The 72,089-nt window shown below is 39.6% G+C and overlaps 4 protein-coding genes and 2 long non-coding RNA genes across 6 annotated transcripts; 3 read left to right on the top strand and 3 right to left on the bottom strand.

Annotated features, from left to right (window-relative positions):
• Positions 1–6,548: 6,548 nt before the first annotated feature.
• On the bottom strand, positions 6,549–8,583 carry LOC117597657 (uncharacterized). The gene is made up of 6 exons (XM_053235733.1): positions 8,541–8,583; positions 7,967–8,347; positions 7,672–7,788; positions 7,461–7,538; positions 7,322–7,365; positions 6,549–7,072 (listed from the first exon to the last, which is right to left on the bottom strand). The coding sequence occupies exons 1-6, from the start codon at positions 8,581–8,583 to the stop codon at positions 6,944–6,946; spliced, it is 792 nt and encodes a 263-aa protein (XP_053091708.1). The 3' UTR covers positions 6,549–6,943.
• An 11,976-nt stretch (positions 8,584–20,559) lies between these two features.
• On the bottom strand, positions 20,560–22,536 carry LOC128317078 (uncharacterized). The gene is made up of 6 exons (XM_053235743.1): positions 22,494–22,536; positions 21,922–22,302; positions 21,627–21,743; positions 21,413–21,493; positions 21,274–21,317; positions 20,560–21,018 (listed from the first exon to the last, which is right to left on the bottom strand). The coding sequence occupies exons 1-6, from the start codon at positions 22,534–22,536 to the stop codon at positions 20,890–20,892; spliced, it is 795 nt and encodes a 264-aa protein (XP_053091718.1). The 3' UTR covers positions 20,560–20,889.
• A 12,235-nt stretch (positions 22,537–34,771) lies between these two features.
• LOC117597664 (uncharacterized) lies at positions 34,772–36,808 on the bottom strand. The gene is made up of 3 exons (XR_008302045.1): positions 36,715–36,808; positions 36,591–36,628; positions 34,772–36,302 (listed from the first exon to the last, which is right to left on the bottom strand). It is a non-coding gene; the product is annotated as an uncharacterized LOC117597664 (long non-coding RNA).
• Positions 36,809–46,689: 9,881 nt separating this feature from the next.
• LOC128318637 (uncharacterized) lies at positions 46,690–48,821 on the top strand. The gene is made up of 3 exons (XM_053235682.1): positions 46,690–46,780; positions 46,888–47,232; positions 48,406–48,821. Exons 1-3 carry the CDS (start codon positions 46,708–46,710, stop codon positions 48,780–48,782), a joined length of 795 nt encoding a protein of 264 aa, XP_053091657.1. The 5' UTR covers positions 46,690–46,707; the 3' UTR covers positions 48,783–48,821.
• Positions 48,822–51,130: 2,309 nt separating this feature from the next.
• On the top strand, positions 51,131–53,961 carry LOC128318615 (uncharacterized). Its single transcript, XM_053235582.1, has 3 exons — positions 51,131–51,194; positions 51,289–51,636; positions 53,591–53,961. The coding sequence occupies exons 1-3, from the start codon at positions 51,152–51,154 to the stop codon at positions 53,959–53,961; spliced, it is 762 nt and encodes a 253-aa protein (XP_053091557.1). The 5' UTR covers positions 51,131–51,151.
• A 178-nt stretch (positions 53,962–54,139) lies between these two features.
• On the top strand, positions 54,140–54,854 carry LOC128318574 (uncharacterized). Its single transcript, XR_008301971.1, has 3 exons — positions 54,140–54,240; positions 54,341–54,384; positions 54,535–54,854. It is a non-coding gene; the product is annotated as an uncharacterized LOC128318574 (long non-coding RNA).
• Positions 54,855–72,089: the final 17,235 nt, after the last annotated feature.

The following is a 72,089-nucleotide window of genomic DNA, read 5'->3' as shown; positions in this document are numbered from 1 at the left end:
AATGACATAGAAAATATGTAGAATATGCTAAAAAAATGTTTAAGAAACAGCATTAAAAGCATTAAATGGTCTGACTTTGGACTGAATTTGCTGGGACGGCCACTCCTGGGAAGATTGGCAGATAGAGTTGAGGCTATCGTCTCATATTCATATGAATATTCATTGATCTCAAACCCAGATGAACATTCAGTGTATAGCAAAAAAAAAAAAAAAAAAAAAAACCTGACCTTGCCAATCCAATACTTTTCGGCCTGGGCAGTATTTGAGTTCGACACTCCTGGTCTAACCACCCGCAGCTGCTGAGGACGGCCCCACACAGACAGCCTGAAGTTACATGAGATTACTGTGGGTACTGCTTAGAAACCATGAAGACGGCTTTGGATTTGACTTGATATGAACAGTTTTGCTACAATGGCTTAGGACTACAATTGCTCTGACAGCTTTAGGACTACAACTCCCATGAACGGTTTTGCACTCAAGTCTCCATCAGTGAACAGTTGATAACTTCAACAAAATAGACCTCATGTGAAAACTGTAATGAATTTTTGTGGTTACACAATTGCACTTTCTGAATCTATATTACACAGGCGTAGTAGGGATTTATTTATAGTTGCACTATCTGGTGTCACCCAGATGAAGATGGGCTCCTGTTTGAGTTTGGTTCCTCTCAAGATTTCTTCCTCATGTCGTCTCAGGGAGTTTTTCCATGCTATCTTTGCCTCTGGCTTTCTCATTAGGGATAAATTCATAAATTTAAAATGTATATCCTGAATTTATATATTTCTGTAAATCTGCATTGTGACAATGTCCATTGCTAAAAGTGCTATACAAATAAAATTGAACTGAATTGATCTAAAGGCTGTGACAATAGCCTGCTTAGTGCTGATCTGCTCTGGATGCTCAAGATGCAGAACATGATGATGGTTTATGCAGATGCTGTGCCTTTTCCTTGGAGGATCTTGAAGAGCTCCTTCTTTAACTTTTTTTTTTTACCAATTAATGCCTGTCTGTGCTTGTGTGTGTGAGTCATCCTTAAGTTAACTAACAAGATTTAATATATCACTTTCGTTTCCTTCTTTATCAAAGAAACAACAAAAAAGTAATATAATATATTATATTAATATAATATTAATATATGTTTTATAATATATATATATATATATATATATATATATATATATATATATATATATATATATATATATATATATATTAATTAATCTTTTTTTATTTAGGTTCACTGACATTTTTTTTTTCCATTTTCTGTTAATGAGCAATTCCAATAGCCCTTTTTCTATAGTCTTTATTTATGTCACAGGAAAACCAGGCTCTGTCACCAACAGTCAGCTCCCTCTCTCCCCAGAGTTCTAATCAGCACCACCTGTCTCCAATCACCACACTCATCAGGACTCCATATAAGCACACACCGCACATGCACTCTTTGTCTGGTCTCAACTAGGAATAGACCTCTTCTCTGTGAGTACCTGTGTTCATTTGAAGCTCCTCTACGTTCTCCAGCGTTCCCCTTCCACATGTGAGGAGTGTCCTCCTTTCCCTCAGTCATTTACCTAGTGTCTCTCTCTGTGTTACCCACCAGCCTGCAGTACTTATCTTTGTGTTTACCGTCTTTGCATACCCATTGTTTGGCAAATCCTTTAATAAATTTGTGTTGGGCTCTCACCTTTGTCTCCAAGTGTGGTATATCCTGACAGAAGGCCAGACCTAGACAACATCATGAACCCAACCACATCAGATCCATCTGCAGTGCTGGTGGATAATCTCTGCCAAGTTCTCGCAGCTTCCGGATCCACACCAGTCACGCCCCCCAGCTCGTTCTCATCACCAGCCATCATCACCTTTCCCATGGTCAATCCGGCACCTTACTCTCGCCTGGCAGAGGACTGCAGCGGCTTTCTACTCCAGTGTTCCCTGGCGATTGAGATGCAACCACACGGGTTCCCCACTTAACAATCTAAAATGGCATTCAACCTGTCTCTACTCACTGGCAGAGCGCTGCAATGGGCAGATACCATGTGGCATCAAGCAGGACCAGCAAAGCAATCCTTCCAGAGCTTCACGGATCACTTCCGGGAGGTGTTTGGACATCCTGAATGCGACTCATCTGTAAGTGAACAATTATATCACCTCAAACAAGGAAATAATTCTGTGTCTGACTATGCGTTGCAGTTGCACACCCTAGCCACTGCCAGTGGGTGGAATGAATGAGCCCTCATAACCACGTACAGACAAGGACTCGACCCCTTCCTTCATCTACACCTATCCGCTTTTGATGACACCATGGGGCTTGAGCGCTTCATACAACTATCCATCCGAGTGGCTCGCCGCTTAGCCAGCTGCTCCCAGGAGAGCAGCACCATGCTGTCTCCCCAGGTCCCTCCTCCGTCCTCATCTCCCACTCTTCCAGAACCAGGAGTGAACCCCATGCACGTTGACTCAACACGCCTCACTCCGGCAGAACAACATTGTCGGCTGACCCAGAGGCTCTGCTTATATTGTGCAGCCAGTGGGCATGTAATTACCAAGTGCCCCATTCGCCCTCCTCGACCGCTGGTGAGTTATATAACTTCTCCGCAGGTTTGTGTCACCTTTCACCATGGTTGTAACTCTGAGTACTGCTAATTACTCTGTTTCGGTTACAGCCCTCATCAACTCTGGGTCAGCCGGCAATTTCATATCTGGAGAACTTTGCCATAAACTCCAGCTCAGGAAAAGCCCAAACCCGGCAAGCTATCAAGCACACTCCATAACAGGAACTCCCCTCAGTCAGAGAGCCATCAGACACCGGGTCGGGCCAATACAATTACAAGTGGGCTGTTTGCACTCCAAATCCATTGAACTCCAGGTTCTGGAAAAGCCACCTCTGATCTCCTGCTGGGATGGCCATGGTTAGTAAGACACAATCCTATAATTTCGTGGTCCACGGGCGAAGTCCTACGGTGGAGCGATCAGTGCTTTCCTGAATGTTTCCTTCTTTGTCCTCAGCCCCTCAGGCGCTACAACAAGGCTATATCGTCCCATCTACTTCCCCTGCTGCTTCCAGCTTCTTTTTTGTGGCTAAAAAAGATGGAGGTCTCCGGTCTTACATAACATACTTGTTGCTCAACAAGATCACCATTAAATACCGTTACCCACTTGCCCTTGACCCAGCAGCATTGGAACAACTCTTTGGTGCCCGGATATTCACCAAGTTGGATCTTCGCAGTGCATACAATCTCATCCGGATACGAGAGGGGGATGAGTGGAAGACTGCGTTCATTACCCCCACTGGCCACTACAAGTACAGACTTATGCCCTATGGTCTTGTCAATGCCCCCTCTGTGTTCCAGGGATTCATAAATGAGGTATTCCGGGAGTACATCAACTGCTTTGTCGTGACGTATATCGACGACATCCTAGTCTACTCCCGGGATATGGCCGAACATCTCAGCACATGTCAAAGGTCGTCCAGACACTCCGGGACCATCAGCTCTACCTCAAGGCAGAGAAGTGCACATTCCTCCAACCCATGATTACCTTCCTTGGTTATCAGATTAGTGCCAGAGGCATCCGGATGGATGAGGGAAAGGTCCAAGCCATGAAGACCTGGCCAATACCCACAACTGTTAGAGCTCCAGACGTTCTTGGGCTTCTCTAAATTCTACCGTCGGTTTATCAAATATTACAGTTCTATCACATCTCCACTTACCTCCCTCGTTGATGCCTTGACCTCTGGAGTTGGTGCTGTATTGTCTCAGCAGCAGGGGAATCCCTCACATCTCCACCCATGTGCCTATTTTTCCAAAAAACTCACCCCAGTGGGCAGGACTACGAAATCAGTAACCCTGAATTGCTGGCCATCAGGTTGGCATCGGAAGAGTGGAGGCACTGGTTGGAAGGGGCTCAGTATCCCTTCCTTGTCCTCACTGACCACCAAAACCTTGAGTATCTGCATGAGGCCAAGAGGCTGAATCCTAGACAAGCCACATGGGCCCTCTTCTTTACCCAATTTAACATTGCTATTTCTTATTGTCCAGGGACCAAGAACGTGAAAGCAGATGCCCTCTCTCGTTTTCATGCCCCAGAGGAACCTTCCCATGAATGAGAACCTATCTTGCCCCCAGAGGTATTGGTGAGTCCCATACACTGGTCCCTGGATAAGGAAATGTTCCGTGGCTGCTGCCTCGGCTCAGCTTCACCAGGGTGTCTCGAAAACTGCAGGTATGTCCCCAGTTCCTTACAAAATAAACTAATCAAATCCGTGCACGACTACCTAGGCACTGGCCACGCTGGGACCGAGATGACCCTCATGCTGCTTCAAGATCGATTCTGGTGGCCCGGGATGGCACAGGACGTCAAGCAGGGATGCCAGGAATGCGCTATGTCCAAGACCCCACGACATCTGCCATCAGGTAAACTCCTTCCTCTTCCAGTTCCGCATCGTCCATGGTCACACTTAAGAGTAGACTTTATAACTGACTTACCTCCTTCCAATGGTTATACCTGTATTCTAGTAGTTGTTGACCGATTCTCCAAAGCCTGTCGACTTCTTCCCTTAAAAGGCCTCCCTTCCGCCTTGGAGACAGCCTTGGAGACTTGTTTAACCATGTTTTCAGGAACTTCAGCCTCCCTGAAGATATTGTTTCTGACCGAGTCCCCCAGTTTATCTCCAGGGTGTGGAGGGCCTTTTTCAATCTTTTAGGTTTGACCGTGAGCCTGTCCTCTGGCTACCATCCCCAGTGAAACGGCCAAACTGAGAGAAAGATCCAAGAAATCAGCCGCTTCCTGCGAACATTCTGCCACAGCCATCAGACCTCCTGGAGTCAGTTCCTCTCTTGGGCCGAGTACGCACAGAACTACCTCCATCAACCTGGCACGGACCTAACCCCTTTTGGGGACTGGGGAACCATCAGAGGTACCAGTGGTTGACCATTGGTTCCAGGAGAGTGAGAGGGTCTGGGAAGCAGCTCATCACCACCTCCAACGGGCAGTGTACCTCCTCTCCCGATGATCCTGGATAACCAGCCAGTATATGCCATCAGAGAAATACTGAGCTCCCGACGCCATAGAGGTCGCCTCGAATACCTCATAGAATGGGAAGCTTACGGGCCCGAAGAACAATCTTGGGTATCCAGGGAGGATATCTTAGACCCGGCCCTCCTGGCAGAATTCCTCCGTTCACACCCCCAGTGCCCAGCTCCACGTCACAGGGGTCGGCTGCGGCGTCGAGGTCAACGGTCCTCAGGAGCGGACCGTGGGGGGGAGTAATGTCACAAGAAAACCAGGCTCTGTCACCAACAGTCAGTGCCCTCTCTCCCCAGAGTTCTAATCAGCACCACCTGTCTCCAATCACCACACTCATTAGGACTCCATATAAGCACACACCTCACATGCACTCTTTGTCTGGCCTCAATGAGGAATAGACCTCTTCTCTGTGAGTACCTGTGTTCATCTGAAGCTCCTCTACGTCTCCCTACGTTTTCTCCAGCGTTCCCCTTCCAAGACATGTGAGGTGTGCTCCTTTCCCTCAGTCATTTACCTAGTGTCTCTATCTGTGTTACCCACCAGCCTGCAGTACTTATTTTTGTGTTTACCCTTTCTTTGCATACCCATTGTTTGGAAAATCCAATTTAATAAATTTGTGCTGGGTTCTCACCTTTGTCTCTGAGTCTGGTAGTTCCTGACAATTTTTTTGTTAATTAATTTGTTTATTGTAAAAGTTAGACTGTACGTTTATTTTTTTGTAGCTCAAATATTCCACAGAATGAGCAGGTTTTTAATCGTTTTAAACTTTTAAACCTGTGGAACGCCTTCATGCGTACTAGCCTTATTTTTTCAGGCAAGTAAACCTGATTATTGACATTGGTAACACATTTATATAATAACCCAACAGTCTAAAAAAAGTGCAAGATATAGCATTTACTCACTTATAGTGAGAAAGCAGCAGCAGCAACAAAAAAGCCTCCATGGTCAGTAAATGACTGACAGTTGTAAGTTTTGGGCTTCGTACCAGTTGAAAAGCCTTTAATCATCACTGCCAAAAAAAGTAAAATAATTATAAAAATCAGCCTTAAAAGAGGTTGGAACCCATTTTGGAGCAAGTTATGTATTAACATGTATGTATTCACACCACATCAGTTGTCTTTATTGTTTTTGTAATGTTGAGGCAGAAACAAGATTTAATAATCCCCACTGTTTTCTCTGGTTTCATATCAGTGAACCTGCCTGATCATCTAATCCATGGATCCATGAATCCATTTATAACGCATGATTTTTGGTGTCCTTTCACTAGAATCTGAAACACAAGCACAGAGATGGGTGAATAAAACAAGCCCCGCGCACAGTTAATGCGGATGTCACAGTCCTTAACTTATGTTTAAGGCCAACCCACATCCTTCTTGGAAATACCCTAGAAATGCAGCATTATTTTTGTTTAAGCTCAGAAATTTATGAATAATGTTGAACATTATGTTTTGGTTACATTTTTAATGAAATTACTCTTTACATTTATTGTGTCTTCAGGAAAAAAAAAAAAAACACTCATAGGCAACATTAAAAGTGCAACATTAAAAGTTCAGCTTTAGTCAAAGTTAATAATATGGAACTTAAAAGAAACAATGAACTTGCTTTAAACAAGTGTACAGACATAAAATAATATACTGAATTTAGGTAATTTTTTTTCAGAATCTTGTTATGAGATTATTGTAAACGAATATTAGATCATTTCTAAACTTCAGTTGACATATAATTTTGCTTCCTGAAATAAATGTATCTGTCAGCAAAGTAATGCAATTTAAAAAAAAAATGTTGGTTTAAAAATCTTTTAGTAGTTTCATCATAATCTCATGACAAAAATAGTATACATTTTCTTATAGTCAGAATAATTTACTAGTTAAAACATTTTCACAGTTTTTTCAGTGGAATAGTACCATGTGCTATGAATCATTTATCTTACAGTTTTCTTCACATCGGAGTACACACACTCATCTAATGAGCCAGTTTTCCTTTTTTCAGCTTTGGCTTTTCTCTTGGAGAATTGCAAAGCTGCATAATTCAGTGTCTCAGCTTCAGATTCCTGAAAAAAAATACAAAAACATGAAAAGAAATCAAGCTCAAAGTAATAACAACACAATATGAGTAACTGCACTATACATACGAACTACACAGAACGAGAGCAGCACTGCACATCCATGAGTCGGATATTTAGTAGTGAGACTCATGCATAACTAAAGGAGACACAGTGGAATCTACAGAAAAAAAAATTACCCATAAAGTATATAATAATATAAAATCGATACTATATATATATTTTTTGTTGATGTACACGTACCTGCCTTGTTCCTGAAGAATTTTCAATAGAAGTGTTTACTAGTAATACAGAAATAGACTTATTAGTTATTTTTAATAGAAATAAATGTAACTGGAATTATTATTTTTATGACAAAAGCACTTACTTTCATCACATTTTCTTCTCATTATGAAGTAAATGAGACAGAAAATCAGAAGTGCACAAAAGCCCAAAGCCGTTCCCAAACCGAGCACTGTCGAATGTAGAGATCTAGTCATTTCTGATAATGTTATTTCACCATGTTATAAGTACAAATGATTTTATAGGCTAAATATTCTTTATGAATTTAGAATAATTATTTAATTATGAATTATGAGACAACATACCTGTTTTGTCTTGTGTGTTCATGTTAGTGCTGTTTCCATGCAGTGTTGGTTCACACACCACTGAATTATCACACAGAGCTGGTTTAGATGTTTCTGATAAAATAGTAACATTCTCACCTGTAAACGTTTATCATGATTCACTAAAAGTCTGTAACTCAGTGTTGTTGAAGAAAACACAGTTAGCATTTCACTACTTCACTATTATTTGTCTTCCAGGTTGAACATGCTAATGGTAATAAGGAAAAATATCACTACATTAAAGCAGTAGCTTAATCAATTTAACTTAAAATCCTACCTTTAATTTTTAAATAAGTTCCATCTCCAAACACAAAGTTGGGGGATGTCAGTGCACAGTAGTACGTGGCTTCATCAGACTGAGTGATGTTTAAAATGGTCATATTGAAGCAGTTTGAAGATCTTTGTATTTGAAAACGAGACTCTTGGAATCCATTATAAAATGTTTCTCCGCCATCTTTAAAGAACTTAACTATAATCTGAGGTTTTTTTCTGTTCGGTTGCTTAAACAAATATATCATTCTAAATGTTGTTTCATAAATACAACACCGCAGAGTAGCCGAGTCTCCGATATCCACACTGAGCTCTTTATCAGGCTGATAAACTGGTGACTCTGTGAGGGATTGTGCAGTAACCCAGCATCTACCAGGTTGGACTGTATCTAGAAAGAAAATTGCATTAATTAGGTAATGAATGTACTTCATATATTATCCTACACAAAGTGCTATTAAAGATTGACCTTGAAATTTGAAGGAATAATATTAGAGTTAATTTTAAATAGAACTGCATACAAAATAAGCATTTTAAAGAAATAGTTTTATATAGATTTTTATTTATCTATATAAATTACTTACATATGGTGGTGAAGATCAAAATTAAGATCCAGAATCCAGTCATTTTTCATTTCTCAGGCATTCTGCAGTGTTTGTATCTCATTTAGCAACAGAATATGAATGCGCTTGAAGCATGGTTTGAATTTATATTTATACTATAGGCGGTCTGTACTGAGCGCGCCCCAGAATATGACATGATTGGATGTAAGAAAAAAAAAAAGACATGATAAGGAAACACATGGTATTGTGATCTGCCTACATCTACCCCACATATTTCCATATTTGTGTTTTGGTGTTGCACAGAGATATCATGACAAAGATGTTATGACAAAATGGAAAATGTGGTTTACTGTTACACTCACGTGTGCCTACACTAACATCTCATTGTTGTTTATTTTAATTGCTCTCTGAATTCAACTTATGTATACAAAAGCTTGCTTATGTGGTAACAAAAACAAATAGTTGAATAATTTCAATTCTACGAATTTTCAAGTGTGAATCTCTCGGCCGTGCTGTTGTCTGTAGCCTGGAAGTAATTTAGGCCCGAATCCTATCGTCTCATATTCACGTTTTGATCTCAATCCCAGATGAACATTCAGTGTACAGCCAAAAAAAAAAAAAAAACAACCAAACAAAAAAAAAACCTGACCTTGCCATTCCAATACTTTTTGACCTGGGCAGTATTTGAGTTCGACACTCCTGGTCTAACCACCTGCAGCTGCTGAGGATGGCCCCACACAGACAGCCTGAAGTTACATGAGATTACTGTGGGTACTGCTTAGAAACCATGAAGACGGCTTTGAACTTGAATTGATATGAACTGAATTGATTTTGCTCCAATGGCTTAGGACTACAATTGCTCTGATAGCTTTAGGACTACAACTCCCATGAACAGTTTTGAACTCAAGTCTCCATCAGTGAACAGTTGATAACTTCAACAAAATAGACTTCATGTCAAAAATGTAATGAATTTTTGTGGTTACACAATTGCACTTTGTGATTCTATATTACACAGGTGTAGTAGGGATTTATTTATAGTTGCACTATCTGGTGTCACCAGACCCCGCGTGTCTCGCTCTCACCATGCAGAGGGGATTCTCCCGTCCTTTTCGAGCGTCCCTCAGCCCACGCGAGCGACATGGTTTCTTTCAGCGCGATCGAGGACGAGCTGCTAGATGACAGCATGTCTTTAGCGGCGTCAGACGCGGAGAATATTTCGGGTTCTTCTCTGGACTCCGCCCCTCTGCCGTCTACGGATCCCAGCGTCACCAAGATGGGGATGGACGCCGAGCTTTTCCGCGTTCTCTCTATAGCAGTGGAGGAGCTGGGATTGGAGTGGTCTACGCCAGAGGAGCCCACTCGGAGCCGCCTCGATGAATGGTTCCTGCCAGGGTGCCGTCAGGCCCCCGTCAGCGAGCTGCGCCTTTTTTTCCAGAGGTCCACGATGAGCTCACCAAATCGTGGCACGCTCCCTACTCAGCTCGCCTTCGCACGTCAGTTTCGTCCGCGTTCTCCACGGTTGACGGCGCAGATGAAAGGGGCTACGAGAGACTACCTCCATTGGACGAGTCAGAGCGCTTTACTGCCGCACAGAAGTCGTCCCAGGCATTGCGACACTTTCTGCCTAGTTGTTCATTTCCTGAGGGGTTCCAGGAGGCTTAATCCACCCCGGCCCCCCCACCGTCCCTGCGTGGGACCTGCCCACAGTCCTGAGGGCCCTCAAGGGGTCCCCGTTTGAGCCACTACAGTCTGTGAACTTAAAGATCCTATCGTTAAAAACCGCCTTGCTACTGGCGTTAGCATCGGTCAAGCGAGTAGGTGACTTGCAGGCGTGGGCATGGTCTAGCGGGGTGTCCATGGCAGACATTTGTGCGGCGGCCGGCTGGGTTTCGCCGTCCACATTCACCAGGTTTTATAGCCTGGATGTTCCAGCCTTGCAGGCTCGGATCCTATCTGCCTGAGAGACACACGCCGGTTAGGACAGGCGGATTCCTTGTGCGTTTTTGGCCCTTTTGGGAGTGCTGAAATGGCACAGTATTATTTCAAACGATTATCCTAAGCTGGGTTGACCTCGGTGAGCTCAGCCCTTACGCCTCTCGGGGGGTGCACCCTGTTTATGCTGGTCCCTCTGAGCCTTATTCGCTCAAGGCCGGTTCATTTTATTCACTTTATTGCACTGCATGAACCAATAGTCGTGCAGTTTCACTGCGTGATTGTAAAGGCTTCAGTCATCGGAGAAAAAGGAGTTTTCCCCATAGCGTCTAGCGACGCAGTACTTGTTCCCGTATCTCAGGGAACCGAGGTTACGTAAGTAACCGAGTACGATTTCTTCCTCATGTCGTCTCAGGGAGTTTTTCCTTGCCATCGTCGCCTCTGGCTTGCTCATTAGGGATAAATTAATACATTTAAAATTTATATCCTGAGTTTATATATTTCTGTAAAGTTACTTTGTAACAATGTCCATTGCTAAATGTGCTATACAAATAAAATTGAACTGAATTGAACTGAATTGGTGTAAAGGCTGTGGCAATAGCCTGCTTATTCTATCTGCTCTGGATGCTCAAGATGCAGAACGTGATGATGGTTTATGCAGATGCTGTGCCTTTTCCTTGGTGCATCTTGAAGAGCTCCTTCTTTAACTTTTTTTTTTTGAACAGTTGATGCCTGTCTGTGCTTGTGTGTGTGTGTGTGTGTGTGTGTGTGTGTGTGTGTGTGTGTGTGAGTCATCCTTAAGTAGCACTAACCAGATGTAATATATCACTTTCATTTCCTGCTTTATGAAAGAAACAACAACAAAAAAGTACTTGGGTCTTAATATATCTTTTTTCATTTGGGTTCAACAACATTTTTTCTTTTTCCATTTTCTGTTAATGAGCAACTCCAACAGCCCTTTTTCTATTGTCTTTATTTATTTATTTATTTATTTATTTATTTATTTATTGTAAAAGTTAGAGATTGAGCCACAGAATGAGCAGGTTTTTAATCCTTTTAAACCTGTGGAACACCTTCATGCATACTAGCCTTATTTTTTTAGGTAAATAAACCTGATTATCGACATTGGTAACACATTTATATAATAACCCAACAGTCTAAAATAAAGTGCAAGATATAGCACCTACTCACTTATAGTGAGAAAGCAGCAGCAACAACAACAAAAAAAGCCTCCATGGTCAGTAAATGACTGACAGTTGTAAGTTTTGGGCTTTGTATCATTTGAAAAGCCTTTAATCATCACTGCCAATAAAGTAAAATAATTATAAAAATCAGCCTTAAAAGAGGTTGGAAGCCATTTGGAAACAAGTTATGTATTAACATGTATGTATTCACACCACATCAGTTGTCTTTATTGTTTTTGTAATGTTGAGGCAGAAACAAGATTTAATAATCCCCACTGTTTTCTCTGGTTTCATATCAGTGAACCTGCCTGATCATCTAATCCATGGATCCATGAATCCATTTATAACGCATGATTTTTGGTGTCCTTTCACTAGAATCAGAAACACAAGTACAGAGATGGGTGAATAAAACAAGCCCCGCGCACAGTTAATGCGGATGTCACAGTCCTTAACTTATGTTTAAGGCCAACCCACATCCTTCTTGGAAATACCTTAGAAATGCAACATTAGTTTTGTTTAAGCTCAGAAATTTATGAATAATGTTGAACATTATGTTTTGGTTACATTTTTAATGAAATTACTCTTTACATTTATTGTGTCTTCAGAAAAAAAAAAAAAAAAACACTCATAGGCAACATTAAAGTGCAACATTAAAAGTTAATAATATGGAACTTAAAAGAAACAATGAACTTGCTTTAAACAAGTGTACAGACATAAAATAATATACTGAATTTAGGTAATTTTTTTTCAGAATCTTGTTATGAGATTATTGTAAACGAATATTAGATCATTTCTAAACTTCAGTTGACATATAATTTTGCTTCCTGAAATAAATGTATCTGTCAGCAAAGTAATGCAATTTATACTAGGTAAAAATACTAGGTAATACTAGGTAAAACATTTTCGCAGTTTTTTCTGTGGGATAGTACCATGTGCTATGAATCATTTATCTTACAGTTTTCTTCACATCGGAGTACACACACTCATCTAATGAGCCAGTTTTCCTTTTTTCAGCTTTGGCTTTCCTCTTGGAGAATTGCAAAGCTGCATAATTCAGTGTCTCAGCTTCAGATTCCTGAAAAAAAATGCAAAAACCTAAAAAGAAATCAAGCTCAAAGTAATAACCATACAATATGGGTAACTGCACTATACACACGAACTACACAGAACAAGAGCAGCACTGCACATCCATGAGTCGGATATTTAGTAGTGAGACTCATGCATAACTAAAGGAGACATAGTGGTATCTACAGAAAAAAGGAAAAACCCATACAGTATGTAATAATATAAAAGTAATACTATACATATTTTTTGTTGTTGTACACGTACCTGCCTTGTTCCTGAAGAATTTTCTATAGAAGTGTTTACTATTAATAAAGAAATACACTTATTAGTGATTTTTAATAGAAATAAATGTAACTGGAATTATTATTTGATGACAAAAGCACTTGCTTTTATCACATTTTCTTGTCCTCAGTATGAAATAAGTGAGACAGAAAATCAGAAGTGCACAAAAGCCCAAAGCCGTTCCCAAACCGAGCACTGTCGAATGTCGAGATCTAGTCATTTCTGATTCTGTTATTTCACCATGTTATCAGTACAAATGATTTTATAGGCAAAATATGCTTTATGAATTTAGGATAATTATTCAGTGATGAATTATGAGACTCCTTACCTGTTTTCTCCTCTGTGTTCATGTTACCTTTAATTTTTAAATAAATTCCATCTCCAAACACAGGGTTGGGGTATGTCAGTGCACAGTAGTACATGGCTTCGTCAGACTGAATGATGTTTAAAATGGTCATATTGAAGCAGTTTGAAGATCTTTGTATTTGAAAACGAGACTTTTGGAATCCATTATAAAATATTTCTCCATCAGTTTTAAAGAACTTAACTATAATCTGAGGTTTTTTTCTGTTCGGTTGCTTAAACAAAGATATCGTGCTAAATGTTGTTTTATAAATACAACATCGCAGAGTAGCCGAGTCTCCGATATCCACACTGAGCTCTTTATCAGGCTGATAAACTGGTGACTCTGTGAGGGATTGTGCAGTAACCCAGCATCTACCAGGTTGGACTGTATCTATAAAAAAAATGCATTAATTACGTAATGAATGTACTTCATATATTATCATACACAAAGTGCTCTTAAAGATTGACCTTGAAACTTGAAGGAGTAATATTCGAGTTAATTTTAAATACAATTGCATACAAAATAAGTTGTTTAAAGTAATAGATTTATATTGATCTCTATAAATTACTTACACATGGTGCTCAAGATCAAAATTACGATCGAGAATCCAGTCATTTTTCATTTCTCAGGAATTTTACTATGTTTGTATCTCATTTAGCAACAGAATATGAATGCGCTTGAATGTGCTTGAATTTATATCTATACTATAGGCGGTCTGCACTGAGCACGCCCTGGAATATGACATGATTGGATGTAAGAAAAAAAATAGACATGATAAGGAAGCACATGGTATTGTAATCTGCCTACATCTACCCCACATATTTCCATATTTGTGATTTGGTGTTGCACAGAGATATCGTGATGTTAAGACCGAATGGAAAATGTATTTTACTGTTACACTCACGTGTGCCTACACTAACGTCTCATTGTATATTTTAATTGCTCTCTGAATTCAACTTATGTATACAAAAGCTTGCTTATGTAGTAACAAAAACAAATGGTTGAAAAAATATTGATTCTATGAATTTTCAAGTGTGAATCAATGGCCTGCTGTATGTAGCCTGGATGTAATTTAGGCCTGAATCCTATTGTCTCATATTCACATTTTCATCTCAAACCCAGATGAACATTCAGTGTATAGCAAAATTAATACATTAATAAATAAATAAATAAACAGCTGACCTTGCCATTCCAAAACCTTTTGGCCTGGGCAGTATTTGAGTTCGACACTCCTGGTCTAACCACCCGCAGCTGCTGAGGACGGCCCCACGCAGACAGCCTGAAGTTACATGAGATTACTGTGGGTACTGCTTATAAACCATGAAGACGGCTTTGAACTTGAATTGATATGAATAGTTTTGCTACAATGGCTTAGGACTACAATTGCTCTGATAGCTTTAGGACTACAATTCCCATGAACAGTTTTGCACTCAAGTTTCCATCATTGAACATTTGGTAACTTCAACAAAATAGACTTGATATGAAACCTATAATGAATTTTCCTGGTTACACAATTACACTTTTTGACCATATAGTATACAGTTATAGAAGGGAATTATTTATAATCGGACTATCTGGTGTCACCCAGATGGGCTCCTGTTTGAGTCTGGTTCTTCTCAAGATTTCTTCCTCATGTTGTCTCAGGGAGTTTTTCCTTGCCATCGTCGCCTCTGGCTTTCTCATTAGGGATAAATTCATGAATTTAAAATGTATATCCTGAGTTTATATATTTCTGTAAAGCTGCTTTGTAACAATGCCCATTGCTAAAATGCTATACAACTAAAATTGAATAAAATAGAATTGAAATGGTCTAAAGGCTGTCACAATAGCCTGCTTATTGCTGATCTGCTCTGGATGCTAAAGATGCAGAACATGATGATGGTTTATGCAGTTGCTGTGCCTTTACCTTGGTGGATCTTGAAGAACTCATTGTTTAACTTTTTTTTTTTTTTTTTTAACAATTAATGCCTGTCTGTGCTTGTGTGTGTGTGTGTGTGTGTGTGTCATCCTTAAGTTGTATTAACCAGATGTACTATATCACTTCCATTTCCAGCTTTATGAAAGAAACAACAAAAAAAAGGAATATAATATATAATATTAATATAATATTAATATATCTTTTATAATATATACTGTATATATATATATATATATATATATATATATATATATATATATATATATATCTGTTTTCCATTTTTTGTTTATGAGCAACTCCAACAGCCCTTTTTCTATAGTCTTTATTTATGTCACAGGAAAACCAGGCTCTGTCACCAACAGTCAGCGCCCTCTCTCCCCAGAGTTCTAATCAGCACCACCTGTCTCCAATCACCACACTCATCAGGACTCCATATAAGCACACACCTCACATGCACTCTTTGTCTGGTCTCAACTAGGAATAGACCTCTTCTCTGTGAGTACCTGTGTTCATTTGAAGCTCCTCTACGTTCTCCAGCGTTCCCCTTCCACATGTGAGGAGTGTCCTCCTTTCCCTCAGTCATTTACCTAGTGTCTCTCTCTGTGTTACCCACCAGCCTGCAGTACTTATCTTTGTGTTTACCGTCTTTGCATACCCATTGTTTGGCAAATCCTTTAATAAATTTGTGTTGGGCTCTCACCTTTGTCTCCAAGTGTGGTATATCCTGACAGAAGGCCAGACCTAGACAACATCATGAACCCAACCACATCAGATCCATCTGCAGTGCTGGTGGATAATCTCTGCCAAGTTCTCGCAGCTTCCGGATCCACACCAGTCATGCCCCCCAGCTTGTTCTCATCACCAGCCGTCATCACCTTTCCCATGGTCAATCCGGCACCTTACTCTCGCCTGGCAGAGGACTGCAGCGGCTTTCTCCTCCAGTGTTCCCTGGCGATTGAGATGCAACCACACGGGTTCCCCACTTAACAATCTAAAATGGCATTCAACCTGTCTCTACTCACTGGCAGAGCGCTGCAATGGGCAGATACCCTGTGGCATCAAGCGGGACCAGCAAAGCAATCCTTCCAGAGCTTCACGGATCACTTCCGGGAGGTGTTTGGACATCCTGAATGCGACTCATCTGTAAGTGAACAATTATATCACCTCAAACAAGGAAATAATTCTGTCTGACTATGCGTTGCAGTTCCACACCCTAGCCACTGCCAGCGGGTGGAATGAATGAGCCCTCATAACCACCTACAGACAAGGACTCGATCCCTTCCTTCGTCTACACCTATCCGCTTTTGATGACACCATGGGGCTTGAGCGCTTCATACAACTATCCATCCGAGTGGCTCGCCGCTTAGCCAGCTGCTCCCAGGAGAGCAGCACCATGCTGTCTCCCCAGGTCCCTCCTCCGTCCTCATCTCCCGCTCTTCCAGAACCAGGAGTGAACCCCATGCACGTTGACTCAACACGCCTCACTCCGGCAGAACAACATTGTCGGCTGACCCAGAGGCTCTGCTTATATTGTGCAGCCAGTGGGCATGTAATTACCAAGTGCGCCATTCGCCCTCCTCGACCGCTGGTGAGTTATATAACTTCTCCGCAAGTTTGTGTCACCTCTCACCACGGTTGTAACTCTGAGTACTGCTAATTACTCTGTTTCGGTTACAGCCCTCATCAACTCTGGGTCAGCCGGCAATTTCATATCTGGAGAACTTTGCCATAAACTCCAGCTCAGGAAAAGCCCAAACCCGGCAAGCTATCAAGCACACTCCATAACAGGAACTGCCCTCAGTCAGAGAGCCATCAGACACCGGGTCGGGCCAATACAATTACAAGTGGGCTGTTTTCACTCCAAATCCATTGAACTCCTGGTTCTGGAAAAAGCCACCTCTGATCTCCTGCTGGGATGGCCATGGTTAGTAAGACACAATCCTATAATTTCGTGGTCCACGGGCGAAGTCCTACGGTGGAGCGATCAATGCTTTCCTGAATGTTTCCTTCTTTGTCCTCAGCCCCTCCATACATCCAGGAGGTGCTACAACAAGGCTATAACGTCCCATCTACTTCCCCTGCTGCTTCCAGCTTCTTTTTTGTGGCTAAAAAAGATGGAGGTCTCCGGCCTTACATAACATACTTGTTGCTCAACAAGATCACCATTAAATACCGTTACCCACTTCCCCTTGACCCAGCAGCATTGGAACAACTCTTGGGTTCCCGGATATTCACCAAGTTGGATCTTCGCAGTGCATACAATCCCATCCGGATACGAGAGGGGGATGAGTGGAAGACTGCGTTCATTACCCCCACTGGCCACTACAAGTACAGACTTATGCCCTATGGTCTTGTCAATGCCCCCTCTGTGTTCCAGGGATTCATAAATGAGGTATTCCGGGAGTACATCAACTGCTTTGTCGTGACGTATATCGACGACATCCTAGTCTACTCCCGGGATATGGCCGAACATCTCAGCACATGTCAAAGGTCGTCCAGACACTCCGGGACCATCAGCTCTACCTCAAGGCAGAGAAGTGCACATTCCACCAACCCATGATTACCTTCCTTGGTTATCAGAGTAGTGCCAGAGGCATCCGGATGGATGAGGGAAAGGTCCAAGCCATGAAGACCTGGCCAATACCCACAACTGTTAGAGCTCCAGACGTTCTTGGGCTTCTCTAAATTCTACCGTCGGTTTATCAAATATTACAGTTCTATCACATCTCCACTTACCTCCCTCGTTGATGCCTTGACCTCTGGAGTTGGTGCTGTATTGTCTCAGCAGCAGGGGAATCCCTCACATCTCCACCCATGTGCCTATTTTTTCCAAAAAACTCACCCCAGTGGGCAGGACTACGAAATCAGGAACCCTGAATTGCTGGCCATCAGGTTGGCATCGGAAGAGTGGAGGCACTGGTTGGAAGGGGCTCAGCATCCCTTCCTTGTCCTCACTGACCACCAAAACCTTGAGTATCTGCATGAGGCCAAGAGGCTGAATCCTAGACAAGCCACATGGGCCCTCTTCTTTACCCAATTTAACTTTGCTATTTCTTATCGTCCAGGGACCAAGAACGTGAAAGCAGTAGCCCTCTCTCGTTTTCATGCCCCAGAGGAACCTTCCCATGAATGAGAACCTATCTTGCCCCCAGAGATATTGGTGAGTCCCATACACTGGTCCCTGGATGAGGAAATGTTCCGTGGCTGCTGCCTCGGCTCAGCTCCTCCAGGGTGTCTCGAAAACCGCAGATATGTCCCCAGTTCCTTACAAAATAAACTAATCAAATCCGTGCATGACTACCTAGGCACTGGCCATGCTGGGACTGAGATGACCCTCATGCTGCTTCAAGATCGATTCTGGTGGCCCGGGATGGCACAGGACGTCAAGCAGTTTGTCCAGGGATGCCAGGAATGCGCTATGTCCAAGACACGACGACATCTGCCATCAGGTAAACTCCTTCCTCTTCCAGTTCCGCATCGTCCATGGTCACACTTAAGAGTAGACTTTATAACTGACTTACCTCCTTCCAATGGTTATACCTGTATTCTAGTAGTTGTTGACCGATTCTCCAAAGTCTGTCGACTTCTTCCCTTAAAAGGCCTCCCTTCCGCCTTGGAGACAGCCTTGGAGACAGCCTTGGAGACTTGTTTAACCATGTTTTCAGGAACTTCAGCCTCCCTGAAGATATTGTTTCTGATCGAGGCCCCCAGTTTATCTCCAGGGTGTGGAGGGCCTTTTTCAATCTTTTAGGTTTGACCGTGAGCCTGTCCTCTGGCTACCATCCCCAGTGAAACGGCCAAACTGAGAGAAAGATCCAAGAAATCAGCCGCTTCCTGCGAACATTCTGCCACAGCCATCAGACCTCCTGGAGTCAGTTCCTCGCTTGGGCCGAGTACGCACAGAACTATCTCCATCAACCTGCCACGGACCTAACCCCTTTTGGGGACTGGGGAACCATCAGAGGTACCAGTGGTTGACCATTTGTTCAAGGAGAGCGAGAGGGTCTGGGAAGCAGCTCATCACCACCTGCAACACCACCTGTAATCAGCACCACCTGTCTCCAATCACCACACTCATCAGGACTCCATATAAGCACACACCTCACATGCACTCTTTGTCTGGCCTCAACGAGGAATAGACCTCTTCTCTGTGAGTACCTATGTTCATCTGAAGCTCCTCTACGTCTCCCTATGTTTTCTCCAGCGTTCCCCTTCCAAGACATGTGAGGTGTGCTCCTTTCCCTCAGTCATTTACCTAGTGTCTCTGTGTTACCCACAGGCCTGCAGTACTTATCTTTGTGTTTACCCTTTCTTTGCATACCCATTGTTTGGCAAATCCAATTTAATAAATTTGTGTTGGGTTCTCACCTTTGTCTATGAGTTTGGTATATCCTGACAATATTTTTGTTAATTAATTTGTTTATTGTAAAAGTTAGACTGTATGTTTATTTTTTTTGTAGCTCAAATATTCCACAGAATGAGCAGGTTTTTAATCGTTTTAAACTTTTAAACCTGTGGAACGCCTTCATGCATACTAGCCTTATTTTTCGAGGTAAATAAACCTGATTATTGACATTGGTAACACATTTATATAATAACCCAACAGTCTAAAAAAAGTGCAAGATATAGCATTTACTCACTTATAGTGAGAAAGCAGCAGCAACAAAAAAGCCTCCATGGTCAGTAAATGACTGACAGTTGTAAGTTTTGGGCTTCGTACCAATTGAAAAGCCTTTAATCATCACTGCCAAAAAAAGTAAAATAATTATAAAAATCAGCCTTAAAAGAGGTTGGAACCCATTTTGGAGCAAGTTATGTATTAACATGTATGTAGTCACACCACATCGGTTGTCTTTATTGTTTTTGTAATGTTGAGGCAGAAACAAGATTTAATAATCCCCACTGTTTTCTCTGGTTTCATATAAGTGAACCTGCCTGATCATCTAATCCATGGATCCATGAATCCATTTATAACGCATGATTTTTGGTGTCCTTTCACTAGAGTCAGAAACACAAGCACAGAGATGGGTGAATAAAATAAGCCCCGCCCACAGTTAATGCGGATGTCACAGTCCTTGACTTACGTTTAAGGCCAACCCACATCCTTCTTGGAAATACCCTAGAAATGCAGCATTATTTTTGTTTAAACTCAGAAATTTATGAATAATGTTGAACATTATGTTTTGCTTACATTTTTAATGAAATTACATTTTACATTTACTGTGTCTTCAGGAAAAAAAAACACTCATAGGCAACATTAAAGTGCAACATTAAAAGTTCAGCTTTAGTCAAAGTTAATAATATGGAACTTAAAAGAAACAATGAACTTGCTTTAAACAAGTGTACAGTAATAAAATAATATACTGCATTTAGGTAATTTTTTTTCAGAATCTGAGATTATTGTAAACGAATATTAGATCATTTCTAAACTTCAGTTGACTTATAATTTTGCTTCCTGAAATAAATGTATCTGTCAGCAAAGTAATGCAATTTTAAAAAAAATGTTGGTTTAAAAATCTTTTAGTAGTTTCATCATAATCTCATGACAAAAATAGTATACATTTTCTTATAGTCAGAATATTTTACTAGTTAAAACATTTTCACAGTTTTTTCAGTGGAATAGTACCATATGCTATGAATCATTTATCTTACAGTTTTCTTCACATCGGAGTACACACACTCATCTAATGAGCCAGTTTTCCTTTTTTCAGCTTTGGCTTTTCTCTTGGAGAATTGCAAAGCTGCATAATTCAGTGTCTCAGCGTCAGATTCCTGAAAAAAAATACAAAAACATTAAAAGAAATCAAGCTCAAGTAATCAAGTAATAACGACACAATATGAGTAACTGCACTATACACACGAACTACACAGAACAAGAGCAGCACTGCACATCCATGAGTCGGATATTTAGTAGTGAGACTCATGCATAACTAAAGGAGACATATTGGTATCTACAGAAAAAAAAAATTACCCATAAAGTATATAATAATATAAAATCGATACTATATATATTTTTTGTTGTTGTACACGTACCTGCCTTGTTCCTGAAGAATTTTCTATAGAAGTGTTTACTAGTAATACAGAAATAGACTTATTAGTTATTTTTAATAGAAATAAATGTTACTGGAATTATTATTTTTATGACAAAAGCACTTACTTTCATCACATTTTCTTCTCCTCAGTATGAAATAAGTGAGACAGAAAATCAGAAGTGCACAAAAGCCCAAAGCCGTTCCCAAACCGAGCACTGTCGAATGTAGAGATCTAGTCATTTCTGATACTGTTATTTCACCATGTTATAAGTACAAATGATTTTATAGGCAAAATATGCTTTATGAATTTAGGATAATTATTTAATGATGAATTATGAGACAACATACCTGTTTTGTCTTGTGTGTTCATGTTAGTGCTGTTTCCATGCAGGGTTGGTTTACACACCACTGAATTATCACACGGAGCTGGTTTAGATGTTTCTGATAAAATAGTAACATTATCACCTATAAACGTTTATCATGATTCACTAAAAGTCTGTAACTCAGTGTTGTTGAAGAAAACACAGTTAGCATTTCACTACTTCACTATTATTTGTCTTCCAGGTTGACCATGCTATTGGTAATAAGGAAAAATATCACTACATTAAACCAGGAGCTTAATCAATTTAACTCAAAATCCTACCTTTAATTTTTAAATAAGTTCCATCTCCAAACACAGGGTTGGGGTATGTCAGTGCACAGTAGTACATGGCTTCATCAGACTGAGTGATGTTTAAAATGGTCATATTGAAGCAGTTTGAAGATCTTTCTATTTGAAAACGAGACTTTTGGAATCCATTATAAAATGCTTCTCCATCAGTTTTAAAGAACTTAACTATAATCTGAGGTTTTTTTCTGTTTGGCTGCTTCAATAAATATATCATGATAAATGTTGTTTCATAAATACAACACCGCAGAGTAGCCGAGTCTCCGATATCCACACTGAGCTCTTTATCAGGCTGATAAACTGGTGACTCTCTGAGGGATTGTGCAGTAACCCAGCGTCTACCAAGTTGGACTGTATCTAGATAAAAAAGCATTAATTAGGTAATGAATGTACTTCATATATTATCATACACAAAGTGCTATTAAAGATTGACCTTGAAACTTGAAGGAATAAAATTGGAGTTAATTTTAAATACTACTGAATACAAAATAAGTGGTTTAAAGTAATAGATTTATATAGATTTATATTGATCTCTATAAATTACTTACACATGGTGCTGAAGATCAAAATTAAGATCCAGAATCCAGTCATTTTTCATTTCTCAGGCATTCTGCAGTGTTTATATCTCATTTAGCAACAGAATATGAATGCGCTTGAAGCATGGTTTGAATTTATAGTTGTACTATAGGCGGTCTGTATTGAGCACGCCCCACAATATGACATGATTGGATGTAAGAAAAAAAAAAAGACATGATAAGGAAACACATGGTATTGTGATCTGCCTACATCTACCCCACATATTTCTATATTTATGTTTTGGTGTTGGACAGAGATATCATGACAAAGATGTTATGATCAAATGGAAAATGTGGTTTACTGTTACACTCACGTGTGCCTACACTAACATCTCATTGTTGTTTATTTTAATTGCTCTCTGAATTCAACTTATGTATACAAAACCTTGCTAATGTACTAACAGAAACAATTGGTTGAATAATATTGATTCTACTAATTTTCAAGTGTGAATCTCTGGGCCGTGCTGTTGTCTGTAGCCTGGAAGTAGTTTAGGCCTGAAGCTTTGGCTGTATTTTCCTAACATTTATGGAAAGAGTTTTAAATGTAGACACTTCGTAAATGTCAGCAGGTTTTCATTCAAGAAAATTAGTTTCTGTTACAGATTACATTATATGGGCTTTAGCCTGTACGGTCATTCCCTCACCAGCTTCTCCTTTTTCTCTTTGTCTACAAGTTAATGAGACAAAAGTGCAGTTTGTCATGTTACTGAGGAACCAGAAAGCGTAAACTCCTCTGTCCTGAAGACTCGAGTCTCATGTACAATCCAGAAAGATACACAGTTAAAAAGCGCTTTGTGTTTTTCATTAAAATAAATAAATAAATAAATAAATAAATCATTCTTTATTTATTTAAGATATTGTTATTATTCCAATGGTCCAATGGGGGAATTAAAACGCTGCATAATTCAGCGTTTCAGCTTCAGATTCCTGGATTAATGAAAAAATTTAAAAAAAATTTAAAAAAGGCCAGATCAAAGTAATAACCATACAGAATGCAGTATACACACTAAATACACACAAAAAGATCAGCATCAAAATAAAATCTTTTTAAACTGACTGTATAAATTATATCTAGTACATTATAATGAGCAGCGTATGAATGTAGCAACATGTAAAGTATACAGGTAAACCAGTAATAAGGCTTAGTGTGACTAAAGGAGACCTAGTGGTATGTAGAGAAAAACAGAATTACCCATACAGTATATAATACATACTATACTTTGGGGAAACTATATTTTGGTGTTGTACAGAGATATCATGACAAATGTGACACAGTGGAAATGTGGTTTACTTCTACACTCACAATTCTTTCTTAAGTCACCTTCTTTCACCTTCAGATTCTTGACTAAATACTAATAGAAATCTGGATCAAAGGAGAAGATAATGTATCTGTATCTATAAGCACTTTATCCAGAAGAGATTTTACAATCAAAGCATGCTGAAAAGGAAACAGGAACACTATCACATGGCTTATCATTACACATCATTACACATCATTACACATACTAGAACTCGGTGCTAGTCTCTAGTTACTGCTCATCGCTGGTGGAGTTTATGACTGTTAGATGTAGACCTTTTTATTTACCACGGGAATTCACTACTGTTTTCATAATCAGTGTCTACATTCCCCCCAGTGCTAACGCTAATGCTAAGGAGGCGCTCTGTGAACTGTATGGGGCTATTAGCGAGCTGCAGAATTCTCACCCTGACGGACTGTTTATTGTTGCCGGAGATTTCAACCATGCAAATCTCAAGTCAGTGCTCCCTAAATTCCATCAGCATGTGGACTTTGCAACGGGAGGGAAAAACGTGCTGGACTTTGTTTACACAAACATCCCCGGCGCGTACCGGACGGAGCCCCGCCCCCACCTCGGCTACTCAGACCACATCTCTGTTATGCTAATGCCAGCATACAGACCGCTAGTCAGACGCTCCAAACCGGTTCTGAAGCAGGTGAAAACCTGGCCAGCAGGAGCCATCTCTGCTCTTCAGGACTGCTTTGAACACACTGACTGGCACATGTTCAGGGAAGCGGCAACTGACGGCGACTTCACTGACTTGGAGGAATACGCGACATCAGTGACCAGCTATATTAGCAAGTGCATTGATGATGTCACTGTCTCCAAGATCATCACCATATGCTCCAACCAGAAGCCGTGGATGACTGCAGAGGTGCGTGCGCTACTGAGGACTCGAGACTCCGCCTTCAGAGCAGGCGATAAGGTGGCCCTAAGAACAGCAAGGGCCAAACTGTCCCGGGCCATCAGAGAGGCGAAGCGCGCACATGCCCAGAGAATCCACGACCACTTCAAGACCAGCAGAGACACCCGGCGCATGTGGCAAGGCATCCAGAACATCACCAACTACAGGTCATCACCATCTGCCTGTGACAGTGATGCCTCCCTCCCAGATGTGCTGAACGACTTCTACGCTCGGTTCGAGGCACAGAACGGCGTGACGGCGAGGAAGACCACCCCTTCTCCCAATGACCAGGTGCTGTGTCTAACCACGGCTGACGTGAGGAAGACTCTACACAGAGTCAACCCACGGAAGGCTGCTGGACCAGACAACATTCCTGGCAGGGTGCTCAGGGGATGTGCAGACCATTTGGCAGATGTTTTCAAGGACATCTTCAACACCTCTCTGTGCAGCACCGTTGTCCTGACCTGCTTCAAGGCCACCACCATCTTCCCCGTGCCAAAGAAGTCTCCGTGGAGATCGTCAAGAGCACCAAGTTTCTTGGTGTTCACCTGGCGGAGAACCTCACCTGGTCGCTCAACACCAGCTCCATAACAAAGAAAGCCCAGCAGCGCCTGTACTTTCTGCGAAGGCTGAGGAAAGAACATCTTCCACCCTCCATCCTCACCACGTTCTACAGAGGGACTATTGAGAGCATCCTGAGCAGCTGCATCACTGCCTGGTTTGGGAATTGCACCGTTTCGGATCGCAAGACCCTGCAGCGGATAGTGAGGACAGCTGAGAAGATCATCGGGGTCTCTCTTCCCTCCATCACAGACATTTACACCTCTCGCTGCATCCGCAAAGCCACCAGCATTGTCACACACCCCTCACACACACTCTTCACCCTCCTGCCGTCTGGAAAACGGTACCGAAGCATTCGGGCCCTCACAACCAGACTGTGCAACAGTTTCTTCCCTCATGCCATCAGACTCCTAAATACCTAGAACTGGACTGAAGGAACACACACACACACACACATACATATACACACACACACACACACACATATATACACACACAACTGAACTGGTCCAAAGGAACTCACGCATACATACATACATATATACACACACAACAGAACATCCTCTATGCACATGCACTGCACATGTTTTGCACATGTTTTATTATTGCTGCTACTTCTATGTTTACACTGTTTTACACTACCTCAGCTGTAATATTTGCACTACTGTCACTTTATCACTTTCAACAGGACTGTGTACTGGTCTGCATCATAGTTATGTACTGTCTGTTCTGTCTTGTGCTGTCTGCACATGTTTGCACTTGTGCACTTTATGTTTAATTTATGTAATTTATGTAGTCCCCGTAGTTCTGTGTTGTTCTGTGTTGTCTTATGTGGCACCTTGGTCCTGGAGAAACGTTGTTTCATTTCACTGTGTACTTGTATATGGCTGAAATGACAATAAACTCCACTTGACTTGACTTGACTTGATACAGCAGTTTTGCTAATAGCTGTGTCTGCATGTATACAGTGGGGTCTAAAAGTCTGAGACGACTAGTGAAAATTCTTCATTTTGCAGGATTTTCTAATTTAATACAAACTTTCTCATTACAAATGTTATTTTCAGCATTAACTTGAGCGAAAAGTAAAATTTTAGAAATGCTTACATAAGTTTCAGAATGACTTTCTTTTTTTGCATCCCCCTTTTGCTTTAATGACAGCGTGCTCTCTCACCTGATGATCCATGTTAGTTCAAATCCATCAGTGTGCTGTCAAGATAAACATTTCCTTTCTTTCTTTTACATTTTTCAAAACTCTAAAACTTTCTTTATATTTTGAGTTTTAAATGGGAAAAAAAATCCCCTGATTTTGACTGACTCTCATTTGTAGAATATGGCGTATAATAGCATATAATAACACACAGTACAAGACAAGTTAGCATCAGTCATGTGATATCTGAGTATCAGTCTTGTGACATCAATCTAAATGTTATAAACGTACTGTGATAATCACTGTGTTGTACTTTAACAAAAGGGGCAAAAGCACTAGAGGCAAGAATAAAAAAGAAGTAAATTTATTGTCAGAAAATGATTCCCTTATCAAAAATAGATATTTTTTAATTGTAATTTATTAAAAGGTTAGATGTCTCTCATATTGTTTGTGAGAGGTTAAGCAAATTAAGCACAAATATAGATATTTTTTCATAGCTCTTTTTACCCTTCTTCAGTGAGGGTGTTGCCCTTTCTGACAAGCTGTTTAGCTATCTCTTCAGTTAGTGAGTTTTTTTTTTTTTTTAATCGTATTTTTGGATCTTCTGCAATAGACAGAATCAGATAACAGAAGTGCATCACTTTTATTTTGTTTACTATTTGGGTGAAATCATACAGACATTTAAGATTTTCAAAAATTAAATTGATTCATAATAATAATAATAATAATAATGCACACTTGACAGGATGAATGGTGGAATATCAACATCATATCAACATCATTAAACATATCTACAGCATTAAAACCTGCAGCATGGCAGCGGTTTAGTTCATAATAATGTGTTCTGGATTTTTATTACAGTTTCACATACATCACATCAGTGAACACCACAGAGTCCCTTCCTCCAGGTTTGACTTTCCTCTTGAACAGTTGCAAAGCTTCATAAGTCAAGCTGTCAACATGAGATTCCTGAAAAAAAGAATTAAATGATTGAATTATATTGAATTGAATGATTTATTTAATGACACTCAGCACAGCAGTGACACTAACACAGCGCTAGTACGAGTACGAGTACTCAGTGTCACTGCTGGATTGAGAAAATCTCCACCAATATAAAGAATATGGACGGTATAAATAAGGAAATGTGATTAGTGGAGCGGAATCTCACCACTAAAAATGGAGTTGTCTACAAAAAAAAAATAAAATCCTTCTATAATCTACAATCTATAACACAAATAGTTCTCTTATGTGCACACGTACCTGCCTCAATCCTGGACAATCTTCTATAGAAGTGTTTACTATTTATATAGAAATACACTCAATTAATTATTTTGATAATACAGAAAAGTAACTGGAATTATTATTTTATGATAAAAGCACTTACTTTCATCACATTTTCTTCTCCTCAGTATGAAATAAGTGAGGCAGAAAATCAGAAGTGCACAAAAGCCCAAAGCCGTTCCCAAACCGAGCACTGTCGAATGTAGAGATCTAGTCATTTCTGATTCTGTTATTTCACCATGTTATCAGTACAAATGCTTTTATGGGCAAAATATGCTTTATGGATTTAGTATAATTATTTAAAGATGAATTATGAGACTCCTTACCTGTTTTCTCCTGTGTGTTCATGTTAGTGCTGTTTCCGTGCAGTGTTGGTTCACACACCACTGAATTATCACACAGAGCTGGTTTAGATGTTTCTAATGGAATAGTAACATTCTCACCTAAAAACATTTATTATGATTCACTAAAAGTCTGTAACTCAGTGTTGTTGAAGAAAATACAGTTAGCATTTGACTACTTCACTATTATTTGTCTTCCAGGTTGAGCATGCTAATGGTAATAAGGAAAAATATCACTACATTAAACCAGGAGCTTAATCAATATAACTCAAAGTCCTACCTTTAATTTTTAAATAAGTTCCATCTCCAAACACAGTGTTGGGGAATGTCAGTGCACAGTAGTACATGGCTTCATCAGACTGAGTGATGTTCAAAATGGTCATATTGAAGCAGTTTGAAGATCTTTCTATTTGAAAACGAGACTCTTGGAATCCATTACAAAATGTTTCTCCAGAAGTTTTAAAGAACCTAACTATAATCTGAGGTTTTTTTCTGTTCCGTTGCTTAAACAATTATATCATGCTAAATGTTGTTTCAGAAATACAACATTGCAGAGTAGCCAAGTCTCCAATATCCACACTGAGCTCTTTATCAGGCTGATAAACTGTTGACTCTGTGAGAGATTGTGCAGTAACCCAGCGTCTACCAAGTTGGACTGTATCTAGGAAAAAAAATGCATTAATTAGGTAATGAATGTACATCATATATTATCATACACAAAGTGCTTAAAGATTGACCTTGAAACTTGAAGGAATAATATTGGAGTTAATTTAAAATACAGTTGCATACAAAATAAGTGGCTTATAGTAATAGATTTATATTATATATTTTATTATATTAGATATATATTATATATTTATAAATTACTTACACATGGTGCTGAAGATCAAAATTAAAATCCAGATTCCAGTCATTTTTCATTTCTCAGGCATTCTGCAGTGTTTGTATCTCATTTATCAACAGAATATGAATGCGCTTGAAACATGGTTTGAATTTATATTTATACTATAGGCGGTCTGTACTGAGCACGCCCCAGAATATGACATGATTGGTTGTAATAAAAAAAGGCATGATAAGGAAGCACGTGGTATTCTGATCTGCCTACATCTACCCCACATATTTCCATAGTTGTGTTTTGGTGTTGCACAGAGATATCATGACAAAGATGTTAAGACGAAATGGAAAATGTGGTTCCCTTTCGATACTACACTCGTACTGCGTCGCTAGACGCTATGGGGAAAAACTCCTTTTTCTCCAATGACTGAAGCCTTTACAATCATACAGTGAAACTGCACCGCCATTGGTTCGTGCAGTGCAATAAAGCGAACCAATGGGTCGGCAGCGGAACTGCACGTGCCTATGGCAGAGAGGCCCGCCAGAATGGGCGGAGACATCTGGCTATATAAGCGGGCATAGTGCCATAGGATCTCAGATCAATTCTCCTTCAGTGCTGAAGATTTCTCTCCGCTGTTTACGAGACTTTAGCCTGCGCTCGCCGTCGACATGCCTCGCAGCGGACAGAGCTACTTGCCTGCACCGTCCCGTTGTCTGCCGTGCGTCAGCCGCCGTCAGCATCCGGCGCAGATACCGGCTCGTCCCCTGCCGCCATCCGGCGAGTTTGAAGCGCGTTTCGAAACCAAAACTGAAACCTAAGCGCTAAAAGAGCAAAGCGTTAAGAGCATTTCCGCTAAAAGAGCAAGCGCTAAAAGAGCATATTTTCTTCTAAAAGAGCAAGCGGCATTGAGATAATGCCGCGCCGTCGCTGCGGTTCGTGCAGAGTCTCTCTGCACGCCGATGAAGGCCATTCAGAGTGTGTTTCCTGCCTGGGTAAGCCCCATGCGGAAGCCGCTCTGACAGAGATGGAATGTTCACATTGTGTGAACATGAGTCTCTCTTCTCTGAGCTCTCGGATCGCTTTTTTTTTCCGAAAGTGATTCCGCCTCTCGCGCCCCCCCGTTTTCTTCCTCCCAGGGACCTGCGAGGAAAAAACAGCGGGGCAGAGAGGCTCAGCCCCCGGCCGCGAGCAAGCCCACGCCATGCAGAGAGGATTCTCCTGTCCTTTTCGCGCGCGCGGACCAGCGTCCCTCGGCCGACGCGAGCGACATGGTTTCTTTCGGCGCGATCGAGGACGAGCTGCTAGATGACAGCATGTCTTTAGCGGCATCAGACGCGGAGAATATTTCAGGCTCTCCTCTCGACCCCGTTCCTCCGCCTTCTACGGATCCCAGTGTCACCAAGATGGGGATGGACGCCGAGCTTTTCTGCGTTCTCTCTATAGCAGTGGAAGAGCTGGGATTGGAGTGGTCTGCGCCAGAGGAGCCCACACGGAGCCGCCTTGATGAATGGTTCCTGCCAGGGCGCCGTCAGGCCCCCGTCAGCGAGCCGCGCCTTTTTTCCCAGAGGTCCACGATGAGCTCACCAAATCGTGGCGCGCTCCCTACTCAGCTCGCCTTCGCACATCAGTTTCGTCCGCGTTCTCCACGGTCGACGGCGCAGAGGAAAGGGGCTACGAGAGACTACCTCCACTGGACGAGTCAGTGGCCGCACATCTCTGCCCGCCCACTGCTATTGGATGGAGAGCGAAGGTCGCGCACCCCTCAAAGCCGTGTAGAACCACGTCTGCCCTTGCTGGATGAGCGTATTCCTCCGCTGGGCAGGTGGCTTCGGCTCTGCACTCTATGGCCGTGCTTCAGGTTTTTCAGGCCAAACTCCTCCAAGTTATGGATGAGTCGGGGCCCGATCCTGTGGCTTTTAAGGAACTGCGCAGTGCGACAGACCTGGCCCTTCGAGCTATGAAGGCAACGGCCCAGGCCATTGGAAGATCTATGGCCAACTTAGTGGTGCTGGAGCGCCACTTATGGCTGAACCTCTGTTGGCTGAACGGAGATTAAAGAGGCGGATAAGGTTCCCTTTTTGGATTCTCCGGTTTCTCCCATGGGGCTGTTTGGACCCGCTGTCGAAGGCTTTGCAGAGCGCTTTACTGCCGCACAGAAGTCGTCCCAGACATTGCGACACTTCCTGCCAAAGTGCTCGAGCTCTGTGAGTACCACCATGTGACCCAGGCCCGTTCCAGCGCAGCAGCCTGCTAAGCCTGCATCTGTGCCGGTTCAGCCTGCCCAAAAGCCTGAACCTCCATAGCGCTCCCGCTCGGCCAGACGCCACTCGTTTCTGAGACGTCAGGGACCCCGGCCCAAGCTGACGTTGGATCCTGCGCCTCGGGCGCCATCCTGATTTGTCAGACAGGAAGAGGAGGGGGCAAGGTCTCGCTGCCGCCGGACCACCCCCCAAACTAGCTCTGTTATGTCCCCGAGCACCCCGTTCGGTTCCGGGTACCGGTGGCAATGTGTTTGTAAATGCTGTTGTGGATACCGGGCCCATTCTAGTAGCGCCTCCACAAACAGCCGTTGTTCTAACAAAAATAAAACACAAACATTTTCAAAAAGAGAGCAAAATTCCTCTTCCACTTATAACGAGTGTCAGGCCCCCTCAGAGCGATCTGCGACTTGATCCAATCCAGCCCCTCGCCACACAGGCCTCTGCCCGTGTGGCGAGGGGCTGGATTGGATCAAGTCGGGTCACATGGTGGCCATCCCCGGTGTGTCAGATTGGGTTTTGGGGATTATAAAGCAGTGCATAGATGCATAGTGCATACGAAGTGCATAGATGCGGCTCTTCCTCCTCTGAGACAGAAAGGAATCCGCATTACCTCGACGACTGGCTCATTTTAGGCCGAGATAGTGTCTCACAGATCTCTACTCCTCAGCCACTTGGAGTGCCTAGGACTCAGGATCAATTTCGCCAAGAGCTCACTGTCTCCCAGCCAACGGATTTCGTTCCTGGGGGCAGTTTTTGACTCAGCCCACATGAGGGCTGTAGTCGCACCAGAAGGTGCGCTAGTCATACAGCAGCTCGCGGCCTCCTTCAAAATTGGAGCTCTTCGCCCCCTGAAGATGTTCCAAAGGATGCTAGGCCTCATGGCCTCCGCATCGCCAGTACTACAGCTGGGCCTGCTCCGCATGAGACCTCTTCAGTACTGGTTGAAACCACAGGTGCCACCCAGCGCGTGGCGTCACGGTTACCTTCGCATCAGGGTGACCCAGGCCTGCGTAGCGGCCCTGGCCCTGGCCCTGGCCCCTCTTGTCCACAGAAGGAAGGTTGTCTCGACAGATGCTTCCAACGTGGGTTGGGGAGCTCTGTGCGAGGGCAAACCGGCCTTCGGCTCCTGGTCGGTTACAGAGGGTCGGTCACACATCAACTGCCTCGAGATGGTGGCAGTATGTCGAGCTCTTCAGACCTTCTTGCCGGACCTGAAGGGGCACCACATGTTAGTCCGCTCGGACAGCATGACGGTGGTCGCCTATATAAATCGCCAAGGCGGGCTCTCCTCGAAACGCCTTTTCGAGATGGCAAAACGTCTCTTGGAGTGGGCACAGCTCAACCTGCAGTCGTTGAGGGCAGCACACGTCCCTGGCGTGCTGAACCGGGGAGCAGACATGCTATCTCGGAGCAACATCCCCTCAGGGGAGTGGATGCTCCACCCGCAGAAGATTCAGAAAATCTGGGAGGTCTTTGGCAGGGCAGAGGTCGATCTCTTCGCCTCAGAAGACAACTCTCACTGCCCAATGTATTTTTCAAAGAACGAGGATGCGTTGGCCCACGATTGGCCCAACCTCCTTCTGTATGCTTTCCCCCCGATCGCTTTGATCCCTCAGGTAGTCAGGCGAATCAGGGACCACAAACACAGAGTCCTCCTAGTGGCTCTGCTCTGGAGGAACCAGCCTTGGTTCTCGTAGCTCTCTCAGCTGCTTACGGCAGCCCCATGGCCCATTCCCCTGAGACGGGACCTCCTCTCTCAGGCGAACAGGACAATTTGGCACCCTCAACCCGAGTTATGGGCGTTGCATCTTTGGGCCCTCGACGGGAATCAGTAGATCTCCCTGAAAGTGTCCTGAACACTATTTCACAGGCTAGAGCCCCGTCTACAAGACGCATCTATGCCCTTAAGTGGTCAGTCTTCTCTGCCTGGTGCGCAGCCCGTGGCGAAGACGCTATTGCTTGCGACATATCGGTGATATTGGCCGCTCCCCATCCACGCTCAAGGTTTACGTGGCAGCTATAGCAGCTTTCCATGCTCCTATAGCAGGACAGTCTGTGGGCCAGAACAATCTAGATGTTCATTTTCTGAGGGGTTCCAGGAGGCTTAATCCACCCCGGCCACCCACCGTCCCTGCGTGGGACCTGCCCACAGTCCTGAGGGCCCTCAAGGGGTCTCCGTTTGAGCCACTACAGTCTGTGAACTTAAGGTTCCTATCGTTAAAAACCGCCTTGCTACTGGCGCTAGCATCGGTCAAGCAAGTAGGTGACTTGCAGGCGCTCTCTGTGAGCCCTGCCTGCCTCGAATTTGGGCCCAACGACTCCAAGGTTGTCCTAAAGCCGAGGCGGGGTTACGTCCCTAAGGTGCTCTACACCCCATTTAGAGCACAAGTTATCTCTTTCTCGGCGCTTCCTCCATCGGAGGAAGACCCAGAGTTGAACCTTCTCTGCCCTGTCAGGGCGTTGAGAATTTACATCGAGCGTTCCGCTCCATTTAGGCAGTCAGAACAGCTCTTTGTGTGCTTTGGCGGCTGCACCAAGGGGTCTCCGGTCACAAAGCAGAGAATTTCTCGATGGCTAGTTGACGCTATTGCGCTAGTATACTCCTCCCTGGGCCTCCCGAGCCCCATAAGAGTGAGAGCCCATTCCACTCAGTATCGAAAGGGAACGTACTTGGTTACTTACGTAACCTCGGTTCCTTGAGATACGGGAACGAGTATTGCGTTGCATGCCGTGCCAGGACGTTGCACAACTCAAGGTCGTCGCTTCAGTCGAATTGATCTGAGATCCTATGGCACTATGCCCGCTTATATAGACAGATGGCTCCGCCCATTCTGGCGGGCCTCTCTGCCATAGGCGCGTGCAGTTCCGCTGCCGAGCCATTGGTTCGCTTTATTGCACTGCACGAACCAATGGCCGTGCAGTTTCACTGCGTGATTGTAAAGGCTTCAGTCATCGGAGAAAAAGGAGTTTTTCCCCATAGCGTCTAGCGACGCAGTACTCGTTCCCGTATCTCAGGAAACCGAGGTTACGTAAGTAACCGAGTACATTTACTTTTACACTCACGTGTGCCTACATTAACATCTCATTGTTGTTTATTTTAATTGCTCTCTGAATTCAACTTATGCATACAAAACCTTGCTAATGTAGTAACAAAAACAAATGGTTGAATAATATTGATTCTACTAATTTTCAAGTGTGAATCTCTTGGCTGTGCTGTTGTCTGTAGCCTGGAAATAGTTTAGGCCTGAAGCCTTGGCTATATTTTTGTAACATTTATGGGAAGCATTTCAGATGTAGACACTTTGTAAAAGTCAGCAGGTTTTCCTTCAAGAAAATTAGTTCCTGTTACAGATTACATTATATGGACTTTAGCCTGTACAGTGATTCCCTCACCAGCTTCTCCTTTTTCTCTTTGTCTACACGCTCATGATACAAAAATGCAGTTTGTCATGTTACTGAGGAACCAGAAAGCGTAAACTCCTGTCCTGAAGACTCGAGTCTCATGTACGATCCATAAAGATAAACAGTTAAAAAGCTTGATGTGTTCTTCATTAAAATAAATAAATAAATAAATAAATAAACAATTCTTTATTTATTGAAGATATTGTTATTATTCATCTGGGAGAAATGAAAAGCTGCATAATTCAACATTATTAACATTAACAATTAACATGTATGTAGAGAAAAACAGAATTACCCATACAGTATATAATACATACTATACTTTGGGGAAACTATGTTTTGGTGTTGTACAGAGATATCATGACAAATATGACACAGTGGAAATGTGGTTTACTTCTGCACTCACAATTCTTTCTTAATTCACCTTCTTACACAATCTTGAGTAAATACTAATAGAAATCTCGATCAAAAGAAACGATAATGTATCTGTATTTATAAGCACTTTATCCAGAAGAGATTTTACAATCAAAGCATGCTGAAAAGGAAACAGGAACACTCTATCACATGGCTTATCATTATGTATACAGCAGTTTTGCTAATAGCTGTGTCTGCATGTATACAGTGGGATCTAAAAGTCTGAGATAACTAGTGAAAATGCTTAATTTTGCAGGATTTTCTAATTTAATACAAACCTTCTCATTACAAATGATATTTTCAGCATTAACTTGAGCAAAAAATAAAATCTTAGAAATATTTACGTAAGTTTCAGAATGTCTTTCTTTTTTTGCATCCCTCTTTTGCTTTAATGACGGCGTCAGTAAACATTTTCTTTCTTTCTTTTGCATTTTTCAAAACTCTAAAACTTTCTTTATACTTCGAATTTTAAATAGGAAAAAAAATCCCCAGATTTTGACTGACTCTCATTTGTAGAATATGGCGTATATTAACACATAATAACACACAGTACAAGACAATTAGCATCAGTCATGTGACATCTGAGTATCAGTCATGTGACATCAATCTAAACGTTATAAACGTACTGTGATAATCACTGTGTTGTACTTTAACAAAAGGGGCAAAGGCACTAGAGACCAGAATAAACAAAAAAGTAAATTTATTGTCAGAAAATAATTCCCTTATCGAAAATAGATATTTCTAAATTTTACTTTTAATTTAAATTTTAATGTCTCTCATATTTTTTGTGAGATGTTAAGCAAATTAAGCACAAATATCAATATTTTTTCATAGCCCTTTTTACCCTTCTTCAGTGAGGGTGTTGCCCTTTCTGACAAGCTGTTTAGCTATCTCTTCAGTTTGTTAGTTTTTTTTTTAATCATATTTTTTGGGTCTTCTACAATAGACAGAATCAGATAACAGAAGTGCATCACTTTTATTTTACTCACTATTTGGGTGAAATCATACAGACATTTAAGATTTTCATAAATTAAATTGATTGTTAATAATAATAATAATAATAATAATAATAATAATAATAATAATAATAATAATAATAATGCACACTTGACAGGATGAATGGTGGAATATCAACATCATATCAACATCATTAAACATATCTACAGCATTAAAACCTGCAGCATGGCAGCGGTTTAGTTCATAATAACGTGTTCTGGATTTTTATTACAGTTTCACATACATCACATCAGTGAACACCACAGAGTCCCTTCCTCCAGGTTTGACTTTCCTCTTTAACAGTTGCAAAGCTTCATAAGTCAAGCTGTCAGCATGAGATTCCTGAAAAAAAGAATTAAATGATTGAATTATATTGAATTGAATGATTTATTTAATGACACTCAGTACAGCAGTGACACTAACACAGCGCTAGTACGAGTATGAGACCTCAGTGTCACTGCTGGATTGAGAAAATCTCCACCAATATAAAGAATATGGACGGTATAAATAAGGAAATGTGATTAGTGGTGAGGAATCTCACCACTAAAAATGGAGTTGTCTACAAAAAAAAAGAAGTCTTCTATAATCTACAATCTATAACACAAATAGGTCTCTTATGTGCACACGTACCTGCCTCAATCCTGGACAATCTTCTATAGAAGTGTTTACTGTTTATACAGAAACACAGTCAATTAATCATTTCGATAAAACAGAAATGTAACTGGAATTATTATTTTATGACAAAAGCACTTACTTTTATCACATTTTCTTGTCCTCAGTATGAAATAAGTAAGACAGAAAATCAGAAGTGCACACAAACCCAAAGCCGTTCCCAAACCGAGCACTGTCGAATGTAGAGATCTAGTCATTTCCGATACTGTTATCTCACCATGTTATCAGTACAAATGATTTTATAGGCAAAATATGCTTTATGAATTTAGGATAATTTTTCAATGATGAATTATGAGACTCCTTACCTGTTTTCTCTTGTGTGATCATGTTATTGCTGTTTCCATGCAGTGTTGGTTCACACACCACTGAATTATCACACAGAGCTGGTTTAGATGTTTCTGATGGAATAGTAACATGCTCACATATAAACATTTATCATGATTCACTAAAAGTCTGTAACTCAGTGTTGTTGAAGAAAACACAGTTAGCATTTCACTACTTCACTATTATTTGTCTTCCAGGTCGAAAATGCTAATGGTAATAAGGAAAAATATAATTACATTAAACCAGTAGCTTAATCAATTTAACTCAAAATCCTACCTTTAATTTTTAAATAAGTTCCATCTCCAAACACAGGGTTGGGGTATGTCAGTGCACAGTAGTACATGGCTTCATCAGACTGAGTGATGTTTAAAATGGTCATATTGAAGCAGTTTGAAGATCTTTCTATTTGAAAACGAGACTTTTGGAATCCATTATAAAATGCTTCTCCATCAGTTTTAAAGAACTTAACTATAATCTGAGGTTTTTTTCTGTTTGGTTGCTTCAACAAATATATCATGATAAATGTTGTTTCAGAAATACAACACCGGAGAGTAGCCGAGTCTCCGATATCCACACTGAGCTCTTCATCAGGCTGATAAACTGGTGATTCTGTGAGGGATTGTGCAGTAACCCAGCGTCTACCAGGTTGGACTGTATCTAGAAAAGCAAATGGATTAATTAGGTAACAAACTTAAGCCAGCAACTTATAAGAATATATATATATATATATATATATATATATATATATATATATATATATATATATATATATATATATATATGTGTGTGTGTGTGTGTGTGTATACATATATATATATATATATATATATATATATATATATATAATTTTTTAAACAAGATGGAAATAATTTGCTCATATTACTTACACATGGTGCTGAAGATCAAAATTAAAATCCAGAAAACAGACATTTTTCATTTCTCAGAAATTCTACAGTGTTTGTATCTCATTTATCAACAGAGTATGAATGCACTTGAAGCATGGTTTGAATTTATATGTATACTATAGGCGGTCTGTACTGAGCACGCCCCAGAGTATGACGTGTGATTGGTTGTAATAAATGAAAAAAATATATATACATGATGAGCCACACAGTGTTATCCCCAACCCCATCTCACCCAATTCATTCAAAATAATTTACATGTACTCTCATGTATAATGGAAAGCTTTCTGAAATTTATTTTAAGGCCGAACTCATAACCTGGTTTAAAGAAAATCTTGCTTGAGCACTTGAGCAGCATTGTTTAAAATGTCAGAGAATTTTTTTCATAGGAAGTCATTTACAAAAGAAGCAAATTACAGAGTACAAGTACAGAGCAGTTAAAGAAATAAATAAAAACATGAGAGTTTGAGTAAGAGCTCTTACTCCGGAGAGCTACACACACTACTCATAATATAACTGATGCATTTAAAAGAATTTTATTACGATGTAATTAAAATAAATCCACTGAGTCTACACTGTTATACTTGTTATACTTTTACAGCCTTTCATACTTCTGGTCTCTAAGTGACCTATCACAGACTACAGAGAACTCTTTTAATCAGTGAATATGTAAATGTGTTTATGAAAATATAAATATAGGATCTACTGAAATTATGAAGAGGATCAGTGTTATCTGAGGACTTATATAAATGATATAAATGAGTCTTCCCTCTGATTGTTACAACACTCTGGCACTGAAGACTCCTTTCAAAAAAGTTAAATAAAATATCCAGATTATACCTTTAATTTTTAAATAAATACATGTTGATTAAAAAAAATACCCGAAACAGATCAGTTATTAAAGGGACTGAGGACCGACGTTCTATGATGATGTCAATAAGCGAGGTCTGAATATGTAGAAAGATAAAAAAAATAGTATCAAATCCACAGGATTGTAGAACTGTCAGTAAATATAAGCACATGAAATGACAATAAATACATTATATTTTCTTCAATTGTATAATATATCTAAATTCTGTTTAAGCCTAGATTCCACTCTCAGAGCTGAACACTGCCACCTAGTGGTTAAAACTGGTGTATATTTAAATCATCTTTCATTTGTGTAAGCAGGTGCTTGGTTGCTTGCTGTAGAAAGTTGTGAGTTTAAATGTAATTTAACTTAATCTACTTTCAGAACTCTGGTCTGGTGAACTGGATTATGGGATTATGTTGTCTGAGAAGGATACATGCCATGCTGACTTCAAATCTCACCTTTTCTCAGGAGCATGCAAATGTCACTCAAAAAATGCTGTTTAAATAAGACACAATGCTGGATTATTCATTTATTTATTTATTTATTTATTTATTTATTTGTTTTGTTTGTTTGTTCATCTTTTTTAAATGTATTTAAATTGAATATCTACTATTCATTCAATTATTCAGCAGAAAGGTTACTGAGGTGCATTAACACTGTATTTGTAGTGGACTGATGTTCTGTGGTTAATGTTGCTATGGTAACCAACTACATTTTTACCTCACAAGACTTTCAACACCAGGGACAGCAACAGACTTTCCCTTCCACTCTTCAGATTTAATAGGAAATCTAGTCTTTGAAAAAAGATCATTAAATGAAGTGAAGTAATTATGTTAAAGAAAAACTAAAAGAAAATTCAGCTAAATTAATTCTTACTTTTTAGTGATATACATGGTGTTATTTTTATGTGATGCAACCAAGAAAATTAACTCACATTGTTACTTCACTTGAGTTTCAACACCATGGACAGCGACAAAATCCTGACCAGGAGCTAAAATAGAGGTCTGTAGTCTAAAGGCTGAGTCCCAGACCACATACCAAATAGTGTACTAAGTAGTGCCTTAAAAAAAAAAAAAAAAGTACACCTTCTATGGTAGCAGGCATTTTGACATTGTATTTAGTGTGCAGGTATGTGGTTTAGAACTGATCCTAAGAAAGTACATACGTGTGTGTGTGTGTGTGTGTGTGTGAGTGGACACCTGACCATCACACCCATATGTAGTTCTTCCCTAAACAGTTGCCACGAAGTTGCAAGCACCCAACTGCCTAGAATGTCTTTGCATGCTGTAGCATTACAATTTCCTTTCCTAAGAGGCCCAAATCTGTTCCAGCATGATAATGTTCCTGCCCTCTTCTGACCGAATGAACACAAATCCCCAAAGTCACACTCCAAAATCTAAATCTGGAATGGGGCTGTTCAATATCCACACCACATATGGCTGTGATGGTCAGGTGTCCACATACTCTTGGCCAATGTAAGAACTGAAGAGATAGAGTAAAAGGATAGAATTAGTGATGAAGAAGAAGAATGCATCAAAACTCTTACAAAAACGTCACCTCATATAAGAAGACGGCAGAAAAAACAGTGAGAGGTGTATTCTACCCACATAGACCTCATGGTGATGGAGATAAATTAGGGGATTATTTAGCGTTACTCTGGCTTTGGTCTGTGGTTACAGGGCGGTGCTGTGGCTTTAAGTTTCGTCAAGACAAGTCCATTTTTACTGCCATAAGAAACTGTATTTTCAGTATTTCAGTAAGATGAATTGTCAGGCCTTCAGGACTACAGTACATGACAATACATGAGTTCTGTACATATAGATAACATTGTGAAAACATTGTGACAAGTTTAAGACAACAAGAAATACAGCTAAATACAGTACACAGTGATGAAGCAGAGTTACAGTTACCACACTGAAGTTGATTATTTTCGTTTAACAGCACATGCCATAGTGTTTTATTCCTCTTATACCACAGCAAATTTCCAAGAAGAACACACTTAATGGTAGTCCAGTTCTCCTATTAATAGTTTTGTCAAAACATAAATAAAGAAGAGATGGAGGTCACAAGGTCAAGTGTTCTTGAGAAAAGTCACCTGCAGATGTTTAATGAGATCAGGAGAAATGAAGAACGATCTTTGTGCCCTGCAGCGACTCGGCAGCTGATGAGTGAAAAAGTGAAAAGCTTTTGATCTGGTGGATTATGAGAAGCTCCTCCCACAAGCCTCTAATCAGGAAGTTCAGTGCAGGTTGTGTTGAGCTGCTGCTGGATCTCGGCCCGACACGTGAAGCGTGTGAAGACTTTTAGACTTTTTTCAGTTGAACACACATGAATAGACATGTTGGGCATCAGCAGTGTAGCTAATATTAACACCGCCTCTCAGTATTACAGCTGATTATGGCTGCTGGCTGGTGGGTGGAAATTGGCAGGTGACCAAATTGGGGAGAAAAAAAAAAAAAAAAAAATCACGAATATAGTTAAAAAGTTTGCATTTCTCTTTCAGCATGTGATATAAATATTCTTTAATAACTGAAATACTGACTTTTGCCTTTATAACCTCTTTCTTATGTTCTGAACAGTTTTTGGATTCTGTCAGTTGTAGGATTTGTTGCTGTTTATTTTCCCTTGTTTTGGATTATTGTCTTCATGTTGGATGAATCCAAATTTTATTTTTAATTTTGGAATTGATTTTTAATCATATTTTAGAATGTATTTTATTTTGAAATGTAATAATATACTGTCTTGTTGCATGTCGTTAAAACAGAGGGGTAGCGAACTTTTGCACTTGGTTATATACATAAGTGGGCCATGAGACTTTTCACAGCTCTTGGTTTCATAAGATGTTTGTTAACCGTCACTACTCATTAGCAGATGCAGAATGAACGCACAGGTCTGGTCTGGAAAGTTAAAGCTGAGAGCGGTGTGGAACATTCAGTGTGGTTTTTGCTCGCTGTACCTTCCTGTTTACCTGAGCAGAGAGCTTTTGCTGCAGAGCAAAACAATTAAATTAGCAGGACTAAAGTAAACAAATGTTATTGCCTACAACCACACACACACACACACACACACACACACCTCTTTAGTATATAGACAAAATATTTAACAGTAAAACCAGTATCATAAAATTAATGTGGACTAAATAAACTTCATGTCTCTAAATATATGCTGAATAAACATCTCGTCGAAAAATTCACCATATCAATGATTATACATTTTTAAAAAATCTGTTTATGTGAAGCATACACCATAAAAGTCCCTGTATAAGTTATCACTACAGAGACAGTAACATATTAGAACAAGCGCATTAATATAAACTTGTGATTTGCAGCTGCACTACTGTCTGAACTGCTGTTATAGAAAATTAATCAACACTTTCTGACCAATCACAATTAAGAATTAAGAACAGTGCTGTGCCATAAATGTACAGATTCATTGTGCGATTATTTTCACTGTCTTGTCAATTAAATGTGCTCCATATAGCTACAAGGCCTAAACACACACACACACACACACACATTTGCACACACACACACACACACACACACACACACACACATATACACAGCTACATAATGTATAACTAGACAAGAGTGATGTACAAAATCCCATTTTCTTGAGTATGTTCAGGATGAACTAAAGCTGAGAAACTGACTGTGTAAAAAAGTGAACATGCTGTTGTGTGTTTAGACCAGATTACAGTGCAGGGTGAAATCTGGTGCTTTAGAAGAGAGAAGTTACAATATTACACATCTATATGAAGTCTGGAGATTCAAATTTTTTCATAGTGTCTGAAAAAGAAAAAAACAATGGTGAGGCCTGAGACAAATAAAAATAGCCACACATCCTGTGGAAAGTTTGAGAGGTGAGAAACTGATGGTGGTTTCTGAGAAAAGCGACTCGGCGGTCAGAGCGGCCTGCAGAGATGAAACACTCAGAGCTGCAGCATGTGAAGGGGCAAAGAGACAAAGCTACAAAACCACTCACACACACACACACACACACACACACACATACACCTCACACACACACATTTTAATACACACTCTATTGAAATAAAGACCGTTTTGCTAAGAAATATAAATGTAAAATATTCTGCATCCAGAGGAGTGTGTACATTTACCCTGAATGCATTTAGATTGATTAGCATAAATTTATTCAGCTAAAATATTAGGAAATATTATATTTGTGTATGAAACTCTATCGAATTCACTTGAATTACTATTTTCCCTCTTCTGATCATGATTCATTAAAGCTCATTTCCAGAAAAAAAAAAAAAAAATTTGAAACCTGCAGCATGTGTTGTAACTGATGTAACTGTGTCTTTCTGATTTATCAGTTTTGAGTCTTTGGTATCACAGTGTTGCTTAGAGAGAGAGAGAGAGAGAGAGAGAGAGAGAGAGAGACAGATTGTGATTGGTTAGTGTTACACCCTGGTGAAGGAGGAGCCACATTAAGGCCTGAACAAAACTCCACCCATATCAACATAAGAATCTTGCACATGTTCATGATCATAATTCAGAAAACAAGTATTAGACATAACTAAAGCTTACATTTATTCATATTTAATAATGATAATAATAAATTTTGTAAACTGGTTATACTTATATTAATATAAATTAATAAGGGTTACAGTGAAGTTATTTCTCAAGTTACTTCAAAATCTAAATTTAACTCTGTATATAGATAATAATAACCATTTTAGCATATGAACACTGGCATTAAAACAAATAATCTTTTTGTTGTTGTTGTTGTAGAACAATACATTTTTTTCTATAATTTCTAAACACACACTGGCTTATGAAATATGACTTGACTCAGCTGGTTTGGTCTGAATGCTGTTAGTCTTGACACTGATTGAAGCCTACTGTTCTGTGCAAGTCATTTTTCTTTTAAGGAAAACTGAACTACTCCTAACACATGACTTTATGCTGTTTATTCGGTTTCCCTAATAAACATTATCGGTAGTTTTTTAAACCACATACTGTATTTATTAAGAAACAATGTCCAGGGAGAATTATACTATTGGTGAAGGAGGGAAGTTGACCATAGTCAGCAATCACTCAAGGAAGAGGGAACTTGTAGGGGCTTGTAGTATAAGGGTTCTTTAAGGGTTCTTAGGAATATTAATGGCCCTTAACTTGCTAAAATGAGTGCTACTAAGAACCCTTTCTGATGAAACATTCAGTTGTACATTTCTGCAAGATATACTATATAGTCAAAAGTACTGTATGTGGACACCTGTCCATCACACCCATATGTGGTTTTTCCCCAAACTGTTGTCACAAAGTTGGAAGCACACAATTGTCTAGAATGTCTTTGTATGCTGTAGCATGTAGATACATATGTAATTTCCCTCCACTGGAAATAAAAGGCCCAAACCTGTTCCAGCATGACAATGCCCCTGTGCACAAAGCGAGATCTATAAAGGCCAAGGTTAGAGTGGAAGAACTTGAGTCCTAAACACCTTTAGGATGAACTGGAGTGCTGAGTGAACTCCAGGTCTTCTCACCTACCACCAATATCCAACCTCACTAATGCTCTTGTGGCTTAAGGGTTCTATATTTTACCTTCTTTCTAAGAGTGTAGGACAGCAGAAGGAGCTTGTGCATAGCAGGATGGCTGGTGTAGGATCTGGATGACTGCAGAAGCTTTTGCGCCTCATGTTGACCTCAAGGTCATACACCATATGAAAATATATGACTACTATAAAGTAATTTTTATATTCAGGGATGTGTTTAATTACCCAGGAAGTCCAATGAATTGTACCTTCAACTGAAAGAGTCAGAAGAGAAACAGAACTCTACACACTCTATATACTTATACATAAATATTATTATTATTATTATTATTATTAATAATAATAATAATAATAATAATAATAAATACTCATATATAAATAATAAATACAGTGTACACAAGCACGCTGTATTCATTTGATTTCCCTGTAGACATACTTGTGTCCTGAGGCTTGTTGTCTTGCTGCATGACCCACTTACGGTTAAGCTTCAGTTCATGGACACATACCCTGACATTTTCCTGTAGAATTTGCTGGTACAATCCAGAATTCATGGGTCATAAATAGTGGCAATTCGTCCTGGACCTGAGGCAGCAAAGCAGCCTCAAGCCATGATACTGCCACCCCCATGCTTCATGGTTGGATGGAGTTCTTATGTTGGAATGCAGTGTTTGGTTTTCCAAACATAAGTATTTTCATTTAAACCAAAATTGCTATTTTGGATTCATCTGTCCACAAAACATTCTTCCAATAGGCTTCTGGCTTATCCATGTGGTCAAGAGAAACCTCAGATGGACAGCATTGTTTTTTTTGGAGAGTAGTGGCCTCCTTCTTGCTATCCAACCATTGCAGTGGTTGCCTGATGGTGGACTCATGAACATTGACATTACTCAGTGCAAGAGTGGCCTGCAGGTCCTTAGATGTTACCCTGGGGTTCTTTGTGACTTCCCGTATTATTATTCACCACACCCTTAGAGTGATTTTTGCTGGACAGCCACTCCTTGGTAGAGTAACAGTGGTGCTGAATTTCCTCCATTTGTATATCATTTGCCTTGCAGTGGATTAGTGGAAGCCAAACTCTTTAGAAATGGTTTTGTAACCCTTTTCCATCTGGGTGAGTATTGATAACTCTTGTTCTGAGGTCCTCAGGTTGTGAAGACCAGATTTTGATAGTGAAGATCCAAGTTTATGTTCTTGAACTCACACCTGATTCCTGTCCCCTTGATTGCAACACCTGACTTCAATTACCCCTTTAAATTAACTTATACTCCTAGAGTTACACATACTTTTTCAGGCAAATATATTTAATGGTGAATAATTTTGCTCAATAAATAAATGTAAAAACTGTAAAAACCCATTAGTTTAATTGGTTTCTCTTTATCTAGTTTTATGACTTAGATGAAGATCTGATCAAATTTCAGGTCAAATGTATGCAGAAATACAGAAAATTGTAAAGGGTTCACAAACTTTCTAGCAGCACTGTACATTCATTAATTCGGCCGATACTTTTATCCAAAACAGCTTACAGGAGGCAGAATGCAGAGAGCTCTTATAGGAGCTGGTAGCACTGAAAGTTCAAGTTTTCACCAGTGAAGCAGAAACAAGTGTAAGACATCTACTGGAAAAAAAACAGAGAGACTAAAAATTTACAAATACACCCACACACACCTACACACAACTTCACACACAGCCACAAGTTAACATTATGTTTAAAATAAGTGCTGGTACTCATCAGTGCTCACTGACATGTTATGGAGAATGGATCCAAATTACAAAGGAGTTTGATTTACTCAAAAATTTTACCAATATTACTGGAACAACTTTTAGAATGAAATAATGAAAACATTCTCATGTAAAAACAGTTTTGAATGAGAACAACACCTTCCTATTACAATTAAAATATTCATGGTATAGACCATGATGGAAATTCAGTAGTTCCGTAATTTGCTCTTTTTTTTTATTTGCTAAACTAATCCACTAAATAATAATGTGGAAACTGAATGTTCTTGTTGCTAAAATACTGTCACCAGGTATCAAACTGATTACTCTAATAATCTTTACTAAAATATCTTATTTCATTTTTAGATTTTCTAATGTAATTAATATTAAATATGCTTAAAAATTCAACCTTATTATCCTTCTCCAAAAGTATAAAATACTTGACCTTACCCATAATGTTAATCACTAGTGTCATTTGTTACAATTATTATTACAAGATCATTCAAAACATGTTGTGTGTTTTGATGTCATTTTTAAAGAGTTTCTTCAATTCAATTTCTTCAATTTTCTACAATTCCTGTAATGAAGAAAGGTTCAGAAAAGTGAAAGGAGGGACCACAGTCAGTTATCTCGCGCTGCTAACTTGTTAGTCTAGATTGTATGTGGAAAATTACATGTGATGTCAGAAGCTCATGTCACAAATCTTTTGAACAAAGTGAGACATGCTCAGTTTGATCATCTGACACTTCAGCAAGAGGACACATGCTCTACACAGACCTCAGAGTGAAGATGCTGATGATGATGTGGATTACAGTAATGCTTTTTAATAAAGATGGTAAGTGTCCATGGTTTTGGTTGTTTCTAATGAAAGGCACTTAGTGCACTAATGACAATCTCTGTGTATTATAGGTAGAATAAAGTTTGTTCTTTAACTCCTAACAGCAGATTCTGCACAGACAGATGATGTCAGTCAGCCGAACCCAATGATCACTGCTGATGTTGGTGATAATGTGACTCTGCACTGCTTTCGGCAGAGAGAGGATAACTCTGGAGTCATCGTTTGGTACAAGCAAAAAGTAGGACACAAGCCTTGTGTAATGGTCACAGTTCATCACCAACCCAATTATGAAGATGAGTTCAAGTCACCAAAATTCAGCATCAAGAAAGAAAAAATGAGCTGCCATTTAAAAATTGTTAATGTAGAACCATCAGATGAAGCCATGTATTACTGTGGACTTACAAAATTTTTAACTACGTTTGGAAATGGAACATTTTTATCAGTGAAAGGTAAGAATTTAAGTGTACACAGTTAGTTTAATTAATTTTTAATTAATTCAAAATTTCCTTTGCTTAAACATGAAATTTATCATTAACTAATGAAAGCCCTGAACCTAGTTGTCAAGGGCTATCTTCTTATTTTGATGTATTGTGACATAATAATGTATTTCAATTCAAGAACTCATTATTTTGAGTTGCTATCTTGTTATTTTAACTTGTTTAATCAAGATATCATTATTTTGACACATCCATAATGGTCACAGCAGTTATTTTGATGTTTGAATGTTTGATGTTATGTTTGACTTTAATGCATAGGTACTATCTGGGAACCAGCGTAGGAATTAAATTATTATATAAAAGTATTTTACAGGAAAACAATTTAATTTCTAATTCTGGAATTGTCAGGGTTGTACTATAAAACAGTATTTGCAGGAGAAAAATTGTATATTGATGCGTTGTCACAACAATTCCATTTATATGAAAAAAAAAATATTTGGGTGTATGAAAAGTTGTGTATTAGTTGTATTTAAAAAAAAATATATATATATATATATATATATATATATACAGTACTGTGCAAAAGTCTTAGGCACCTTATTTTTTTAAGTACAAACTTTGTTATAGATTTTTATTTATGACCTACATTATTGATTCAGTACAAAAACATTTTAGTTTTCCAAACATTAGTTTTTCAGACAAAAAACATAATGAAGCCTGCTGGGTTTTGCTGCAAAAATAAGAAGTGAGTCGACAGTCAAAGTCTCCAGAAGAACTGTGGCTGCTTCTGCAAGATGCTCAGTAACACTTACAGGTCATTTCCTTAAAAAACTGCACAAATTGTACGTGAGACTACGAATGTTTTTAAAGCGAAGGCTCGTCAAACCAAATATTGACTTTGTTTCATTTATCACTGTTTACTGCTTTTTATAGTATTTTTTTTAATGTAAAAACATTTAGTTTCATTATTTTTGAAAGCATCTTTGCTCTACAGCATTTCTTTGCATGTGCCTAAGACTTTTGCACAGTACTGCATATATATATACATATATATATATATATATATATATATATGTATCCGCTCTCTAGAGTGCGCATGTTTTGTGGACTGTATTTATTATAAAGGTCTAAATATGAAAATAATGAAATTATAATCTTACACCTTATATATTTCGCACTGAACAGGTGATGGAGATATAAAAGTGTCAGTGTTGCAGAGCAGCGTGTTGAACTCGGTTCTTGCAGGAGCATCAGTGACTCTGCAGTGCTCGGTTCTCTCTGAGAGCAGAGCAGCAGATCTCCAAGTGCTCTGGTTCAGAGCTGCTCCACCACAATCCCATCCGCAAATCATTTACACTCATCACAACAGCAGTCATCAGTGTGAGAGCAGCTCTTCTACACACACCTGTGTGTACAACTTCTCCAAGAACATCCTCAGCCTCAATGATACTGGCACTTACTACTGCGCTGTGGCCGTGTGTGGGAAGATCATTTTTGGGAACGGGACACGAGTACAGTTGGGTAAGAAGTATAATGTTTTAGTGATACACCAGAGTGCATAGTAGTTATTTGTCTATCTGCTCTATATCTATTTACATGTATTGGACCATCCAATAAGTTCTGGCACAATGTTGTCTAATTACAAATACTTTATTATCATTATTCTCTCTCATTTTCAATGACTTAAAGAAATGAGTTGGTTTAGCATATTTACTGTGTGACAGAGAGATCTGTGGATCCTGTAGTGATCTGCCTCGCTGTAGCTTTGGGACTGTGTGTGGTTGTGATCTTTGCTTTGATCTTTGTCTTAACCTGTAAAGGAAGAAACAAGGGTAAGTCGGCATTATGGCTATTATTAAAGTTATTATATTATTATAAAGTTATTTAAAATGATATTATTTCCTTTATATACAATGAGTCACCAGTTTATTAGTTACTATATTGTTTTATCCAACGAATTGGCAATATACGTATACACTAAGTTCCAGTTTATTAAATATACTGATCTACAGCAATCCACCTAAAATTACATTTATAATTTATTAAAAACAACATTTCATAATGTTTATTCATTTATTATAGTTATATTTAATGCTGTAGAACATTCACAAAACAAGTTGTTGAGTTATTCAAGTTGTTGAAAAAAGAGTTGTTGCATTTTCTTCTCTACAGTGAGATTAAAACAAGGTTCTGTGACAGACAAGACGCTCAATCAGGTAAATATTCAGGATGTATGAATACGTGATGTTATAAACAGACAAGCAACAAATTTAAGATTTTTGCCTTAAAAGTCTAATAATTCTAAAGTCTAATAATTTCACGTCCATTCCTACAGGACTGTGACAATGTGGAGCTGAATTACGCTGCCTTACATTTCAATGAGAGGAGAGCCAAAAGAGGAAGAGTAAAGAAACAACAACCTCAAGATATTATATATTCTGATGTGCGAGGTCCTTCTGTAACTTAGATTTTATCTCTAATCTGATTCAGTGTCATTAGTTCTGCTATCAGGTTTCATTTTTACTGTAGATATGTTTTTGTTAATGACTGTTCAGACTGAATTTAAACTGAAAGCTGAATGATGTAGATGTCTCAAAATCACTGAAACACTGGAGCACTGATTCTGCCAAGGAGTGACATGAGAAAGTAGTTTTCCAGACATTTGTTAAGGGTGTGGAAAAATAAAAAAGCATAAAATGCCCTGCCTCTCATGCTGTCTTATGAATATTAGTATCACAATGTTAGAAATATATCCATTCATTAACCATCCTGAGTAAAACTAGCTAAAGGTAGAATAACTCTCACATGTAATGAATGAGTCTAACTAAATATTAATACAGATATGAACAGGATATATATTTGGCCCTAAATTCACAAAAGAAATCTAGTAGTTTTTCCCCTTGCCTGATTTCTTCTGTTTTCGCATATTTGTCACACTTAATTGTTTCAAATCTCCAAAACAAAATTTAAAATAAAACAAAGTCTACCTGAATAAACACAAAATATTGTTTTTAAATTATCATTTCATTATCATAATAAGAGCCATTATCTCCAAATGGAGAAAGCTTGGAGCAGTGGTGAATCTTCGCAGAAGTGGTCAGTAGAAGTGGCTCTTCTACACACATCTGTGTGCACGACTTCTCCACGAACATCCTCAGCCTCAATGATACCTGCTTTGTTTTGTAAGATTTCATATGAATATGAAGAGCATTTATTATAAATGGACACTGTAAATGAGCACACAGTTCACACACGAGTGTGTTCTCTTTAAGAGTTTTTTTTCTTCTGACTTTGTTGCTTTTTACACATTCCTGGTTTGATGTAATGACGTCATAAAATTTAGTGTGAAATTTTTTTCAGAATTTTTTTTGACACCTGCTCTGGTTCAGTCTGAAACCTATCACTAATGCAGATCACCACAAAAATGTTAGATTTTAATTTATAGGTCTATAAATTCATTAAACAAACAAAAAAAGTAGTCATGTGTTACAATTTTAATTTAATTTTTAGTTTTAGTTTAATTTAAAATCTAAATTACTGATGTGAAGAACAGAAACTAGTGAAGTCACATGAGTAAATCAAGTAAATATGACCTTTTAATCTCTGATCCTTCTTCAAACATTTATTAATATTTTGTTCATCCTGATTTAGTTACATTTCATTGGACACACATATGTAATAGTACAGGTACATTTTCTTCCAACAGTATTTATTTATTTGTTTGTTTGTTTGTTTGTTTGTTTATACTTTGTTTAACCACATATGTCTGGTGAACCAATCTGTTACACAAATAGAAACATATCTGGAAAGGAAATATAACTTGTGACTTGAAGCAGCCAATCAGATGAAGTCTCCATTACAAAGCACTTGGTGGTTTCAGCATTTGCCCACTTTTCAGCAGCTCAACCTGAGTGTTATTTCACCTCTGAAGATGACACCACTGTGGATTCTTGTCCTAGCTCTGAACACAATATGTAAGTTGTAAAGTGTTTTTAAAAAGGCTATAAGGATTCAATAGATTTTAGCTTAAGTAATTATTGCATTACTCAAATTTTATTTATTTTCTAGCTCCAGCCCAATCTTTGGATTTTTCCAGACCATCATTTATCTCAGCGAAGTCTGGAGAACGTGTTACTCTTAACTGCCCATTTGGAGGCATGAATAGGGCTGAAAGTGTGTTTTGGTACAAACAAATATTTGGAGAAATGCCTCAAAAAGTGGGAGAAAGAATAACATATAAGGAAGTCAAAATTTCCTCCACGTTCAAGACGTCAGGATTTAATATGGATGTGACTGATAACGGCATTTCTCTGACAATCTCACATGTAAAAAAAGAACATGGAGGACTTTACTACTGTGAACAATCTTACCTTGATGATGTTACATTATCCGGTGGAACACTCTTGGCTGTAACAGGTAATTAACTAAACATTTTTTTTTTTTTTTTTTTACAGCATACACTGCCAGTTAAAAGTTTTTGTAATGTTGCTATATTGCTGTATTGTAGCATTTTAGTTTAATTTTAAATACTAAGTTAATAAGTTTCAGCAAGATTTAGCTTTCCATATTTACTTGTTATTCTCTAACATTCTGTTAGGTGTGTGGTAATAATAGTGATGAAACTGTAATAAAACACAAGCGCAGGTGTTCAAAAACTGGCAGTGTACTGTAAATCCCTTTCATGCATAAATCATTAATAAAAGATATTCAGCTTCTTTAGATTTTTTTTTTTACTTAAAACTGCATGTCGTGAATTTTTTACTTTTTCTACTTTGTCGATCTGTAGGAATATCGTGAGTAAAAAAATATGCTAAAATATTATACCTGAAATAACACAAATCTTCTAACAGTATACAAACAGTAATGGATAACATTCAGCTCTAAAACATTTAGTGTTGATGGCCAGAATTCTAATATCATTTTGAACAAAATATAGCAATATCCCTTGACACAGAGGTTTTCCACAGAGGATTTCAGAGTTTATATATTTGTTGGGGGTTTGAATCCCTCCTCTGCTCTGTGTGCATGGGGTTTGCATGTTCTCTTTGTGCTTCAGGGGTTTCCTCCAGGTACACCGGTTTCCTCTCCCAGTCTAAAGAATGCGTTGTAAGCTGATTGGCATTTCCAAATTGTCCATGGTGTGTGAGTGTGTGTGATCTTGCTCTGTGATGGGTTGGCACCCTGTCCAGGGTGTCCCCCGCCTTGTGCCCCAAGTTCCCTGTGATAGTCTCCAGGCTTCCCCTCAACCCTGTGTAAGATAAGTCGTACAGAAAATGGATGGATGGATGGATAATATGGGATTTTGTGTAGAAAGTTTGAAAAGATTTACCAGAAACAGCACTGAGAACAGCCAATAATCTAAAGAGCAACATAAATCAGAATACTGATTAAGATAAATTACATTATGGTTTCAAGTGATTTGGATATAATTTACATTTTCCTAAAAACAGCCTTAAATTGATGGTCCATAAATGTGGACGAAATGCATGAAAGGGGGATAATCAGCCAATTTATGATGGTAATGAAAATTTTAAATGCCTTTTGCTACAGGATGTACATAGAGCTCCACTAAGAACAACACTAAAAAAAATGGTCAAAACGTGTGTGTACTTTTTAAATGTGTCTTTTCCTTTGCAATAACTTTACTAAAACAGTCACTTTATGAATTATACCTACGTTTCTTTAACAAAAAGTGTTCGTTTGGACCAAAGTACATTAAGCAAGTGTCTCTCACATGAAAATATAAAGAAATACGCACTATAAATATTTTGTATTACTGGAATTGGAAAATGATACAAGCACATTGTGGATATTTGTGTAGTGGTAAGGCCTTTAAGAAACCATAAATATATTTAATCAAAACAACAATGTTTTAATTTGCTTTATATTCTTGCCTAGACTACCTTTCTGTAAAGATCATGATGTGTAAGGAGCCAGTTTAAAATTTGTAGTGGTAAAAACAATCAGTCTGCAAAGTGTGATTTCCCTCACATAATGAATGTTGTTCTTTGAGCAAGTTGTTGAATGGCTATGTGTCATAGAAAAACACACATTTGCCTAATCCATTTTTTTTTTCCCAGAATTTTATTATCTGGTTTTAACAGTCCCAAATATGATTATTAGATATATCAGCAAGAAATATGTAAACTATTGGTTGTATAAACAGTAGAACAAAAGGGCTGATAACACATTGAGACTGTTTTTGTCAGTCATTAAAGAAATCCTGTAGCCACTTGTCTTATTGCTTTTTTCTGGCAAATTTCCTAAGTCATGAACAGAAATGATGATTAATGCTTAATTTATCACATGCTGGTAAAATGTACATGAAGACTGCCAAGATCTTACACTGTATATATTTCACACTGAACAGGAGATGGAGTTGTAAAAGTGTCAGTGTTACAGAGCAGTGTGTTGGACTCGGTTCCTGCAGGAGCGTCAGTGACTCTGCAGTGCTCGGTTCTCTCTGAGAGCAGAGCAGCAGATCTCCAAGTGCTCTGGTTCAGAGCTGCTCCATCACAATCCCATCCTCAAATAATTTACACTCATCACAACAGCAGCCATCAGTGTGAGAGCGGCTCTTCTACACACACCTGCGTGTACAGCTTCTCCAAGAACATCAGCCTCAATGATACTGGCACTTACTACTGCGCTGTGGCCGTGTGTGGGAAGATCATTTTTGGGAACGGGACACGAGTACAATTAAAAACACCTTTACTCAGTAAGAATGTAATATTTTGTTAATAAGCAAAATGTAGTTTACTTAATGTCTAACAAAAGATTAATGGTTGTAAATGGTTAAGCATTGCTATGATCAGAGGGGGATATAGTTATTTTACATCTACAAAGCACTTTATTTATATTAAAATAATATACATCTTCATTGTTATTATTATTTATGTGCTACAGTACAATCTGTGGATCCTGTAGTGATCTTTCTCGCTGTAGCTTTGGGAATGTGTGTGGTTGTGATCTTTGCTCATGTCGTAAGCTATAAAGGGAGAAACTGTGATTACTGCAGTGGTGAGTCTTCATTACATTTGTGTATCTAAATATTTTATCAAATACGTACACATATAATATGTATTACATCCTGATGGAATCATATTTTTTTCCTCTACAGTGAGATCTCATCAATGTTCTGTTGTAGAGAAAACACTGAATCAGGTAAATAACTTTAAATGTACACATTTCTTATTATCATTAATGCATTAATGCACAATGCTATCAGGGATCACAATGACAATTATAACACTAATAGTGATTTAATTCTGATAGCTGTCATTTACAATGAAAGCTTTATGTTGATTCCCACAGGGCCGTTCTGCTGTCGAGGTCAATTTCTCTGCTTTACATTTCAAAGACAGGAAACTCAAACCACAAGATAGTGTGTATTCTGAAGTGATATACTCCTCTTTTGCTTAGAATATATTTCAGTAATGCTTTATATTGAGCATGATATTACTGCACCCGTCGCTCACTGTTTCATGAATGCATTGATCAATAGTAAATCTAGAGCAAGCCTTACATGTATTATTATTATTAACCTTTCTGTAGCTGTAAGTAGAAGAATTCAGTGGTTTGAAGTAAAAGTAAGAGGAAAGATCAGATGAAAGCTCATAACATCTGAAATCACTTTAAACTATTAGGATTGTTACAGTCCCATGCCGAATGTAGGTGCACTCTACAGAATTTCTGTAATTTCTACAATAAAATGTTGTGTTTAAACAAGTGTGATCATTTGAATGTATTTTTTTATTTTACTGTTATTTCACCATGTTATCAGTACAAATGATTTTATAGGCAAAATATGCTTTATGAATGTAGGATAATTATTCAATGATGAATTATGAGACTCCTTATCTGTTTTCTCCTCTGTGTTCATGTTACCTTTAATTTTTAAATAAGTTCCTTCTCCAAACACAATGTTGGGGGATGTCAGTGCACAGTAGTACATGGCTTCATCAGACTGAGTGGTGTTTAAAATGATCATATTGAAGCAGTTTGAAGATCTTTCTATTTGAAAACGAGACTTTTGGAATCCATTATAAAATATTTCTCCAACAGTTTTAAAGAACCTGACTATAATCTGAGGTTTTTTTCTGTTTGGTTGCTTAAACAAAGATATCCTGCTAAATGTTGTTTTATAAATACAACATCGCAGAGTAGCCGAGTCTCCGATATCCACACTAAGCTCTTTATCAGGCTGATAAACTGGTGACTCTGTGAGGGATTGTGCAGTAACCCAGCATCTACCAGGTTGGACTGTATCTAGAAAAAAAATGCATTAATTAGGTAATGAATGTACTTCATATATTATCCTACACAAAGTGCTATTAAAGATTGACCTTGAAACTTGAAGGAATAATATTGGAGTTAATTTTAAATACTATTGCATACAAAATAAGTGGTTTAAAGTAATAGATTTATGTAGGTTTATATTGATCTCTATAAATTACTTACACATGGTGCTGAAGATCAAAATTAAGATCCAGAATCCAGTCATTTTTCATTTCTCAGGAATTTTACTATGTTTGTATCTCATTTAGTAACAGAATATGACTGCACTTGAAGCATGGTTTGAATTTATATTTATACTATAGGCTCTCTGTATTGAGCACGCCCCGGGATATGACATGATTGGATGTAAGAAAAAAATAGACATGATAAGGAAGCACATGGTATTGTGATCTGCCTACATCTACCCCACATATTTCCATATTTGTGTTTTGGTGTTGCACAGAGATATCATGACAAAGATGTTAAGACCGAATGGAAAATGTGGTTTACTGTTACACTCACGTGTGCCTACACTAACATCTCATTGTTGTTTATTTTAATTGCTCTCTGAATTCAACTTATGCATACAAAAGCCTGCTTATGTAGTAACAAAAACAAATGGTTGAAAAAATATTGATTCCATGAATTTTCAAGTGTGAATCAATGGCCTGCTGTATGTAGCCTGGGTGTAATTTAGGCCTGAATCCTATCATCTCATATTCACATTTTCATCTCAAACCCAGATGAACATTCAGTGAATAGCAAAATTAATAAACAAATAAATAAAAAAATAAAAAAAACAGCTGACCTTGCCATTCCAATACCTTTTATAATGCATTTTCCTGGATACACAATTGCACTTTTTGACCATATAGTATACAGTTATAGAAGGGAATTATTTATAATCGGACTATCTGGTGTTACCAAGATGGGCTCCTGTTTGAGTCTGGTTCCTCTCAAGATTTCTTCCTCATGTTGTCTCAGGGAGTTTTTCCTTGCCACTGTCGCCTCTGGCTTGCTCATTAGGGATACATTCATGAATTTAAAATGTATATCCTGAGTTTATATATTTCTGTAAAGCTGCTTTGTAACAATGTCCATTGCTAAAATGCTATACAACTAAAATTGAATAAAATAGAATTGAAAAGGTCTAAAGGCTGTCACAATAGCCTGCTTATTGCTGATCTGCTCTGCATGCTCAAGATGCAGAACATGATGATGGTTTATGCAGTTGCTGTGCCTTTTCCTTGGTGGATCTTGAAGAGCTCCTTCTTTAACTTTTTTTTTTTTTAACAATTACTGCCTGTCTGTGCTTGTGTGTGTGTGTGTCATCCTTAAGTTGTACTAACCAGATGTAATATATCACTTCCATTTCCAGCTTTATGAAAGAAACAACAAAAAAAGGAATATAATATATAACATTAATATAATATTAATATATCTCTCATAATATATATATAAATATATATAAATGTTCCGTGGCTGCTGCCTCGGTATGTCCCCAGTTTCTTACAAAATAAACTAATCAAATCAGTGCACGACTACCTAGGCACTGGCCACCCTGGGACCGAGATGACCCTCATGCTGCTTCAAGATCGATTCTGGTGGCCCAGGATGGCACAGGACATCAAGCAGTTTGTCCAGGGATGCCAGGAATGCGCTATGTCCAAGACCCCACGACATCTGCCGTCAGGTAAACTCCTTCCCCTTCTGGTTCCGCATCGTCCATGGTCACACTTAGGAGTAGACTTTATAACTGACTTACCTCCTTCCAATGGTTATACCAGTATTCTGGAAGTTGTTGACCGATTCTCCAAAGCCTGTCGACTTCTTTCCTTAAAAGGCCTCCCTTCCGCCTTGGAGACAGCGGAGCTCTTGTTTAACCATGTTTTCAGGAACTTCAGCCTCCCTGAAGATATTGTTTCTGACCGAGGCCCCCAGTTTATCTCCAGGGTGTGGAGGGCCTTTTTCAATCTCTTAGGTTTGACCGTGAGCCTGTCCTCTGGCTACCATAACCAGTGCAACGGCCAAACCGAGAGAAAGATCCAAGAAATCAGCCACTTCCTGCAAACATTGTGCCACAGCCATCAGACCTCCTGGAGTCAGTTCCTCGCTTGGGCCGAGTATGCACAGAACAACCTCCGTCAACCTGCCATGGGCCTAACCCCATTTCCCATGGAGTGGGGAACCATCAGAGGTACCAGTGGATGACCATTGGTTCCAGGAGAGCGAGAGGGTCTGGGAAGCAGCTCATCACCACCTGCAACGGGCAGTGTACCTCCTGTCCTGATGATCCTGGATGACCAGCCAGTATATGCCATCAGAGAAATACTGAGCTCCCGACGCCGTAGAGGTCGCCTTGAATACCTCATAGACTGGGAAGGTTACGGGCCCGAAGAACAATCTTGGGTATCCAGGGAGGATATCCTAGACCCGGCCCTCCTGGCAGAATTCCTCCGTTCACACCCCCAGTGCCCAGCTCCGTGTCACAGGGGTCGACTGCAGCGTCGAGGTCAACGGTCCTCAGGAGCGGACCGTGGGGGGGAGTAATGTAACAGGAACACCAGGCTCTGTTACCAACAGTCAGTGCCCTCTCTCCCCAGAGTTCTAATCAGCACCACCTGTCTCCAATCACCACACTCATCAGGACTCCATATAAGCACACACCACACATGCACTCTTTGTCTGGCCTCAACCAGGAATAGACCTCTTCTCTGTGAGTACCTGTGTTCATTTGAAGCTCCTCTATGTCTCCCTACGTTTTCTCCAGCGTTCCCCTTCCAAGACACGTGAGGTGTGTGCTCCTTTCCCTCAGTCATTTACCTAGTGTCTCTATCTGTTACCCACCAGCCTGCAGTACTTATCTTTGTGTTTACCCTGTCTTTGCATACACATTGTTTGACAAATCATTTAATAAATTTGTGTTGGGTTCTCACCTTTGTCTCAGAGTCTGGTATATCCTGACAATTTTTTATTAATTAATTTGTTTATTGTAAAAGTTAGACTGTATGTTTATTTTTTTGTAGCTCAAATATTCTACAGAATGAGCAGGTTTTTAATCGTTTTAAACTTTTAAACCTGTGGAACGCCTTCATGCATACTAGCCTTATTTTCTGAGGTAAATAAACCTGATTATCGACATTGGTAACACATTTATATAATAACCCAACAGTCTAAAAAAAAGTGCAAGATATAGCATTTACTCACTTATAGTGAGAAAGCAGCAGCAGCAACAAAAAAAGCCTCCATGGTCAGTAAATGACTGACAGTTGTAAGTTTTGGGCTTCGTACCAATTGAAAAGCCTTTAATCATCACTGCCAAAAAAAGTAAAATAATTATAAAAATCAGCCTTCAAAGAGGTTGGAACCCATTTTGGAGCAAGTTATGTATTAACATGTATGTATTCACACCACATCAGTTGTCTTTATTGTTTTTGTAACGTTGAGGCAGAAACAAGATTTAATAATCCCCACTGTTTTCTCTGGTTTCATATCAGTGAACCTGCCTGATCATCTAATCCATGGATCCATGGATCCATTTATAAAGCATGATATTTGGTGTCCTTTCACTAGAGTCAGAAATACAAGCACAGAGATGGGTGAATAAAACAAGCCCCGTCCACAGTTAATGTGGATGTCACAGTCCTTGACTTATGGTTAAGGCCAACCCACATCCTTCTTGGAAATACCCGAGAAATGCAACATTAGTTTTGTTTAAACACAGAAATTTATGAATAATGTTGAACATTGTTTTGGTTACATTTTTAATGAAATTACATTTTACATTTACTGTGTCTTCAGGAAAAAAAAACACTCATAGGCAACACTAAAGTGCAACATTAAAAGTTCAGCTTTAGTCAAAGTTAATAATAGGGAACTTAAAAGAAACAATGGACTTGCTTTAAACAAGTGTACAGACATAAAATAATATACTGAATTTAGATAAATTTTTTTCAGAATCTTTTTGTTATGAGATTATTGTAAATGAATATTAGATCATTTCTAAACTTCAGTTGACATATAATTTTGCTTCCTGAAATAAATGTATCTGTCAGCAAAGTAATGCAATTTAAAAAAAAATGTTGGTTTAAAAATCTTTTAGTAGTTTCATCATAATCTCATGACAAAAATAGTATACATTTTCTTATAGTCAGAATATTTTACTAGGTAAAACATTTTCGCAGTTTTTTCAGTGGAATAGTACCATGTGCTATGAATCATTTATCTTACAGTTTTCTTCACATCGGAGTACACACACTCATCTAATGAGCCAGTTTTCCTTTTTTCAGCTTTGGCTTTCCTCTTGGAGAATTGCAAAGCTGCATAATTCAGTGTCTCAGCTTCAGATTCCTGAAAAAAAAATGCAAAAACATAAATAATAACCATACAATATGGGTAACTGCACTATACACACGAACTACACAGAATGAGAGCAGCACTGCACATACATGAGTTGAATATTTAGTAGTGAGTCTCATGCATAACTAAAGGAGACATAGTGGTATCTACAGAGAAAAAAAATTACCCATACAGCATGTAATAATATAAAATTAATACTATATATATTTTTTGTTGTTGTACACATACCTGCCTTGTTCCTGAAGAATTTTCCATAGAAGTGTTTTCTATTAATATAGAAATACACTTAATGATTTTTAATAGAAATAAATCTAACTGGAACTATTATCTGATGATAAAAGCACTTACTTTCGTCACATTTTCTTCTCCTCAGTATGAAATAAGTGAGACAGAAAATCAGAAGTGCACAAAAGCCCAAAGCCGTTCCCAAACCGAGCACTGTCGAATGTAAAGATCTAGTCATTTCTGATACTGTTATTTCACCATGTTATCAGTACAAATGATTTTATAGGCAAAATATGCTTTATGAATTTAGGATAATTATTCAGTGATGAATTATGAGACAACATACCTGTTTTCTCTTGTGTGTTCATGTTAGTGCTGTTTCCATGCAGTGTTGGTTCACACACCACTGAATTATCACACAGAGCTGGTGTAGATGTTTCTGATGCAATAGTAACATTCTCACCTGTAAACGTTCATCATAAATGTCTGTAACTCAGTGATGTTGAAGAAAACACAGTTAGCATTTCACTACTTCACTATTATTTGTCTTCCAGGTTGAACATGCTAATGGTAATAAGGAAAAATATCACTACATTAAACCAGGAGCTTAATCAATTTAACTCAAAATCCTACCTTTAATTTTTAAATAAGTTCCTTCTCCAAACACAATGTTGGGGTATATCAGTGCACAGTAGTACATGGCTTCATCAGGCTGAATGATGTTTAAAATGGTCATATTGAAGCAGTTTGAAGATCTTTCTATTTGAAAACGAGACTCTTGGAATTCATTATAAAAGGTTTCTCCAGAAGTTTTAAAGAACTTAACTATAAGCTGAGGTTTTTTTCTGTTCGGTTGCTTAAACAAATATATCCTGCTAAATGTTGTTTCATAAACACAACACCGCAGAGTAGCCGAGTCTCCGATATCCACACTGAGCTCTTTATCAGGCTGATAAACTGGTGACTCTTTGAGGGATTGTGCAGTAACCCAGCGTCTACCAGGTTGGACTGTATCTAGAAAAAAAATACATTAATTAGGGAATGAATGTACTTCATATATTATCCTACACAAAGTGCTATTAAAGATTGACCTTGAAACTTGAAGGAATAATATTAGAGTTAATTTTAAATACTATTGCATACAAAATAAGTGGTTTTAAGTAATATATTTATGTAGATTTATATTGATCTCTATAAATTACTTACACATGGTGCTGAAGATCAAAATTAATATCCAGAATCCAGTCATTTTTCATTTCTCAGGCATTCTGCAGTGTTTGTATCTCATTTAGTAACAGAATACGAATGCAGTTGAAGCGTGGTTTGAATTTATATTTATACTGTAGGCGGTCTGTACTGAGCACGCCCCAGAATATGACATGATTGGATGTAAGAAAAAAATCGACATGATAAGGAAGCACATGGTATTGTGATCTGCCTACATCTACCCCACATATTTCCATATTTGTGTTTTGGTGTTGCACAGAGATATCATGACAAAGATGTTAAGACCAAATGGAAAATGTGGTTTACTTTTACACTCACGTGTGCCTACACTAACATCTCATTGTTGTTTATTTTAATTGCTCTCTGAATTCAACTTATGCATACAAAGCTTGCTTATATAGTAACAAAAACAAATGGTTGAAAAAATATTGATTCAATGAATTTTCAAGTGTGAATCTCTGGGCCGTGCTGTTGTATGTAGCCTGGAAGTAATTTAGGCCTGAAGCCTTGGCTATATTTTCCTAACATTTATGGAAAGAGTTTTAAATGTAGACACTTCGTAAAAGTCAGCAGGTTTTCCTTCAAGAAAATTAGTTCCTGTTACAGATTACATTATATGGGCTTTAGCTTATAGAGTCATTCCCTGACCAGCTTCTCCTTTTTCTCTTTGTCTACAAGTTAATGAGACAAAAATGCAGCTTGTCTCGTTACTGAGGAACCAGAAAGCGTAAACTCCTCTGTCCTGAAGACTCGAGTCTCATGTACCATCCATAAAGACAAACAGTTAAAAAGCTTGATGTGTTCTTCATTTAAATAAATAAATATTTTTTTTTATTTATTGAAGATATTGTTATTATTCCAATGGGGAATTGAAAAACTGCATAATTCAACATTTCAGCTTCAAATTCCTGGATTAATGAAAAAATAAAATCAAATAATAAGTCCAGATCAGAATGCACTCTACACACTAACTTCACACAAAAAAAATAAGCATCAAAATAAATTCTGATGAAACTGACTGCATAAATTATATCTAGTACATTATAATGAGCAGCGTATGAATGTAGCAACATGTAAAGTACACAGATAAACCAGTAATAAGGCTTAGTGTGACTAAAGGAGACCTAGAGGTATGTAGAGAAAAACAGAATCACCCATACAGTATATAATACATACTGTACTTTGGGGAAACTATGTTTTGGTGTTGTACAGAGATATCATGACAAACGTGACACAGTGGAAATGTGGTTTACTTCTACACTCACAATTCTTTCTTAATTCACCTTCTTACAGATTCTTGACTAAATACTAATGGAAAGCTCAATCAAAGGAGAAGATAATGCATCTGTATTTATAAGCACTTTATCCAGAAGAGATTTTACAATCAAAGCATGCAGTTACAATCAAAGCATACAGCAGTTTTGCTAATAGCTGTGTCTGCATGTATACAGTGAGGTCTAAAAGTCTAAGATAACTAGTGAAAAATCTTCATTTTGTAGGATTTTCTAATTTAATACAAAGTTTTTCATTACAAATGATATTTTCAGCCATAACTTGAGCAAAACGTAAAATCTTAGAAATATTTACATAGGTTTCAGAATGTCTTTCTTTTTTTGCATCCCCCTTTTGCTTTAATGACAGCGTGCACTCTCACCTGATGATCCATGTTATTTCAAATCAGTGTGCTGTCAAGATATTAAACATTTCCTTTCTTTTTTTTACATTTTTCAGAATTCTAAAACACTTTATATTTTGAGTTTTAAATAAAAAAATAAAAAATCCCCAGATTTTCACTGACTCTCATTTGTAGAATATGGCGTATAATAGCACATAATAACATACAGTACAAGACAAGTTAGCATCAGTCATGTGACATCTGAGTATCAGTCATGTGACATCAATCTAAACGTTATAAACGTACTGTGATAATCACTGTGTTGTACAAAAGGGGCAAAAGCACTAGAGGCAAGAATAAAAAAGAAGTAAATTTATTGTCAGAAAATAATTCCCTCATCAAAAATAGACATTTTTTAATTTTACTTTTAATAAAAATTTTAATGTCTCTCATATTTTTTGTGAGAGGTTAGGCAAATTAAGCACAAATATCAATATTTTTTCATAGCCCTTTTTACCCTTCTTCGGTGAGGGTGTTGCCCTGTCTGTCAAGCAATTATTATTATTATTATTGTATCATTTAATAATAATAATAATAATAATAATAATAATAATAATAATAATAATAATAATAATAATAATAATAATGCATAAGTAACCGGGTAAAAGAAAAAAAAGAAAAAAAGAAACTAAGTGTGAATGGTGTCAAAATGCTCGTTTTGGTAATAAAATGTTCTTTCTAGTTAAAAAATAATCTTATGTTCATTGTTCATTTGTATAATGCATCTTGGAAAAAGGGGATACACCTACAGGTAAGAAGGGTGTATAATGTGTGAAGTCGGCCATCTCCTCCGTTCACTCGAGCTGTTGAGAAGGATGGTAAGTGAAAATGTCTCTGGTCAATCGGCCAAAAAAAAATGTCGGGAGATATTGTTTTATTTTTGTCTAAAGTCAGTTGTATTTGTCTAGAAATGTGTTTAAGATAACTTTACTATGTATTATTGTGTTAAGAAGGGTAAAGCGGTGTGTGGCAGAGCTTTATGTGTTTTCCAGGTGGTTGTGCACACCACATGCTAATGACGTCTGCTCTGTTTTTTTTATTTTGTATATTTGTTTGATTTATCCTTATGTGTATTATTTTTCGACAGTTGTGTGACCAGATTAGCAGTATTTATTGTCTGTTTGGTACTTCCCATGTCTTTTCCAGGTATGATGTATTACTTTTTCATGCGGTTATGTGTTCTCTACGTGTATAAAAGAAAAAAGAGATTGAATCATACTCAAATGTAACAAAAAGTGTTTATTGATTAAGTTGTCTACGTGTATAAAAGAAAAAAGAGATTGATTCATACTCAAATGTAACAAAAAGTGTTTATTGATTAAGTTGTCAGTTCACTCGAGCTGTTGAGAAGAATGTTTTGTGACAGGATTAGCAGTATTTATTGTCTGTTTGGTACTTCCCATGTCTTTTCCAGATTTTCTCCAGCTCACAGTAAACGCTAACGTGAGTGTGCTCAACAAAACTGTTTTCCTGTGGTCTTTATTGAGAGGATAGAAAGCACGAACCGAGAGGGGTTACACATACTTTAATGATGGGTTGATATTCCACCATTCATCCTGTAAACATATCTACAGCATTAAAACCTGTAGCACGGCAGTGGTTTAGTTGATAATAATGTGTTCTGGATTTTTATTACAGTTTCACATACATCACATCAGTATACACCACAGAGTCCCTTCCTCCAGGTTTGACTTTCCTCTTGAACAGTTGCAAAGCTTCATAAGTCAAGCTGTCAGCATGAGATTCTCCTCAGTACGAAATAAGTGAGACAGAAAATCAGAAGTGCACACAAGCCCAAAGCCGTTCCCAAACCAAGCACTGTCGAATGTAGAGATCTAGTCATTTCTGATACTGTTATTTCACCATGTTATCAGTACAAATGATTTTATAGTCAAAATATGCTTTATGAATTTAGGATAATTATTGAATGATGAATTATGAGACTCCTTACCTGTTTTGTCTTGTGTGTTCATGTTAGTGCTGTTTCCATGCAGTGTTTGTTCACACACCACTGAATTATCACACAGAGCTGGTTTAGATGTTTCTGATGCAATAGTAACATGCTCACCTAAAACATTTATTATGATTCACTAAAAGTCTGTAACTCAGTGTTGTTGAAGAAAACACAGTTAGCATTTCACTACTTCACTATTATTTGTCTTCCAGGTTGAACATGCTAATGGTAATAAGGAAAAATATCACTACATTAAAGCTTATCAAATTAACTCAAAATCCTTAATCAAATTAACTCAAAATCCTACCTTTAATTTTAAAATAAATTCCATCTCCAAACACAATGTTGGGGAATGTCAGTGCACAGCAGTACAAGGCTTCATCAGACGGAGTGGTGTTTAAAATGGTCATATTGAAGCAGTTTGAAGATCTTCCTATTAGAAAACGAGACTTTTGGAATCCATTGTAAAATGTTTCTCCATCAGTTTTAAAGAACCTGACTATAAGCTGAGGTTTTTTTCTGTTCGATTGCTTAAACAAATATATCATGCTAAATGTTGTTTTATAAATACAACATCGCAGAGTAGCCGAGTCTCCGATATCCACACTGAGCTCTTTATCAGGCTGATAAACTGTTGACTCTGTGAGGGATTGTGCAGTAACCCAGCGTCTACCAGGCTGGACTGTATCTAGAACAAAAATGCATTAATTAGGTAATGAATGTACTTCATATATTATCATACACAAAGTGCTATTAAAGATTGACCTTGAAACTTGAAGGAATAATATTGGAGTTAATTTAAAATACAATTGCATACAAAATAAGTTGTTTAAAGTAATAGATTTATATAGATTTATATTGATCTCTATTAATTACTTACACATTGTGCTGAAGATCAAAATTAAGATCCAGAATCCAGTCATTTTTCATTTCTCAGGCATTCTGCAGTGTTTGTATCTCATTTAGCAACAGAATATGAATGCGCTTGAAGCATGGTCTGAATCGTACTCGGTTACTAACGTAATCTCGGTTCCCTGATTTTCGGGAACGAGTACTGTGTCGCTAGACGCTATGGGGAAAAACTCCTTTTCTCCGATGACTGAAGCCTTTACAATCACGCAGTGAAACTGCACGGCCATTGGTTCGTGCAGTGCAATATAGCGAACCAATGGCTCGGCAGCGGAACTGCACGCGCCTATGGCAAGGAAGCCCGCCAGGATGGGAGGAGCCATCTGGCTATATAAGCGGGCATTGTGCCATAGGATCTCAGGTCAATTCGACTGAAGCGAAGACTCTGAGAGTGCAACGTCATGGCACGGCTTGCAACGCAGTACTCGTTCCCGTATCTCAGGGAACCGAGGTTACGTTAGTAACCGAGTACGTTCCCTTTCGATACTACACTCGTACTACGTTGCTAGACGCTACGGGGAACCAATACAATCACGTCGTGCCAAGAAAATAGAACGATTGGCATAAACCGGCCTTGAGCAATAAGACTCAGAGGGACCAGTAAGACAGGTGAAACCCGCAGGAGGCAGGAGGGCTGAGCTCGCTGAGGTCCGCCCAGCCTAGGATAATCGTTCCTAAATAGTCCCATGTCGTTTCAGCACCTTTAGAAAGGGCCAAGAACGCACTAGGAATACGCCTGTCATAAACAGGCGTGTGCCCTTAGGCAGAAAGGATCCGAGCCTGTAAGGCCGGAACGTCCAGGCTATAAAACCTGGCGAACGTGGACGGCAAGGCCCAGCCCGCTGCCGCACAAATGTCTGCCATGGACACCCCGCTAGACCATGCCCAAGACGAGGCCACGCCCTGAGTGGAGTGGGCTCTAACTCCTATGGGGCTATGGAGGCCCAGGGAGGAGTATGCTAGCGCAATAGCGTCAACTAGCCATCGAGAAATTCTCTGCTTTGCGACCGGAGACCCTTTGGTGCGGCCGCCAAAGCACACAAAAAGTTGTTCTGGCTGCCTGAATGGAGCGGAACGCTCGATGTAAATTTTCAGTGCCCTGACAGGGCAGAGAAGGCTCAACTCCGGGTCTTCCTCTGATGGAGGAAGCGCCGAAAGAGTGATAACCTGTGCTCTAAACGGGGTGTAGAGCACCTTAGGAACGTAACCATGCCTCGGCTTCAGGACGACCTTGGAGTCGTTAGGCCCAAACTCGAGGCAGGCAGGACTCACCGAGAGAGCCTGTAAGTCACCTACTCATTTGACCGATACTAACGCCAGTAACAGGGCGGTCTTTAACAATAAGGATTTTAGGTCTACAGACTGTAGCGGCTCGAAAGGGGACCCCTTGAGGGCCCTCAGTACTGTGGGTAGGTCCCACACAGGGACGGTAGGGGGCCGGGGCAGATTAAGCCTCCTGGAAACCCTCAGGAAATGAACAACTAGGTTGTTCCGACCCACAGACTGTCCTGCTATAGGAGCATGAGAAGCTGCTATAGCTGCCACATAGACCTTGAGCATGGAAGGGGAGCGGCCCTTGTCCAACAGCTCTTGTAGGAAGGACAATATCACTGATATGTCGCAGGAAATAGAATCTTTGCCACGGGTTGCGCACCAGGCAGAGAAGACCGACCATTTAAGGGCATAGAGGCGTCTCATGGACGGGGCTCTAGCCTGTGATATAGTATTTTGGACACTTTCAGGGAGATCTACTGATTCCTGTCGAGAGCCCAAAGATGTAATGCCCACAACTAGGGTTGGGGGTGCCAAATTGTCCTGTTTGCCTGAGAGAGAAGATCCTGCCTCAGGGGAATGGGCCACGGGGCCGCCGTAAGCAGCTGAGATAGCTCTGAGAAACAGAGTTTGTTTCTCCAGAGCCGGGCCACTAGGTGGACTCTGTGTTTGTGGTCCCTGATTTGTCTGATTACCTGAGGGATCAGAGCGATCGGGGGGAAAGCATACAGGAGAAGGTTGGGCCGATCGTGGGCCAACGCATCCTTGCTCTTTGAAAAATAAATTATATTATATATATTATATATCCCCAACCCGTGTTGGAAGCGTCTGTTGAGACAACCTTCCTCCTGTGAACAATGCCCATGGTTACGCCCTGTTTGAACCACTGGGGGTTCTTCCAGGGAGCCAGAGCCGCAACGCAGGCCTGGGTCACCCTGATACGAAGGCAACCGTGACGCCACGCACTGGGCGGCACTTATGGTTTCAGCCAGTACTGGAGGGGTCTCATACAAAGCAGGCCCAACCGTAGTACTGGTGATGCAGAGGCCATGAGCCCTAGCATCCTTTGAAACGTTTTGAGAGGGCGAATGGCTCCAATTTTGAAGGAAGCCGCAAGCTGCTGTATAGCTAGCGCACGTTCTGGTGTGACTGCTGCCCTCATGCCGGCTGAGTTGAAAACTGCCCCCAGGAATGAAGTTTGTTGGCTGGGGGACAGCAAGCTCTTGGCAAAGTTGACCCTGAGTCCTAGGCACTCCAAGTGGCTGAGGAGGAGGGCTCTGTGAGACACTAGCTCGGCCTCTGACTGGGCTAAGATGAGCCAGTCGTCGAGATAATTCAGAATGCGGATTCCTTTCTGTCTCAGAGGGGAAAGAGCTGCATCTATGCACTTCGTAAAAGTGCGAGGAGCCAGGGACAGCCCGAAGGGCATGACCGTGTATTGATAGGCCACTCCCTTGAAGGCGAAACTCAAGAATCGTCTGTGATGGGGGGCTATCTGGATGTGAAAGTATGCGAAAGTATCTCTCATAACAGAGATCGTTTCGGGGGTGGTCCAGCGACAGCGAGACTTTGCCCCTTCCTCTTCCTGTCCAGTAAATCAGGACGACGCCCGAGGCGCAGAATCCAGCGTCAACTTGGGCTGGGGTCCTTGGCGTCTCAAAAATGAGTGGCGTCTGGCCAAGCGGAAGCGCTGCGGAAGCTCAGGCTGTAGAGTAGGCTCGAAAGGGCTAGGTCCGTCGCACTGCACAGCTCCTTGAAGGCCGCAGGATCGGGCCCCGACTCATCCATAACTTGGAGGAGTTTTGCCTGAAAAACCTGGAGCACGGCCATTGAATGCAGAGCTGAGGCTGTCTGCCCAGTGGAAGAGTAAGCTCGTCCAGCAAGGGCAGACGTTGTTCTGCACGGTTTCGAGGGGTGCGCAACCTTTGCTTTCCATCCGATGGAAGTGGGCGGGCAGAGGTGTGTGGCCACTGACTCATCCAGCAGAGGTAGCCTCTCATAGCCCTTTTTTGTCCGCGCCGTTGATCGTGGAGAACGCGGATGAAACGGACGTGCGAAGGCGAGCCAAATAAGGAGCGCGCCACGACTTAGTGAGCTCATCATGGACCTCTGGACAAAAAGGCGCGGCTCACTGATGAGGAGCCTGGCGGCACCCCGGCAGGAACCATTTATCGAGGCGGCTCCAAGTGGGCTTCTCCGGCGTGGTTTAAAGAGAACGCAGAAGAGCTCGGCGTCCGTACTCGTCTTGGTGACGCTGGAATCCATAGACGGCAAAGGGACGGGGTTGAAGGGAGAGCCCGAAGTATCCTCTGCGTCTGACACCGCTAAAGACATGCTGTCATCTCGCGTCAGCCAAGGGACGCTGGTCCGGGCGCTCAAAAATGACGGGAGAATCCTCTCTGCAAGGCGAGAGCGAGGCACGCGGGGTCTGAGCCGACGTGAGCTCGCTCGCGGCCGGGGCGCTGTGCTTCTCTGCCTCGTCATTTTTACCTCGCAGGTCCCTGTGAGGAAGAAAACGGGGGGGCGCGAGAAGCGGCATCGCTTTCTGAAAAGAAAGCGATCCGAGTGCGCAGAGAAGAGAGACTCATGCTCACAGAATGCGAGCATTCCATCTCCGTCAGAGCGGCTTCCACATGGGGACGGCCCAGGCAGGAAACGCACTCTGAGTGGCCGTCATCAGCGTGCAGAGCGGAGCTGCATGAGCTGCAACGACGATGTGGCATTATATCAACGCCGCTTGCTCTTTTAGAGGAAAATGCTCTTTAGAGAAAAAAGGCTCTTTTAGCTCTCTTTGCTCTTTTAGCTCTTTTCGCTCCTTTTTAGCTCGCCGAATGGCGGCAGGGGACGAGCTGGTATCGGCGCTGGACGCTGAATGGTGGCTCGAAGCTCGGCGAGAACAGCGGGATGGTGTCGACGAGAAGCTCTTGTCCGCAGCGAGGCGTGTCAACGGCAAGCGGCTTCAGTCTCGTAGCTCAGCGTAGAGAATGCTCTTCGTCGCTGAAGGAGAATTGATCTGAGATCCTATGGCACTATGCCTGCTTATATAGCCAGATGGCTCCTCCCATCCTGGCGGGCTTCCTTGCCATAGGTGCGTGCAGTTCCGCTGCCGAGCCATTGGTTCGCTTTATTGCACTGCACGAACCAATGGCCGTGCAGTTTCACTGTGTGATTGTAAAGGCTTCAGTCATCGGAGAAAAGGAGTTTTTCCCCATAGAGTCTAGCGACGCAGTACGAGTGTAGTATCGAAAGGGAATTATATTTATACTATAGGCGGTCTGTACTGAGCACGCCCCAGAATATGACATGATTGGATGTAATAAAAAAGGCTGGTGTATGTAGCCTGGAAGCAATTTAGGCCTGAATCCTATTGTCTCATATTAATATTTTGGTCTCAAACCCAGATGAACATTCAGTGTATAGCCAAAAAAAAAAAAACTATTAAAAAAAGCTGATCTTGCCATTCCAATACTTTTTGCCGTGGGGAGTATTTGAGTTCAACACTCCTGGTCTAACCACCCGCAGCTGCTGAGGATGGCCCCACACAGACAGCCTGAAGTTACATGAGATTACTGTGGGTACTGCTTAGAAACCATGAAGACGGCTTTGGACTTGAATTGATATCAAGAGTTTTGCTACAATGACTTAGGACTACAATTGTTCTGATAGCTTTAGGACTACAATTCCCATGAACAGTTTTGCACTCAAGTTTCCATCAGTGAACAGTTGGTAACTTCAACAAAATAGACTTGATATGAAACCTATAATGAATTTTCCTGGTTACACAATTGCACTTTTTGACCATATAGTATACAGTTCTAGAAGGGAATTATTTACAGTCGGACTATCCGGTGTCACCCAGATGAGGATGTGCTCCTGTTTGAGTCTGGTTCCTCTCAAGATTTCTTCCTCATGTCGTCTCAGGGAGTTTTTCCATGCTATCGTTGCCTCTGGCTTTCTCATTAGGGATAAATTCATAAATTTAAAATTTATATCCTGAATGTATATATTTCTATAAATCTGATTTGTGACAATGCTCACTGCTAAAAGCACTATACAAATAAAATTGAACTGAATTGAATAAAACTGAATTGAACTGAATTGGTCTAAAGGCTGTGGCAATAGCCTGCTTATTGCTGATCTGCTCTGGATGCTCAAGATGCAGAACATGATGGTTTATGCAGATGCTGTGCCTTTTCCTTGGTGGATCTTGAAGAGCTCCTTCTTTAACTTTTTTTTTTTGAACAGTTAATGCCTGTCTGTTGTAGGGAAATTTTAGCTCATTTAGATTAAGCTGATGTATTCTCCACCAATATGTAAGGAAATTAGCTGTTTAGGTTAAGCTGTTGTATTCTCCACCAAAATATGTAGGAGCATAGCAGATCAGCTCAAAAGGGGAAATTTGTAAACTTAATATTTTAACAGCTGATCAACTATTCGTCCAGCGATAAGTTGAAATGAGTTTATTTATTAATTGTATATGGGATATTACCTCTGTGGCCACTGGCAATAATATCCTAAATATAGTGAAACACTATATTAAGAGCACAGTAACAAGATCGGCAGTTTAAGGCAATAAATTTGAAGCACAGAGACACAAGACACTGGCCTTTATAAAATCAGACGAGACTTTATTACTATTCTAACAACACAGAAACTAATCTAACACAAACACACACACACACACATATAAACAGGGGTGAAAATTGCTTTGAAGAGAGAGTGAATGAAATTCCAAGTTACTAGCAGTTTCTCAGACCATGACCTGAACGAACCATCAACTTATCAGTTATTTTAACATTCGCTTCGTTTAGAAGGGCTTTAAACTTGTATTAAATGCACCAGTTCAGCGAGAATCTGGAGGTACTATACTTGCGTTTGTGTTGCCAGGGATTCCATCGTTGCGTTGTTGTTTGGAAGGGGTTTCCGGTGATGTTGATTGGTCGGCGGTCTGGTTGGCCTTATGTAGCGTCT

The sequence above is a fragment of the Pangasianodon hypophthalmus genome, chromosome 7 (genome assembly GCF_027358585.1).
Source record: "Pangasianodon hypophthalmus isolate fPanHyp1 chromosome 7, fPanHyp1.pri, whole genome shotgun sequence".
Taxonomy (NCBI): domain Eukaryota; kingdom Metazoa; phylum Chordata; class Actinopteri; order Siluriformes; family Pangasiidae; genus Pangasianodon; species Pangasianodon hypophthalmus.
This window is presented reverse-complemented; position numbering and strand designations above follow the sequence as displayed.

Excerpts from the sequence above, each read along its gene's own strand:
- LOC128318615 (XM_053235582.1), top strand. The coding sequence starts at position 51,152 with ATGACACCACTGTGGATTCTTGTCCTAGCTCTGAACACAATAT. Across the intron at positions 51,195-51,288 it reads CCTAGCTCTGAACACAATAT|CTCCAGCCCAATCTTTGGAT; the intron begins GTAAGTTGTAAA and ends TTTATTTTCTAG. Across the intron at positions 51,637-53,590 it reads AACACTCTTGGCTGTAACAG|GAGATGGAGTTGTAAAAGTG; the intron begins GTAATTAACTAA and ends CACACTGAACAG.
- LOC128318637 (XM_053235682.1), top strand. The coding sequence starts at position 46,708 with ATGCTCTACACAGACCTCAGAGTGAAGATGCTGATGATGATGTGGATT. Across the intron at positions 46,781-46,887 it reads AATGCTTTTTAATAAAGATG|CAGATTCTGCACAGACAGAT; the intron begins GTAAGTGTCCAT and ends AACTCCTAACAG. Across the intron at positions 47,233-48,405 it reads AACATTTTTATCAGTGAAAG|GTGATGGAGATATAAAAGTG; the intron begins GTAAGAATTTAA and ends CGCACTGAACAG.
- LOC128317078 (XM_053235743.1), bottom strand. The coding sequence starts at position 22,536 with ATGACTGGATTCTGGATCTTAATTTTGATCTTCAGCACCATGT. Across the intron at positions 21,744-21,921 it reads AACTTATTTAAAAATTAAAG|GTGATAATGTTACTATTTTA; the intron begins GTAGGATTTTGA and ends AAACGTTTATAG. Across the intron at positions 21,494-21,626 it reads GAACACACAAGACAAAACAG|TGCTCGGTTTGGGAACGGCT; the intron begins GTATGTTGTCTC and ends TACATTCGACAG.
- LOC117597657 (XM_053235733.1), bottom strand. The coding sequence starts at position 8,583 with ATGACTGGATTCTGGATCTTAATTTTGATCTTCACCACCATAT. Across the intron at positions 7,539-7,671 it reads GAACACACAAGACAAAACAG|TGCTCGGTTTGGGAACGGCT; the intron begins GTATGTTGTCTC and ends TACATTCGACAG. Across the intron at positions 7,366-7,460 it reads CTTCATAATGAGAAGAAAAT|TAAACACTTCTATTGAAAAT; the intron begins GTGATGAAAGTA and ends CTGTATTACTAG.